At 39.4% G+C, this 72,089-nt stretch overlaps 1 protein-coding gene across 1 annotated transcript; it reads right to left on the bottom strand.

Annotated features, from left to right (window-relative positions):
- Nucleotides 1-38,911: 38,911 nt before the first annotated feature.
- On the bottom strand, nucleotides 38,912-65,985 carry WDR75 (WD repeat domain 75). The gene is made up of 21 exons (XM_003801032.3): nucleotides 65,840-65,985; nucleotides 63,341-63,470; nucleotides 61,216-61,281; nucleotides 60,282-60,372; nucleotides 56,714-56,838; nucleotides 54,689-54,759; nucleotides 53,990-54,109; nucleotides 53,490-53,578; nucleotides 51,570-51,728; nucleotides 50,627-50,686; nucleotides 50,422-50,537; nucleotides 48,936-49,111; nucleotides 47,781-47,938; nucleotides 46,623-46,803; nucleotides 46,054-46,148; nucleotides 45,429-45,524; nucleotides 44,409-44,578; nucleotides 43,612-43,671; nucleotides 39,985-40,131; nucleotides 39,502-39,593; nucleotides 38,912-39,243 (listed from the first exon to the last, which is right to left on the bottom strand). The coding sequence occupies exons 1-21, from the start codon at nucleotides 65,923-65,925 to the stop codon at nucleotides 39,039-39,041; spliced, it is 2,493 nt and encodes an 830-aa protein (XP_003801080.1). The 5' UTR covers nucleotides 65,926-65,985; the 3' UTR covers nucleotides 38,912-39,038.
- Nucleotides 65,986-72,089: the final 6,104 nt, after the last annotated feature.

The following is a 72,089-nucleotide window of genomic DNA, read 5'->3' as shown; positions in this document are numbered from 1 at the left end:
CTTGCAAATTGATTGCAATCTCCACAACTCCTTAGAAAGGCCCTGTTAGGATTACTAGCAACTTCATAATTGAAAAATCTCGCACTTCTTTTTCAGTCCTCACTTTTTTGGACCTTTTTGGTAACATCAACACTTTTGATTAATTTCCTTTTTCTGGGTTTCTATATGTCACCTTTTTCTTAGTCCTCTCCTGCCTTATTTTTTACTACTCCTTTTCAGTCTCTCTCTCTCTTCCTGATTCTTCATCCTGCTTACGTGATTTTTGTCCATCCGGGATTTACTTGACATCCATTATTCCTACTTACTGTCCTCTGCCCAGTTAGCTACCTTGGGTATTCCCATAGGGCCAGTAATTAGCAATATGCTGTCAACTATTAATACCAAATCTATTTCTCACACATTGATCGTTCTTTTAAGCAGCAGTTTTTACATCCATGTGACCGTGAGCAGTTTATTCAGTTTTCTAAACTTTTAGCTTTCTTTAAATATGTAAAAAGTTGCTGTAAGGTTTTTGTCAGGTTCCAGGGATAATAAAGGCCAATGAATATTGCTTTTTTATTGCTCGTAAACATTTTGTGGAATGGCGAAGGTCGGAGGCAGCTTTAGTGAGCATGGTGGGGGTGGCTGTGGAGAAAGCTGGACTAGAAGGTTGCCAAAAGGGGAAGCACCACATTTTGCTTAAAGATGAGCTGTGCTGCGGAATAAGTGCAGAGTGTGACTCTGCCAGTGACAAACACCGAGACTAGAAAGATGAGAAAGCAGAATTAGCTCCAACTGAGCGCTTGAAAGTGCTGAGTATCGTGCCACTTAAACCCAAAGGGCTCCAAATAAGAAGACCTTGTCTTGCGTTTTCTCTCGGTGACTTAGTGTTTGCCTTAAATTTGTGAATTTTAAAGCATTAAACACGTAACAAATCGTATATTGTCTATGATCTAAGTGATACAGACTGAACTCTGTCAAAGGCATACTTGACTCTGTCACTTGTTCCACTGAACCTCATGTATTATAATAATTCATTTTCATTCATTCAATAAATCTTTTTTGAAGATTATTCTGTGTCAGGCACTGCTATGTGGTAGTATAGATTATTATACGACACAGATACTTGCCTCAGGCAGCTTAAAAAGACAGCTGTGTAGCTAGATAATACACAGGATAGGCATGTACAACAGGTAAGAAAGGAGGTCATTTTGCTCTGAGCAATAAACAGAACATTCCATGCCTGGGGCTTGCACTCCTTGGCCAAGTTACTTTAGCAACTCAGGAATGCTAATGACTTACCCATCCCAGACATCTCTCCTTGGGTGAGTGTCCTAGGATAATTGGTAGCTCAACTCAAAATTAGAATCTGCTATAGTTTCTCCTTCTCACCATTAAGACTTTTTGTTCTATTTCTCTTTCCCATTGGGTAGATCTTGCTATTCACCAAGACCCACCTTCACCCACCTCATTTCACTTTACTGGCTTTTGAGTTAGACGTGTCCCCGGATCTCAGAACTGATCTGAGAATTTTAGGATCTGCAGTTTGAATGTTCTGATCTCAGGACAATCTTTGAAGATTTGAAGATGTTCAATAAAATTATATATTATATTTGTTTGGGCAGTTGCCTGCATTAACAATAAATAAACTACTTGAAAGGTATTCTGAATTTTTGAAATTAGAGGGTAAAATAGTTATTTCTTTCATTGTTAAAAAGCATAGGGATGATATGGCACATCTTCAAAAGTGTGATTAACTGAATCTATTTTATTGTAGATGTGATGAATTCAAGATGAGACTTACTTTTCAACAGGTATTGAAACTTCTGTAGTCGTTTAAACCTGTTCTGATACAAAAATCTGATTAAAAAAAAAATCAAGTGCTCCTTGTATTTTGGTCAGGACTTACTGTTGGTACTCGTTCCCATGAACCAACATCCTCTTCTGAAGGAAGAGCCAATGTTTCCTTCATTTCCGAAGGAACTGATTACAGGGACTGTTTCTATTTTGGTAAGATACATAAACATATTTTAATGAAGGAAAAAAAAGCAAAGCACAGGACGGTTGATGATTCAGCAAAAATGGGGATGGCTTTGGCTAGAGAACACTTTAAATCTTGTAATTCTTGCCCTTTCCACTGACTCTTAGAAACATTGCTTTTAAAGTTGCCTTAAAAAAGAAACTAGACGGTTTATGAACGTCCTTTCAATTTTAAACTTATCGTAGAATCATTGTAAAAAGTGACCGATGGGGAGGATGCTTCCTGCGAATGAGATAGTAGTTCAGTAGTCAGTCAGGCATTGCCTTCTAGATAACATTCTCTGTCAACATTGAGGTTTCTGTGTTTTCCACTACAAACTGCCAAAAATCAACGTTTTTATCCGTGAAAAATAAAGAATGAAATGGCTCTTTAAGTACCTTTCAGTTAAAACCAGAAGACTTGGCAGCCCTGTTTTATTTCTCACCATTAGAACAGGTAAAGCCTCACTGTGAGACTGATGTAGGCCAGTGAGGTCAGGTGGGGTAAGCTTTTCATGCTCACAGAATATAAAGAGATCTGTAAGTGTAATTAAACGAAGTAGAAGTAAGACGTGTCACCAGGGGGATTTATTGGAAAATTATAGTTTGATCATTCATTCATTTAACAAATACATATTGATCCTTTGCTGTGTTGATGGAGTCTCTGACATCACAAAGCTTACAGGCTAATCAGAGATCATCAAGTACCAGGCGTAACCAGGATAACATTTTGAAAGTGCTAAGCAGATGTTATTTTAATTCACATTAAATCATGATACGCTGTAGCTCCCTGCCATTTATACACACAGATGGACCATACTTCCAAATGGAGGAGGTGTTGTTAAGGGAGCCTTACCTGAGGATGAATTAAGTCACGGTTAAGCAATGTCAGCTAAGAGCAAAACAACTGTGAACTGCAGATGCCAATGAAAGGATTTGAGGAACTAAAAGTAGTTCAGTGTCTCTGGAGTGAGAAGGGAAGTAGCCAAAGAGGAGGATGGAGAAGTGAGCAGAAGCCAGATCAGTAATGTCCAGTGAGTGTGTTACCGTGACTTCAGTGCACATGAGGAATTGAAAGGAGGCCATTGTGGTGGGAAATATCTAAACAAAGCATTTGAAATCATTATCATACGTGGTGGTCTGTTTGACCATCAGAGTTAAGTTAATTGGTCAAGCTTGGGGAACTATGAAATAGCTAAAAGTTGTTTCTGTGATCCAATTTGGATCAGTACCTTGTGTGAGCAAGAAAAATGGAAAAGAATTTGAGTGTTTGGTCAAGTTGCCTTCATATCTGAATTGGATATGGAAAATGATGGAATCTATACAGCAACTTCTAGCAGGACATTCTCAAATATTCAGAGGGGTCATTTGGGATAAGAGTAGGCTTAGGCCCTGGCTCAGGAAAGAACAGAAGGCCTGTGAGGAAGCTCTGATCACCGCCTTTAGAAGGCGGCCTCCCTAAAGGCATGGAAATCAGCATTCACTAGAGGCTTTGAATAGGATCTAGAAACAGCTGTAGAGACCCTTTAAAGGAGTTGAAGGGAGAGTGGGACAGGGATGCTACATGAGGTAGTTACTATTTAACTATAGGAGTCAGAGGTATCCAGAAAGCGTAGTCTGGAGTTTATGTCTTAGAAAGAGGGATAGTAGACAAAATCAGAAAAAAACAAACAAGCTATGGATTCAAAGGCCAAGTAGGAATCCTGGAATAAGATGAAGAGGAGCAAAAAGCTTGTGAGCTAAAAGGACTAGATCTGGAATTTTTGCAATGAACAGAGTCAAGATGCTTTGGGTCCTTCTTTACTGGGCTGTGCCTGCATGAATAGTCAAGCTCATTTGAGACAGAGGGTCAGGGTAGACATATACAAAAGTGAGGGACATTGTTGAAAGGATGGTCACTGTGGATTAGAACTATCACCCGTAAGAGCCCTCATCAAGGAATGCCACAATAAAATAGAGAAGTTACCAAAATCCACCACCTGGAATTGTTGACACATTCAGTTATTGTCAAGAGAAACCAATGAAAATCACAGCTGAGAGGCTTGCAAAGAAGAAGTCCGGTGGACGGTAGATAAAGGGTCAGACAGAAAGACCAATGGATCAAAGGCCTGTATCCAGCTTTCTCTAAAATTCCAGTAGAAGTCGCTTTTCATATATGACAAGGAAATAGAGATGGAGAGAAATTGGGAAACAGATTCTTGACTAGGGCTTAGACCAGCTGTTATGGAATTATATGCTGTCTTTACGCTCCTAGGGAAGGGTTAGAATAAAAATGGCTACATAAAGACAAGAATTGTGTGTGTGATGTCCTATATCATTGCTTTTTGCTTTGCTAACTGGCAGATCAGAAATGACAGTCCTTCAATGGTGACATAATAGACTTTTACATCCTCGTCATTTTTTAATTAATATATTTCCTTTTTAGTGACCATAGGTTTTCCTTTCATGTGATATTCCTTACTCCCAAGCAGAAAGTATATTTATACAGTATTCCCTTTTTTTTTCTTTTAAGAGCCAGAACCTATTTGGGGGAATCTCTGACAAGGTGCTTTTTTTCCTTTATTTTTTAAAAGTTTATTATACGAGTTATGCTTGGTGATTTAAATTCAGATCCTACCAATTTGTCTTAACTCAAGAGAAATATATGAAATTGTTAAAATAGGGAACTAAACAATCCTGAGTCTTAAGTTTTAAAATGAATAGAAACACAAACACATTAAGCAATCTCACATGCTTTCCTTTTAATAAGTCTATTTTCTTTAAGCATATTGTTTATCTCTTTGTAAAAAAAAAAAAAAAAAGAATTAAAATATTTAAAGTGGTGCCATGAAAAGAACTTTATTGTTTAAACTTTAGAATTAAAATGAAGTTAATTTGGCTAAAGTCATAAATATGATTTTTAAAAAAATTTAACCTTGAAGACAAATTATAATGATCTAAATAGGACAGGGGGCAGGTGAAAATAGCTGTAACTAGGTTAAAAATAGTAAATGAGAACAAAATAGTTCTGAGTTTCTTGGTAGTTTGAGCAAAAATATATCACGTGGATTATATAAAAAGAATCACACCTTTGTATCCAAAGGGGCATTTTTCCACCCAATACACTAGGGGAAAAGAGAAATTTATCATAAAAATCACTACATATGAGACATTTAATAATAATATGATATATGCATTTTATTTATAGTTTAGGAAAACGCAGCAATAGTTTTCATATGGCTGTTTAAGAACTCTTTCTAAATTAGAGGGTAAAATGTGAAGTCAAATTTGTGGAAGTGTGTCTGTGTTAGTATAAGTTAGCATGGGATGTGTTTAATGTGGTCTGATTGCTATGGTGGTAGACGACTGAGCAGCTGAGGGGATTAGTGCCCCTCTCATGATTGAGGTGTCTCAGATAAGCCTGTCAGAAGAGGAGCAGAGAGGAGAACTCCTAACCAAACCTGCCCCTGAAATTGCAGTTCTGGGTTGCAGATGGGTGGGGGTTCCTCACAGAGCTGCTGTTTGTGTTGTTAGACAAGCTAAAGAGCCTTTTTTCAAATTCCTCCCAGGGGAAGTTCCTACTATGGAAGGTAGGAATGGATAGAAGTCTCCTTCCATTTTCATGGAAGTAGATTGCCAAAAGTTACCAGATTTGGGAAAAATTAATAATGAGGGTTTTCATTTAGTTAGTCCATTGGCTACTGGGATTTTATTTTATTTTTTTTATTGTATTGGATGCTGCATGTGCCCTACTGATGGCATATTATTTTAAAAGAAATGCAAAGTATTCGTTGACGGTCTGAATAAAAAACCGTTCAAAGTGTCGTTTTTCCAGTGTATGTGGTGGGATAGCCTATCGACATGGCTGTCTTGCCCTATGTGTGGTAAAATAATTGTGTAGTAATCACACAATCACACAATCATCACGATTCAAGGGAGCACCTCGGCAAAAAATGGTAAAGACTATGGAAGAAAACTTGCTTTGTTTTCTTAATTTTGCTTGAACTGATTTGAGTTTGATCTGTCTGTATTTTATCTCATTACCAGTTTTTAAATATATTTCAGAATAAAATCTTGTAACTCTCATAGTGGTTATTAAGCTTTAAATCATTTATTCCTTTTCTGTGGTCAGATACATGTAACCAAATGAAAAATTGACCTTTTTTTTTGTTGTTGTTGAGACAGAGTCTCACTATGTCGCCCTCAGTAGAGTGCAGTGGTGTCACAGCTCACAGCAACCTCAAATTCTTGGACTTAAATGATTCTCTTGCCTCAGCCTCCCAAGTAACTGGAACTACAAATGCCTGCCACACCCCCCAGCTATTATTTTGTTGCAGTTGTCATTGTTGTTTAGCTGGCCGGGCTAGGTTCGAGTCCACCAGCCTGGGTGTATGTGGCCAGTGCCGTAACCACCGTACTACAGGTGCCAACCCAAGGTATTGGATTTTTCATTCAGCGTAATTCTCTGAAGATCCATTCAAGTCATAGCAATAGTTTGTTTCTTTGTATGGCTGGGTAGTACTCCATGGTATAGATGTACTGTAGTTTATTTAACCATTCATCTGCTAAAAGACATCAGGGAAGTTTCAAGTTTTGGGGCTGTTACAAAAAAGCTTCTATGAACATTGATGTACAGATCATGATGTGAATATAAGTTTCGATTATCTTGGGATAAATGCCCAAGAGTGCAATTGCTGCATCAAATAGTCATTGTATGTTAAGTTGTATAAGAAGCCACCAAGCTGTTCTAAGAAAGTACCTGTTACTTCCCACCAGCAAGGTATAAGTGAACTAGTTTTTGAACATTGCTACTAACATTTGATATTGTCAATATTTATATTTTCTGATAGGTGTATAGTGTTATTTCATTGTGGTTTTAATTTGCATTTTTCTAATGGCTAATTATGTTCAGTATCTTTTGGTGTGCTTATTAGCCATTCATATATCCTCTTCAGTGAAATGTCCATTCATGTCTTTTGTATTTTTAAACGCACAACTTTCTAACTTCAGTTGTGGATTTTCTTCAAATTGGAAAATGCATCGATAACATGTACAAAGTTTTTTGACATGTTTCATTTTGTAGACAGAATTCACTTGAGAGCTCAGTAATGAAGGATCAGGGAAATGGCTTCCAGAATATTTTTGAATTTTTTTTGTTTTAATCATAAAGTATCTGGGGCTCGGTGCCTGTAGCTCAGTGAGTAGGGCACTGGCCACATACACCAAAGCTGGGGGGTTCGAACCCGGCCCTGGCCTGCTAAACAACAATGAGAACTGCAACCAAAAATAGCCAGGTGTTGTGGCGGGCGCCTGTAGTCCCAGCTACTTGGGAGGCTGAGGCAAGAGAATTGCTTAAGCCCAAGAGTTGGAGGTTGCTGTGAGCTGTGACTCTATGATACTCTACCAAGTGCAATGTAGTAAGAATGTTTCAAAAGATAAATAAATAAATAAATAAAATATCTGGAATCCTTGGGAATTCTAATTGTTTCCATTAACTAGCTAGTAAATTAGGTCAGTAATGAAAAATAAATTTATACGTTTTAGTATATCTGGGTTGTTGACTACGGTACGCTCAATCAAAAAGTCAATTCAGCTAGAAGAAAATATCCAAGAAGTGACAGCAGGGACCCTAAGAAAATGTTTAACCTGCGTTGGGGAACTGGGCTCAGCAGGCCCTGCGAGACAAGCACCCGTTCCAACCCCCGACAGGCGGTTTCTAATCAGTGTGGCAGGAGAGAACTGGCAGAGCGGCAGGAAGCTGGAATCTCGTCTCAGTCAACCACAGCACAGACCAGCACAACGCCAAGGCTGGGAGGCTGGTGGAAATCTCCCATCAGCGAGGGAAGGAGGACTGAGTCACAGTGATTGATGGAGAGAAAGACGAGGTGCCCTTTGGGCTTTGCCTGACTAGTTTCCAATGTGGAGGGAGGGGGAGTTTCCAAGCTGTGAAGACAGAGATGGGTGAGTTGGATCCAAGAGCTGTTAGGAGGGAAAGAAGTCTTTGGAGGAGAGGGAAGCCCCAGACCTTCAAGGAAAAATATTGCCTTTTATTTTTGTCTATTACAAGCATACCACTGAGAGCGGCTTTTAGGACCCATGAACCCTCAGGAGGCTTGTGGATAGTAAGTGGTGAGTGAATGAACAACCTACTCTTTTTTCATTTTAGAGCCTCTCTATATATTAGTACAATTTCCATCTCCTTCTTAAAGGAGAACACCACCCCAATTAAAGGGAGAAGGAAAACCAATGGACTAAGGACTGGCTTTTATGATTTGAGGGGTACATAAAATGTCCAAAATATTTTCCTACATATCTTCCTGCTCAGGGGCCATGATATTTTACGCCTAATTTTCACAACCCAGATTTTTTTGTTGTTTGTTTTGAGACAGAACCTCAAGCTGTCCCCCTGGGTAGAGTACCATGGCATCACAGCTCACAGCAACCTCCAACTCCTGGGCTGAAGCGATTCTCCTGCCTCAGCCTCCCAAGTAACTGGGACCACAGGTGCCTGCCACAATGCCTGATTTTTTTTTGGTTGCAGCCGTCTTTGTTGTTTGGCGGGCCTGGGCTGGATTTGAACCCACCGCCTTAGGTGTATGTGGCTGGCGCCTTAGCCACTTGAGCCACAGGCACCAAGTCAACCCAGATTTTTAAAAAAGTTGGTCCCATTTCCTTATTCCCTTTTGGTCTTCATCTGGCTTTTGTGCCCATCTCTTCTCTGACACTGTTCTTGCTAATGACCTTCACGGCACTAAATACGATAAGCATTTTTTTTTCAGTCTTCATCTTATTTGACTGGTCAGTAGCACTTTTTATCCCTGTGACTCCAAATCCTCTTAAAGTTCTTCTTATACTTTCCCACCTCTTCCTTTCAGATTTGTATCCCTCAACTTTGAGCCTTCAAAGTTGGAGCCTCTCAAGGCTCCTGAAGATTTTCTTTCAAATCGACACCCATGGAAGTGGGATGTCACCCATACCACTTTTGAAGCCATCAAATTCTCCATGGAATCAAACTTACTGTACTAATCAGACTTCCTGTTATTCAGTCATGTTCCCCAGGCCTCAGTTCATTCTCCACAGTGTGACCTAAAGTAATCTTGATTTGATAATGAAGACCAATTGCTTCCAGATAAACACCGGCTCCTGCTTGCCTCACCTCCTGTTGCCAGGGTTGGGCTCCATCACCACACCCACCTATCGGGTCCTTTAGTCTCAAAGCCTTTGCTAAGGCAGTTCCCTCCGCCTGAAATATTCCTCTCTGTTCCATCTCGTTGTTGCCTAATCATTCTACATGATTTTGTCCAAATGTTACTTCCTCAGGAAAGCTTCCTGACAACACCAAAAATAGACTAAGTCCAGCTGTCATGTGCTTCAGAGCCCCCTGAACACTGCCTTTAAAAATGTTCACAGTTTTTATGTATCTGAGTGATTATTTGAGAAATGTGTGTCTCTGGTACTAGATGCTACGCTCCAGAACAGGAGGTGCCTTGGTGATGTGTCCTCTGCATCTCCAGAACCCAGTACCGAGAATGAGTGAAGAAACCAATTTGTCACAATTGTTTAAGAGCCTCCCCATTTTCTCCTCATCCCACAGTTCTCCACACAGTAAGTCTCCCCCCCTCCCCCGCCCTGAGGGCACAAGATTTGTGGAGTAGGGACACCAGCCTTGGAAGTGAGGATGGACTGTGATGGCTTCCTACTTAGTTGTGCCAGGTTCATCCGCTGCTTTTCCTTTCTGATTATTTAAATAATTCCCTAAAGCCCTCCTCAGCCAGGAAGGTGCTACAGATTTTATTATTTAAATGTTGTTAAGTAACATTTATGGGGTATTTTAAAATTTACAAAGTATATACATTTCCAGTATGTTATTTGAATCCCCAAACACCCTCTGAAATGGACCATTTTTCTTACACAGATGTGGAAAATGAGGCTTAGAGGGATTAAGTGACTAGGCCCAGGTCTCTTAGCTAATAAGGGACCGAGCAGGGACTTCATCTCAGGTTTTCAGCACCAACTTCTGTCTTTCTTTGACCAGATATTTTCTGATGCCTTTTCTTCACTTATTCAAATCTGAATTTGGACTTTCATGGTTAACACGAATGATACAGATTTTATCAAAGCTGCTTATTCAGCCTATGTCATAGCACCATATATACATATATGTGTACATACATGTATCTCTGAATTTGGGGGATGTTTACATTTGATTAATAGAGCTATCTTTGTAAAATGACTATGTATCTTTCTTTCTAATTGGTAAAATTCAGAGAATTGTTTTGATCAGGTTTAAAAAACAATAGGGCACCCCTGCCCTCAAATCGATGGTTAATGCCTGTTATTTCCATCATTACTCTTTCATTATACAATTAAGACATTTCTATTATTTCAAGTAATAATCTAAAATATAAACCAAACATAGGACTGAAAAGCTTTAGCTGGTTAGGCATCCCCAAATGTGTAATGCTTTACATCTTCCAGTATAAAGAAAAGAAGAGCATATGTTAATAATTCAGGTTTGCAGTTACAGTTGGTCCTTTATCCCTGGTCATTTCGTGACACAAAAACATTTTGTTTGGTTGTCTGTTTCAAAATTCAAGGTTAATCAGTCCTGAATAGCAAATTAGTTGCTACAGAGAAACTAAGAAAAATAATTACAGGGTAGAAAAGGAGTCTTTTGGATTTGGACCTATTTAGATTTTATCAAGCATGTCTTCCCCTTAAGGCAGGTTTTATGGTGGCAGTAAAACTCTAATTCTTGGCTACATATTTATTTGAAGGTCAGCTGTAAATTTAGGTCATGGTCTTAGCGCCAATAATGTTAATGTAACAAGCACATTATCTGGGAGGTTTTAGTAAAGAAAGAAAGAGGTTAAAAGGAATTTGCTCAGTGTCTTAGTAAGTGTAGACAACCGTGCAGACATTGACTGTGAGCTTCCCGACTAATTTGAAGACAGCCTCTTTCCTTTTTTGTATCATGGCATACACTTAGAAAGCTGTAAGGAGGCAGTGGGCCTGATGCTCCCTCCAGCCCATTGGAAAACAACATGATACTATTTGAAATACAGCACATTGATCTAAAAAGACTTTCTGATTTCAGAAAGTTAAGGGAAAAGTATATTCAGGATAGAGGAAGCGTGGAGGCCAATTCTGTACTGCCAGTTATTTCCTAGTTTACATTAGTCAGACTGAAGCAGTGGAGGGAGGCACATCAAAGGGATTTTGTCTACCAAGTATCTCAGTTCAGGGAACTCCAGGCCTGTGAGTTTCAAAACTGCTTGCCAGACACTTCATGATAATATGCAGTTAAACATATTTTAAAAGATGGAGCTTTTATATAATGAGTAACTCCTGGCAACTAGATATTTCTTTATATTCTTTCTTAAATCTGAAGAATCAAGGAAAAATTTTTAATTTGTATATGATTTTTTAAAACCAATAATATACTTCTTTAAAATCCATGTTAAATAATATGATTTTAGATAGGTAGTTTGAAAATAGAGTAATAAAATGTAAAGTATAGATTAATTCTTTTATACTGAAATGGCATCTATGAAATCTATAATATTTATAATTAGGGAGAAATTTACTGTAACAAATTATATAGGTTTGATTTGCTATGCTGAAAAAAAATCATCTGTTTCATAAATCTGACTCTAGCAAAGTGCATTGTTATAAAGTTAACCGGTTCAATTCATGCTGGGGACTGAGTCCCTCAGATGGTGGCAAATCTAATATAGATTATATAACTGGCATAGCCTCATGTAAGAATTTGAATGATTTGAAACTATTGTGATGAAAGTTCATCTCTATTCTCCTGTGGGATGAAGGGTTGTATTAATAACATTTTTAAAAGTCAAGAGTCGAAATTTTAGAAAGTTTTCGTGAATAGCTGAAATTGGAAGAAATTATAAGAAAATGAATGTGATGATTTTAATTCAGAATTATCCTAGAAAAATCGTTAGTTTCTGTTTTCTGTAAATTCCTTCTAAATTACCTCTTGCCTAAAATCATCTTATCTTACAGCCAATGGCTTCAAGAACTTATGCCCTTTAATGGGACTTTGAAAAATATATTTCATTGTTTGGATAGGAGACACTGTAAAGAGAATTTACGTTGTGACAAGTCATTATTTTAAAAAGCCACAATACACTTGGTATGTACCAATTGGTGAAAATATCAAGTTAGATATTTGTTTGATTACTGTTGAATTACTAAAAAGTCAAGCTTTTTCAAACAAATGTTTTGTTGTTTTTGTAATTTTCTTTCTAGTTGAAAAATAGTCGAACATTAGACAAATAAACTGGGTCAAGCATAGTTGAGTCATTTGTTTTTCTTATTAACTCTATTAATTTGATGCAGCTTGTCATTGTTGAGGCCATTTTTAGATCCCCAGAAATAGATTCTTTCTATGAGCGAAATCACATGTTTGGACTGGAAGTTTCTGGTTACTTCTCTGTGGAGATGGGAACAGTGTGTGGATTCCTATAGGAAACCAGGTAGGAAGAATATTTCTGATTCTCTGATGGTACTCTGAAGTCTTCCCTGGCAGAGAGATATCCAGAAGTACGCAGTAATATTTAAGAAGGGTATAATACCTTTCTTCTCAGAATCAGCCTGTGGGATTTAAGATTGGGCACTCTTAAATGCTTCTGTGAGGGAAAAAACTACCTTCAAAGATCTTAACCTTGTTTGCAACTTTTAAGTTTTTCTAGCAAAGAACTCAAAGTTGATACTTCTATAAATGCATATTTGTTAGCTGTATTTCAATGATAAAATTGTATCCTGAATTCAACAAAAAAGTTTTCTTTAACGGTACGATGTTAATACTCTTTCCCTTTCTATAGCACTCCACACCCTTCCATCCCTTCCATTATCACACCTCAGTCTCAAGATGGTTGACATTTTCAAGGGACATTTTCTTTCTTACATGGGTTGTGCTCATGTTTTATGGGAATTGTGCACATTCTGGAAGGTTAGTAGTCAGAAAGGCTGTTTGGCTTTCCTTTAAATACCGACTAGACCTTACCTCCGTTGGACTGAGAAACTTTTTAGTGAGTTAGATGAATAGGCAACGGCATTTAATTGTCTGTAAACCAGCCACTGGGAAGCATTTGCTACTTATTCCATAACCTGTCCTCCCTGTTTCCTCTTTACTTTCCATACTCCACTCAAATGGCAAAGCCAAGAGTGGAAACATTACTGGTAGCATTTAACTTCTCCTCAGTGTGAGACTATTGGTCCTTTCGCAAGCATATGCCCATTTATTATCAGATCCAGTAAGACTTTGGGAAGAACGTTGTCTACACAATAAATTCTATTGCCTTTTCCTTATAAATAGTGTTATGATTGACTTAGTGACACTTGATCAGAGGCTGAGATTTGCTTTCCCATTCATGATGGTCGATTTTCATAGGTGTAGCCAGGCTTATTTGCGTCCTTGCCAGTGACCTTACAAGTAATTTCGGAGACAGTTGGCAGAGGATTAGGAAGGTAATTTACCCTTGCGGACTTTCATCTTGTCCAGGTATGACCCTGTCTATGAGGTGATGTGAACTAATAAAACAACAGCAGATACATTACTGGTGCATTTAGGGAAGCCTAAATGACTATATATATAACCATTTACAAATGAGCCAGAACCAACCACACTTGTCTGGGCAGGAGGAACTGACCACACCCCTCATCGAGGGCACTCAGGTAATTTTTGATACCTTCTCCATCTTAAATTTCTGCTCACACTGTTGTGCATCTACCTTGAGAAGACAGTGGGAAGGCTTGGGGAAGTCTTCAAAGTTTCTTCTTTTTGTTGCCTTAATGCTCCCTGCAGCTCTCCTGCTAGCTTCTGATGAAAGGCAACAGTTAGGGTGGCTGTGCATGCATCACGAGTATCATGCTTAATTTGGCTTAGTTCATTTAATCACAACTAAGTATCTTCTAAACTTACTCTCCCCCTTCAGTTTTGCGTCACTCCTCACTTAGCTTGAGGTCCACTACACATCATTTGTCAGAAAAATGTCTACTGAACACAAAGCAAAGAGTTATACGTTGTTCTGTGAAGAAGAGTACGCCAGAGGAGCAGAGGTTCCAGAGGTAGCACAAGCGAATGCTGAGAGCCCTGCCCAGCGATCCTTTATGATGCTGCAGCCAGTCGGCCATGCTCACTACTGAAGCAGTTTCCATTGCTGAGGGTCCCACATCAGATAGCCATTTTCTAAGCATGCTTGCTTACTTCCTGTTCAGTAGTGTGGCGGTGTACTTGAAAGGGATCTTCAGCATCCCCGTGCAGGTAAACCACAGATGAAGTAGCTTTTGTTTGAAAGCCCAACAACCATTTTCTCATCTCAGACAGGAACATGTTTTGCTCATTGAAACTGTTAGCTTAACGTGCAACCTAATACTTCTAAGTCAGAAAACAAGAGGAACACACGTGCACAACAGAGAGGTAGGGAGATGAAAAACCCAATGTGCAAACAGACAGAAGTTACAATTTGTATTGGGGTGAATTCATTTGGGGGCTTGGGGTGAGGAAACATTTATGGATCTGCAGAGTTGACCAGGAGGTAGTGATTGCAGGCGAGCTTTGTGGGAGAAGGGTGAGTATCTTTTGAGAGGAGGTGAGCAAGCAGAACTCAGCCAGCCTGAGAGTCTAGAAAAGGAAGGGGGACTTCCCAATACTGCAGCGTCCAAGGCCTGGGTTCAAATTTGGAAATAAAGAAATGTTTCCTGCCCTTGGACTCATTTTTCCTACCTGTCATCTGATTGATCCCAGTAATCAGTGGTTTGGAAAATTAGGCAAAATGTCACAGGCAATGTTGATATGATTCCCTGATATGGATAACCATAGACTTGGGTGAAATCTCTTAGACTATTTTCTTTTAAATGATGTTATTATTCTATTTACATAGCCATAAAGATTTAGTAAGTTCCTCTGGCTTTTCTAGCAGAAAAGCTGCTTCGAGAGGTGGCATTGCAATAAACAAACTATTCACCCACAGTCCTTTATTGCTGTAAAAACTATACTAGGCAATTTTATTCTCGAATCCTGGCTATAGGAATCAACACATTAGGATTGAACCACACTGCCCTCTAGCCTGCATGCCTGCATAGCCAGAGGCTGGGATTCTGGGAGAAAGCATTGGGCTTTGTTAGTTGGAGATTTTCTTTATAAAATGTTTTCTTACCAAATTTGTTTATGTGATTTATAGACTTCAAAAGTGCTGGTCCCTCTTCAAGTTAGAAGAAACTGTTATTCATTTTAGGGAAATGAATAACACCACACCCAAGCCCTCCCTGACTACATTTATCTAACATTCTTTGGTAGTTTTAATTTTTAAAAACAGGCTTTCCGCACTAAGGAAAGAGGTTTATAGAAAAAATGTCTGGATCTATATGGCAGAATCACTTAGTATATTTTGATCATATGTTTGGAAAAGCAAATAGACAGGCCTATAATATTAGGTAGAATCGTATTGTATTTCCTTAAATCATGTTTGATTTACAAAAATGGCTCTTTTTGTATGGTTTACTCTAATATCTAAAACAGTGGTTCTCAACTGTCCTAAGGCTGCAGCCCTTTAATACGGTTCCTATGGGTCTCGACTCACAGATGAGAATCGCATAAAAACCTAGGGAGAGGCAAACTGGGGAGCTGGAAAACATATGAGAGGCAGAGGTTTTTCTCCATATGTTCTTTAAAATCCAAGGGCCTTTTTATCATATGAACGTACTACCTAGTCATAAAACTAACACAAACTATTTCCAGAGAAGAAAAAAAGTTTATGGTCATAAACTTCTGAGCTGTGCTTTTATTTCTCTATCCACATTTTCCCCCATTCTCTTCTCTATTCTGCCAGAGTTTTTAAATTAAATTTGCTGATAATTTATTATTTTCAAACTTCCAGCAGGTGATTTTTTTGGAATATAACTCAAGGAAAAATTAATATATCGTTCTAAGTATAGAAATATCTATGTTCAAGAGTTTTTATTGTCTTGGTGTTTTAAAATAGGGAGAAATTTAAACAACATAGATGGAAAATATATAAATAAAATGTGATGCATTCATGTATTGAAATACTATGTAGGTATTAAAAGTTATGTGGTCTATTTTTATTGACATGGAAATATTTATATTAAGAGAAGAAACTTCATAATGTTTAAATTTTATAATAAAAATTTGTAAACATGAATGTTCAGCTTACTTTGCTGGTTTTACTTTTGCTTTTTAAAATTTTTTCTTTTCTTTTTTGCAATGGATCGACTCATTTAGAGGAAGAGTGATCACTGCAAATGATTTGAATTCAGCTTTTAATGAGACACTGAAGTTTTTCCTAATGAGCACTTTAGGCGATGACTAGAGAAATTGAAGTGTACAGGGACAGGGAGAACAGACCAAGGAAGTCAGAGCGTAGGAAAGGAAAGCAAAACGTATAAACATGGGCACTAGGAGTCCCCAGATAGGACAAGTCCCCCAACAGAGGGACACTCTCCAGGTGGAAGGCCGGTGGTTATGGAAGGACTGCTGTGAGGTGCCCAGAGCCTCATTGGATCAGAGACCTAACCAGTCACACCCGCTGTGGCAGAGAATTTCACAGTCCAGCCCAGCACCTGCCATTGTTCAGTCTGTGCTCGGGGGGAACTGTCCTCTGTACCAAAAACTCCCCAGCTGATTGCCCATCATGACAGTGCCTGGGCATGCCACAGGGGTTTCCTCTCTGCCACCACGGCTGACCACTCTAGACATCTTCTTACAATGTCCTTAGGCCATCTGTTTGTTCTAGGGCATGTATCGGTGTGGTGGCATGGGAGGGACAGGGCTGACAAAGCACAAGTGCCTGAGGATCCTAACCTGGAGCAGGGGGAGTGGACTTCTCTGTCCGGTCAGACTACATAGGAGAAGGCCTGGGAGGAAACATATCTGATTAGCATAGGATATTTTGATTCCTCTGTGGGATAATTTTTTCCTCCATTTTTTTATATCAGCTTATTTTGACTTTGCTTCTGAATATCAATACTTTCATGATTATTTATAGCCTTGATGGATATGTATATTCATGGTTAAATTGTATATTCATGGTTAAATTGTTACTAACTTTCCATTTTCATTTTTATTTTACCAGAAACATTTTCTTTCAGAGAGAGCTTTGCTCTGTAGATTGGACAATAATGATTTTTATTGATGGTGGCACCTAGTATTTGAGCCTTATTTGAGAGTATTATTGCTATCAAATCTAATTATCTTGTGTCAAATTTTGCAAATCTAACCTTTTCAAGGAGATTGAATTCTCCCATTAATTTTAGTCAAATTATATTTTGTATAGTTTTAGCCATTTCCAGCTTTATTTTGTGTTCATTATTTCATCTGAGCCTAAATTATCCTGGGTTAATGTGCACAGTCATCTTTCAGCCAGTTTCCTATTATAATGAAGTAGGGTCCAGACCACATGGAGAGACAGAAGACAGCCAGCAGACACAGAAAGCACGCAGCTTTGGTGATGGGAAGATGAGAGAATGTCTATCTAATAGTTGCCACTTTCTTGTGATATATGCGGTAAGGTAAGCAACTAAAAGTGAAGGGAAGAAAGATCTGAGTAAGTTTTCGGAGAGGGTAGGAGACATCTTGTTAAGGAAGTATGATAAGATTGTTGGCTGGTGTAAAATGCTCATTTGAGATTTGGGGTTATGAATGTTAAGCAAGGGCAGCTTTGTATTTTGCTTCTCCTCTGTTCAGCGTGGGGGAGATAGTTGAGTTTCACCTGAGCTGGAGTCTGGCAAGGTGTTTATGGCTGATGGAGAAGCATTGCCCCCATAATTATCTCTGTCCTCTCTCACACCATTAAACTTTTACTTACTGATTATTTCCTTCAGTATAAAATATTCTCCAGTACCCTATCATTCTTAAACAACAACAGATACGAACAAAATCTTTCTTTTACCCTACTTCTCTGAAAAGAGTTAGGCTACCAATTCATTTGTCTGTTTCTCTTCAGACTCCACTTGTTAAATGAATTTTCTGTAGTCTCTGCTCCATTTACTCACTTCACATTTTCTCTTAGCCAATTCCGATCAGTCTTTTGCCCTATCACTCCATTGAGATTATGCTTATTATAGAACCAAAGAACACCATTGTGCAAAAGAAATAATTCTCTATCCTCACCTCTGAGCACCCACCCACTTGGAGCACTTACTTCTCTTGGTGACCTTGATACCATATGCCTCTTTCCCAGACCCACTCACATTTAATTGGCTGTACCTGTTGGGACTTCTTTGAAGGATCCAGAGGATGAATCATAATTAGTCTAAACAAATCCTGTTGTTCTTTTTTAAGACACTTGATTTCTCGATTCTCTTTTTTTGAGACAGTCTTTGTGTCCCTGGGTAGAGTGCCATGGTGTCATAGCTCACAGTAACCTCAAACTCTTGGGCTTAAGTGATGCTGTTGCCTCAGCCTCCCAAGCAGCTGAGACTACAGGTGTCTGCCATAACACCCAGCTATTTTTAGAGATGGGGTTCTCACTCTTGCTCAGGCTGCTCTTGAACTTCTGAGCTGAAGCAATCCACCCATCTCGACTTCCCCGAGTGCTAGGATTATAGGTGTGAGCCACTGTGCCTAGCCTGTAGATTCTCTTGGAGTTAGGGGTGGCCAAATGACCTAGTATGAACCAAAGGAACATACAAAGAAGTCTACTGTGGACTTTTGGAGATGTTTTTGCTTTCTTGATTAAAGACATAATTCGAAGTGAGGTTTTTTCTTCTTCCTTGCCTAAAAAGTCAGCTCTATCTTGAGACCCTAAGTTGGAAGTCACAGAGATGAATCTAACAGCCAAGGATGAGGGAGTCAACAGCAAGTCTGGACACCTGGTGGCATATGGCTTAGTGGTTGACCAACACCCACAATCACCTATCTCCAGAATTTTTACCTAGTCAAGTTTTGTTTGTTTCCCAAGACATTCCTAGCCCAACACAGCCAGACATCACTTAACAATAGGGGTACGTTCTAAGAAACGTGTTGTTGGGTGATTTCGTCATTGCGAGAATATCACAGATGTGTGTACATACACAAACCTACATGTTGGAGGTTAGCCAGCTACACGCCTAGCTACAGGCATAGCTCATTTTATTGTGCTTTGCTTTATTGTACCACAGATATTGTGCTTTTTATAAATGGATGCTATGTGTTAACCCTGCATTGAGCAAGTCTATCAGCACCATTTCTCCAATACCACATGCTCAGTGCATGTCTGTGTTACATTTGGTAATTCTCACATTTCAAAATTTTATTATTATATCTGTTATGGATATCCGTGGTCAGTGATCTTTCATGTTACTATAATTGTTTGGGGGCACCACATTAACTTTGCCCAATTAAGGTAGCAAACTTGATGAACTGTACTCACGTAAGACAGCGAAGTAAATAAATGTGTGTTTTTGACTACTCCAGCTACTGTGTGTTCCCTCATTTCTTTCACTCTCCTCAGGCCTCCCATTCACAAAAGTATTGAGATGAGGCCAGTTGGTAATGCTATAATGGCCTCGAAGTGTTCAGGTGAAAGGAAGAGTCACAGGTTTCTCATTTTAAATCACAAGCTAGAAATGACTAAGCTTAGTGAGGATGGCATGCCAAAAGCCAAGATGGGCCAATAGCTGGGCTTCTTGTGCCAAATAGTCAAGTTATGAATGCAAAGGAAACATTCTCGAAAGAAATTAAAAATGGTACTCCAGTGAGTACACAAATAAGAAAGCAAAACTGCTTTATTGATGAAGGTGGCTAGGCTAAACAACAAATTTTCAACAGAAATACGACAACTTTGTATAGTAAGAAGGGGTCATCTAAAATTTCATAGATAGAAGAAAGACATCAATGCCTAATTTCAAAGGTTCTATGTCAGGGCCCAGGACTGGCCAGGTCTCGGGCCAAGCTTAGGTAGGTTCTGGACACAGATCACTAAGCTACCTTGCTCACGAACAGTTTCTCGTAGGTGCTTGAGGGCTATCTACTTTAGCTGGAGAGAGAGAGACAGAGTCTTTTAGAGAGAGTAAAGGTCTTCTTAGAACAGATAGCTCTTAGTCTTTAGCAGAGCTTGGTAATCTTCAGCAGAGACGCCTTGCTGGCGTTCTGCAGGCAGGAGAGGAGACAGAGTCAGAGTAAGTGGATCCGTGATAGAATGCGCATGCCTCTTGACTGCCTGCTCCTCCAGCCTAATATAAGGCTGAGCTCGTGCTTCTCAACACCACAGGTGTGGAGACTGCCAGTTCACCACTGCTCTCATCTCGTTAGCTCACTCATGCTTGTTAGAACCAAATCTCTCTCCATGCCCTTTTCACCAAGGTGTTCCATTACAGGTATTTCCTATAACTCCCACTCCTCTTAGCCATAGGCTATATGGGCTGCTACATTTCCCCCCTTTTTTATATACAAACAAAATTTTTAATGTGGTAAGGGCCATTCTTCCTGTTATCTAGCCCCTTTCTTCCTAGGCAAAAGATGGTAATTATCAGAGTTCAGATTCCAGGTATGGGCTCTTTAAGTGAGGAAGCCCAATACAGATGTAAACTATTAGCCGCTGCTAGAGGAAAATGATTGTGATGTTAATTCCCTTAAAGGTCTTTTTAAATGGAGAAAACTGAAATCTTTCCTGATAGAATTTATCATTTAACTGTAGAACTTTCCTTTGATATTTACTTAACGAATGAACAAAAGATACGCTTTCCTTGCAATCTTTGCAAGCAGAGGATTTTTCTCTCGCTATTCCAAAGGTTTTGCTACTCGAGGTACTGAAATCCACCCTTCACAGATCTCAAATGACTGTTACTCATGGATTAATGGTTCCACACTTGGCAGTTCCTCTCATGGAACTGTTACTCGTGGTCCAAGAAGTACCACCCTTCACAATTCCTTGATAGCAGAGTTTTCCCTGCTTTCAAGCTGCTTTTCCAGCGAAATTTTTGCTAATTAATCTAGACTTTTTTTCAAATGGAGTTTCTTAGCACAGAGGTGGTTTAACTTGTACTCTTCCCTTCCTTTGTTCTCACCTCTCATAATCTTCCAAAGACTTCACTTGCTTCTAAGTGACACTTCCCCTTTGGGCCGTGTCCAGTCTCCTTAGCTGGACCCAGTTGTAGTGCACAGACACTGATGAGAGGTCGGTTACCGCTTCACCACGCAGGATAACCTAATATTCCACAAACATTTAATCTAATTATTCTCCATTGTCATCCATTGGTCTGGTTTAATTTCCTGTTTTACACTAAGGCACCAGAGGTCTAACCAAGCTGGCAGAGTGCTCCCATGGCATAGAATTGAATTATACTGTTTTTTCTGAGAATGGTTTGAAATGAAAATATTAAACTTTTTTCTTTGATTTACCAGTGGGTCCTGATTCTAGCCCAACTGATAATTTCCCTACAATAAAGGTGTTCCATCTTCTATCAAATTGATAATGGCATTTGTTTGGCCCAATGAAAGCTTTTTTATACTTGGGACATACACCTGGAGGTTTACATGCTCTTTGTTCTTTTTTTTAGGATTCAACGTTCTTTTCCCTTTTAAACACTATTACGGCCTAGCTTCCCACATTTATGGCATTTGATGTTAACTGGGGGATTTACACCCTCTGATCTTCCAGCTGCCCAATTTGAGATGTCAATATAGCATTTACCTGCTTCTACTATAAGATTCATCTGATCTCTCAACTGTATTTCAACTGCTGTATCTCATTTGCCATGATTTTTCTCTACTGGTTTTTCTTTTGGCTTTTTTTTTTTTTTTTACAATCTTTCCCTTTCAATTCTTAGAACCTTTGACTGCCTTAAAGAGACAGGAGCTCTTTAGCTATTTCTTTTTACTCTGGAGTCTCGTTTTACAAAACTTTACTTCTACTATTTCTTCACCAGCCTCAATCTACCTCAATTCTTTTCTTTTTAAACAGAACTCTTAACTGCCAAAAAGGGAATCGGGCGTCGGTCTCTCAAAAGCTACTTCCTGCTGGCATTGGGCGAAGGTATTAGGGGAAGGCAGTTAGAAGTTCTCTTCCCTAACTTAATAAACTCTTGCAACCTAGTCCCAAACTTTTCTCTTTGCTGTTTTACGGAAGGCTTTTCTCACCCCTGAGGCTAAAGGCTTGTTTACTAAGATTCTTATCTCCTAGGTCTTGCCTTTCTCTTTCCCTCTTTAGAGGCTTTGTTTTTCTCCAGCCACTTCACAGAAGAGGCTAAAGGATTTTACCAGCTTTTTCCCCACAGAAGTAGTAGTTAGAATTTGGAAAGAGAAAACGCAGGAAAGAGGAAAAAACGGAATGAGAAAGGCCTGCTGTTGGCTGTCTTTCTTGGATATTTCCTTTCCCTCTAAGCATTTCTATTTCTCTTTTTTTTCTTATTTTGCTAAAGCTTATTTCCCCCTCGGTCCGTGTTCACTGAATCTTGCTCAAAGCACCATTTGTCATTGGCGTTCACTATCCGGCTTCTGACACCACTTGTCAGGGCCCAGGACTGGCCAGGTCTCGGGCCCAGCTTAGGTAGGTTCTGGACGCAGACCACTAAGCTACCTTGCTCACGAACAGTTTCTCGTAGGTGCTTGAGGGCTATCTACTTTAGCTGGAGAGAGAGAGAGAGACAGAGTATCTTAGAGAGAGTAAAGATCTTCTTAGAACAGATAGATCTTAGTCTTTAGCAGAGCTTGGTAATCTTCAGCAGAGAGACGCTCTGCTGGCGTTCTGCAGGCAGAAGAGGAGACAGAGTCAGAGTAAGCGTGCCGGTGATAGAATGCGCACGCTCCCGACTGCCTTCTCCTCCAGCCTAATATAAGGCTGAGCTCGTGCTTCTCAACACCACAGGTGTAGAGACTGCCAATTCACCAATGCTCTCATCTCGCGAGCGCTCTCATGCTTGTTAGAACTAAATCTCTCTCCATGCCCTTTCCACCAAGGTGTTCCATGACAGGTATTTCCTATAACTCTCACTCCTCCTAGCCATAGGCTATACGGGCTGCTACAGTTCTAAGCACAGGCTAACTCTCTTGTTAAGGGCTATTAAAGCTGGGAACTTTAAGTGAAGCCAATTCTCATTTACCATTCTGAAAATCCTATGGCCCATAAGAATTATGATAAATCTGTTTTGCCTGTGTTTTAGACAGCAAAGCTTGGGTGACAGTACCTTTGCTTATACCATCATTACTGACTATTTTAAGCCTACTCAGAAAATAAAGATTTCTTTCAAAATACTATTGCTCATTGACAATGCATGTGAACACCCAAGAACTCTTATGGAAATGTACAAGGAGATTAATGTTATTTTCATGACCACTAACACATCTGCTCAACAGCCCATAGATCAAGGAATCATTTTATCTTTCAAGTCTTATTTTTTAAGAAATACATTTTATAAAACTATATCTGCCATAGGTAGTGGTTCTTCTGATGGATCTTAGTGAAGTAAATTAAAAATCTGGAAAGGATCCCACCTTTTCAGATACCAATAAGAACATTCATGATTCATGGGAGGAGGTCAAAATGTCAACATTAATTGTAGCATGGAAGAAATTGATCCAACCCCCATGGATGACTTTGAGGGGTTCATGACATTAGGGAAGGAAGTAATTGCAGAATGGTAGCAATAGCAAGAATTAGAAATGGAGTTTGAAGATGGGATTGGATTGCTTCTACTGTGTTTCCCTGAAAATAAGACCTACCCCCCAAAATAAACCCTAACAAGATTTCTATGCATTTGTTAAATATAAGCCGTACCCTGATAATAAGACCTAGTGGTGGCCATGCATTTCGGCACAGAGAGGAAGACATCCCCTGAAAATAAGCCCTAGTCTGTCTTCTTGAGAAAAAATAAATATGAGACAGTGTCTTATTTTTGGGGAAACATGGTATCTCATAATAAAACTTGAATGAATGAGGAATTGTTTCTTATGGGTGAACAAAATAAGTGATTTCCTGAGATGAAATCTACTCCTGGTGAAGAAGTGGTGAACACTGCTTGGACAACAATGAAGGATTTGCAATATTTCATAAACTTATTTGGTAAAGAGACGGCAGAGTTTGAGATGACTAACTTCAATTCTGACAGTTCTATTTTAGGTAAAATGCTATCAAACAGCATCATATGCTACAGAGAAAATATCCTTCATGAAAGAAGAATCATTGATACACCAAATGTCACCGTTGTCTTACTCTAAGAAATGGACACAGCTACCGAAGCTTTAGTAGTCACCATCCAGATCAGTCAGCAGGCTTCAATATTAAAGCAAAGCTCTCTACCAACAAAAAATTATGACTTACTGAAGGCTGAAGATCATCTTCCCGAAGATGATCATTATCATTTTTTTTTTTTTTTAGCAATAAAGTACTTTAAATTAAGGTGCATACTCTTTGAGACTTCAGGCTATTTCAAATTTAACAGGTGACAGGAGAGTGGAAACATCACTTTCATATGTACTGAGAAACCAAAAAATTCATGGGACTCACTTTATTGTAATAATTAGCTTTATTGTGGTGGTCTGGGACCAAGCCCATAATATATCTGAGGTATTCCTGTATATGGTATACACGTAGCCTGTGTCAAATGGTGACTTCTGAAAAGGAAGTTATGCCAACTATTGAGCCATATAGTAAAATCATCTCATTGGGAGTCACTAGGGATTGATCTGCTGAAGGTCTTCAAGAACCACCTCCGAACACCATCATCTTCCACTTGCACAGGTATATCTTCAGTGTGAATTTGGAGTGTGTGTGGATTGCTACCAGATGAACAAGAGAATGGGAGCAGGGTGCTGCCTGTAAGACTTTCCTCTGGCTGAGATACATGAAGAATTGGGTTCATGAACAAGAGAACTCGTTGCCTACACAGAGCATTCCTGGAAAAGCTTTTCTTGCTGCTGGAGACTGTTCCTTCTAAAAGGATAAAATGTGGCATAAAAGCATAAAGGCAAATGGCCTTTATTCAAATAGGCAATTCAAGCTCTTTTCAAAGCCAGCCTCAAAGGAAGACACAAAACAGACTTCCCTAGTTTGAGAAAAACTTGTCTTGGAACTGTGCTCCTACAGAACCCATACGTGTTGGAGCCAGCAGCCCTGAGTGGGAGTCCAGCGCCCAAGCCAGCCAGCAGCACAAAGCCTGCCTGTCCAGCCAGCACATCTGCTTCAAACCAGCTGGCCAAGCTAACTGGTAAGAATGTTAACAAAGAAAACAAACAGAGAATGGACTCAAGACTGGACTCTAAATTCCTTGGTGGTATCTTTGCTTCTTTGGTAAAAAATAAGATGTCCTCTGATTTATCTAAGAAGCCTCAAGAACTGATGATAAGCCCACATTCTGACAGTCCTCACACCTGGCTGAGTCATCATTGCTGGTTGTGCTTGCAAGATCCCAACAACAGGAGCAACTGGAACGTATTTGGGGAGTGCTGGAAACAAGGGCAACTGGTGAGGCTCTCTGAAGTGTATCAGAAATTGAACTATGAACTTTGGAAATCCCACTTCTTCACTGAAGAATTTGGTGATATAAAAATCAACTGAATTAACTGACGGACCAATGAACTTATCCCAGAAGCCATGGTAGACTTCTGGAGTGGATTTGAAGTTGTTCCAAATTACTTGAAAATAAAAAAGAATTAATGATATTGAAACTTAAGGAATAGCCACCAGGAAACGATTTTCGAACTGTGATGCCCTTCAGGTTTGATAATCTGATGGTCAATATTCCATATTCCATTGCCTGAGTACATTGAGTACGCAAGATGAGACGGCAACTTAACTGGTTTCTAGACTGCCAAACTTCTCTGCTTGGTCAGATCTGGGTCCCAAGATACATGACGCTTGCAGATTAATTACTGCAGAAATCAGAAATATGGAGCACAAAGTCTTTATTTAGAAGTGTCTGGTGCAGTTACTATTATGGTCACTGTGGGAATTTCTGAAGAACAGTGCAACCAGGAAGTCCTGAGAACTACACAAAGAGGAGTTGCTGATGAACTTCCAATAAAACAATTTATTTAAAAAAAAAAAAACAGAGAGAGAAGCCAGGAGACTTCTGCCACTTATATTCTGCTAAATGCCCACAGAAGATACAAGAATTTCTTGAAAAGATACCAGAAGAGCAAGGTCAAGAAAACCTAGCAGCCCCTGATCCTGTGCATGATCAGAGCGGGTATTTAGAGAGATCACTATGAAAGCGTTTTCAGCAAAAGTGTGGAGTTCAAGCTGAGCTATTGTACAGGTGCCCAGAGACGTATTTAGTACAACAGGAGCTCCACATCAAGCTCATAACTTACACAGTAATATGAAAATGGCTAAGGAAAGTTTGTTTCTTTAGAACCTGCTAATTCTTCTAGCTTACTCAGGAATTTCATTACCTGTCACAGACTCATGTCACCTACCATGCAGTAAAAGATACTGTCGCTATGCTAACAGCCAGTGAATCCAGGTTTGTTGAACCCTAAGGGTCTCAGTAATGCCTTACCCCCTGCACAATGGGAGTGATTTATTGGCAGCTATTCAGACTGTTCAAGCAGGATTCCTTTGAACTTTGAGGATCATGAACCTCATCTTTTTTTTTTAAGTTTGCCTGACCGGTGAGGGTACTCTCTCCAATGTACATTTCTGGTGTTTATAGATACTAAATGTGTATGCATGGTTACTGTGTACAAAACATATACCCTTAAATCATGACTTCTTATCTAGCCCAGGATTTTTACTAAGCTCTAAAAACAAAACCTCTTATCAACTCTGGGATAATATGTGCAGTTATCTCCCAGTTATTTGGCTGGATGTATTTATAACTACTGGGAATCAGTCAGTGTTTACTTTCAGTTGCATTTTGTCTGACATTTGTCTGAGTTCTCCTCTTATACCTTTTGAGGTTCAGAAGAGCAATGGAGAAGATAAACAGCCATGGTGCAGTTGATACTATAGTACATAGGAGTGGCATTATATACAGAATTCAACTACCATACAATTCTTAAGGTTAACCACCTTTAGTTAAATAGGATTTTAATTTGAAGGAAACTTTGATAACTTTAAGTGTTAAGCATCTTGTATTAAAGCATTTAGATTATAAAATAATTATAAAATATTTTCATTGAATAAAAGGGTGATATCATCTTAGATTGTCACACCTCCAATTAGCCCATTAACTAATCCAATTTTCTAGTATTAGAGTTAAGTCATATGACAACAGGAGGGGCTTCAATTCGTTCTTCTTTTTTGCAGCCAAATCTAGTGTTATTCAACTTATTTATTTATTTATTTTTCTGAGATAGAATCTCACTCTGTTGCCTTGGGCTTGAGTGCCTTGGCGTCATAGCTCAGACTCCTGGGGTCAAAAGATCCTCTTGCCTCAGGTTCCTGGGTAGCTGGGACTACAGGCACCTGCCATAAGGCCGGCCTAATTTTTCCATTTTTAGTCGAGATGAGGTCACACTCTTGCTCAGGCTGCTCTCAAATTCTTGAGTTGAGGAAATCCATCTTCCTTGGCTTCCTAGAGTGCAAGGATTGCAGGTGTGAGCCACCGTGACTGGCCTTTATACAATTTCTTTAGCTAGCTGGTTTTAAAAGTTTTAACATCTTAATCTTAATGTCATAAGAAGTAGAATGAGAATAACAACTACAGTGGAACCTTTATTGTTGACCATCTCCCTAAATTGACCACCTCCACCTATGACCTAATTTTCATAGACCGACATGCACCATATGTACACATCAGTACAGTAGGCCTAGGTCCTTACGTTGACCACCTGCATATGTTGACTAGTTTGTTATAGTCCTTTGGGTGGTTAACTTACACAGGTTCTACTGTATTATAATAGTAACATTATATTTTTAATGTTCTTGGGGGTTTACATAGCATTACATGAAGCTTACAGAATGAAGGTAGTGGAGAGGATTCTGGACTTGAAACATCTGGATTCAAATTGAGTCCTATCACTTACTCATCATTTGACTTCAGGCAAGTCACTTATCATCTGCACTGTATCACTCTTTTGCCTACTTTGTGGTTATAGAGATTGATGAGATATTTGGTGGGCCCTTGCATTTTGCAAACTGCAAAGGGGTCCAAATAGATAACATCCTATTAATAGAACATGCCCCTGGGACAGCCATGTACAGTGACAGAGAGCTGTTTTTATGGCATTGTTTGAAGGCAAGACATCTATTAGAATCTTTTCTCACTACTTAACAGTAAGCCTGCATTTATGTCATGATGATGAGCCTGCTCTGAAACTGGTAAGTTTCAGGTCCCACTGGCCTATAACAAGTTGATCATATGCGTAGTTGCAACTCAGGGGCAATGACAAGGTCTTATTCACCTTTCTGCAAAGTATAAACTCAAAAACTTGTTGACTAACGTTGAAGTATTGGGCATGAGAAATATATAGGCACTCCTTGGTATTATTAGAATACTGAGGTTATTTGAAGGAAAATAAAGGTTTTCCTAGATTTCTTAGTGATCCTGTAAAAGCTCTAGCCTCCTGACACTCTTTAAATATCACAAGAAATAGATCTGTACCCACTTGTCTAAACCATGATTCTAATCTGAAATGATGACAAAATTTCTCCTATATCTTTAAGAAAGCCAAATGGTTACAACACAGACAACATCCCCAGGTTAAGCCTTGAGGTGCCAGGAAGATGGTAATCCTATAATATTTTCTTTGGTATGAAGCCCTGACCTTGGAATCACCTCCAGGTCATAAAAACCAAGACTTAGGAGATAATTTTGTTTATGTAAGGAGCAAAGAATCAGACTCATTATTTTTCTAAGGAAAAAACAACTTTTTCTCATCATTCACTATGGAGTGTCCAGATACTGAGTAAAACATTCAACTCAGCTCTCACTGTGACACCCACAGATGCCAGAATGCCTGTTATTTATTGTAAAGTGATTAACAAGAAATCTGTCTCTGATCCACAAAATTTTGTCTGCATACTTGGGATAAGATTAATAAAGATGAATATTAAAAACTCAGTGGTCGGGTCAGGCATGGTGGCTCAGGCCTGTAATCCTAGCACTCTGGGAGGCTGAGGCGGGTGGATCACTTGAGCTTAGGAGTTCAAGACCAGCTTGAGCAAGAGTGAGTCCTTGTCTCTAAAAATAGCCGGGCATTGTGGTGGGTGCCTGTAGTCCCAGATCCTCAGGAGACTGAGGCAAGAGGATCACTTAAGCCCAAGAGTTTGAGGTTGCTGTGAGCTATGACACCTTAGCACCCTACCAAGGGTGACAAAGTGAGACTGTCTATAAATAAATAAATAAAAACTCAATGGTCCTTGACATAATTTGAAAGTCATTACCTGAGTTTCTAGCCAAAAGTTTTGATGAGCAAGATAGAGCCCAAGCCGTGGATGCCTCTTCATAAAACACCCCCCCTTTCCCCCCGCAGCAACTTGTAAGTCTGGGCTAGGGCATAGGTAGAAGCAAGCAATGGCCGAGAAGCACAACTAGGGAAAGGCCAGCAGTCCCCATGATAACATACTAAACAGGATGTGGACCCAGGGTTCAGAAGACATAGCAACATGGGTTCTTTGCTAACTTATTTCTGCTTTTCTATGAACAATACCCTGGGGTGGGGGGTGTACCTGGGGGGAGGAGAGTGTGTATGTCCCCACAGGTCTGGGAGCCCCTCTGCCAGCAGTAGGGGCTCCTTCCAGAGTTGAACTATATTGTCAAGAAGAGCAGGGACACAAGGCAGACCTCCCTACTGGGTCCATAGCTCCAGGTTTGCCTCCAAAATGAGGATGTGTTCAATAGCTCCAAGCTCGAGTCCTGGAAGAGGTCTGGATGAAGATCCAGAAGCTTGACGGCATTGCCCTTTTGCTTCGTAATCCAAAGGTGAGAACACCTGGTGGATGTCTCTTGGCTCTGTCATTCAATGAACTAAAAAAACTCTGGGAAAAATAAAAACAGTAAAAAGGGAAAACAAAAGACAGAAAGAACCCTAAAGCTGGCAAGCATCACCATCTCTTTGATAACTCCTATTCAAGAGAGGAAGAAGTCTCCATTGCCAAGGGAGCTGCCACTGCCCCATCCCCCTCATGTGTGATCCTTAGTGAATACCCAGAGGTCGCCAAGGAGGTAGCGTGGGAGGGGCTATTGCTATGCTTGTGTCCACCCCCAAATTCGTATGTTGAAATCCTCACCCCAACTTGAGGTGGAGCTTCTAGGAGGTGACTAGGTCATGAGGGCAGAGCTGCAGTGAGCCGGATTAGTGCCCTCATGAAAGGGGCTGCAGGGTAGACAGCTCTCTCACCCGTTCATCTTTGGAGGAGCCAACAATGGCTTTCTGTGAGGAAAAAGGCCACCACCAGACACAAAATCTGCTGGTGCCTTGATCTTGGGCTTTCCCACCTCCACAACTAAAAATAAATTTTCACTATTTACAAATTACCTAGTTAATAGTGTTCCGTTATAGCACCCCTGAGGGACTGGGACAGCCATGTAGTGGCTGGAGCCCCACAGCCCCAGATGGGCACCAACTGCTTTCCAGAACTCCACCCCATCCACTCCCCATTCAGTGAAAGAGGAGAGGCAGAAGAGGAGAGGGCGGCCCCGGAGCTTGTTCAAGTCCCGGATGAGATGTGGGTGGGCATGCAGAGTAGGGTGGCCTGCAGCTCCTGGGCCAGCGCCAGCAGCAAGGCCCACGGTGTGCCTGACCTCTGTACCATGAGGGTGTCCACAGCCCTTCTCATACGAGCTGGGAGGGCAGCAGTTGTGTTGCCAAGGCAGGTCTCACCTTCCACAGGGAGGGGGCAAGGTGCTCACTCACCTGCTGAGCAGCTTCTGGAAGATACTGGGATTTGCAGAATAGTTGAGGCTATGATGTGGTTGAGAGAGGGTGTGAAGGAGACCAGAGGGCCTCCAGGGGTGGGGATGGGGGAAGAAGTGGGCATCAGTGGACCACTGCATGGCGGGTGAGGAGGGGAAGAGACCCCAGCCTGACCCAGCTTGTTTGGACGGGAAGCTCCAGATTGGGGGCTCTGCACTCGCAAGAGGCCTGAGGGTGGTGGTGAGGAAAGCTTCTTGCTAATTTGAGAACATAGTAGCTGAAAAATGGGCCCTGGAGCCAGAGATTGAGTCTCAGGTCCTCCGTTCACTAGCACTATGACCTTGGGCACTTCTCCCAACTTTCCTGGGCCGCAGTGTCCTGTCTTGCAAAATAGGGACAGTTTAACATGTGATTACATCCTAAGATGGGGCTGAAATGGCACATTATGAACTCTAGAAAAACTTGGGTATTGTCATTGTTATATTATGATATTATTATATCTCTGAGCCCCTTAAGGAAATAGCATTGATCTCTGTGTTGAATTATTCATGTCTGACTCCCCTTCCCCTGCAACTCCCTGAACCCCACTGTTCCCCACAACACATACATGCCACCCCTGCTCCCCAGACTTGAGCAGTCCTAAGTCACTGCCCTGGGAGGGTGTCACAGTGGTGTTTATTCCAGGAGATGTGTTGAACCATGACCATGCCTCTTTTCTTAATTGTATAAAAAATTCTGCCCAGCATAATGGATTCTCTATTCTATTAGCATATGCTCTACATGCTCGATTCTTTTAGCATATTCAACAATAAATTATTGCTATGGAAATATTAATTACCATCTTAATTACAAAGGACATTATACAGTGCACTTGCAATCAAGGACTATCAGAGCTGGAAGCTCCCGGAGGTGACTCAGCCTCAGCCTCGGAGGAAACTCAGCAGAGCCCCTGTGACTGATCTGCAGGTTGAGTTCACTTTCTTTGCACTCTAAGAACTCCCTGGGGGTTGATTTTATGACATCCTGAATTGTAAGTGTGGGTGGAGCAACTGGGATGCAGATTGTTCCTGCTGTAGAGACGCTTCAAAGAGAAGCAGAAATATTCAGAATGGTCTAATTTCCCATTAAAAGAGGAAATTGTATGAGTCAGGCACAAGGCAATGGTAAATATAAAATAGCAATTTCTTGTCCTTGGTTCAAGATATTCCTGATTATAGGATATACCAATAAAGATGTGTTCCTTGGCTTATACAGGTTTCAGTAACCAATTACACCTCTCTCTGCCCCTTTACATAAAACATCTGGACATAAGTGATATATTTTGAGGTGTTCAGTGTTTCCTTTAGGTCATTTTACGTAATTGATAGGATATTTTCTGCCAACATTATGGATTGGGGGGATGACAGAAGAGTGTTTCTACAGGTTGGCTACCCCAGAGAGGCAGAGTGGAAGGGAGCCAGACATGCTTGTGTCAGGAGTTCCACAGATTTCTTCACCACCTGACTAAAATTCATGGACTTTGATTACAGCCCAGTGAGATGAAAAAGATAAAAATAAAAATATAAATAAAAGAATTAATGGACTGTGCTGCCCATGTTGCAGAACATGTCACTCTTCAGTGGTTTATGGGAGCACGTGGAGCCTGGGGAAAAGGGTCTACCAGGCAAGCCTCGGCCCTTCATTTTCACTTTGAGCATCTGTGTAAAGAAAGCCAAAACTCTACCTCTCTGAACATTTTCTTTCTGTGGCTGCTTTCATTCAACAAACACGAGTGCCTCTCGGGCGTCATAGAGGCAGCCCCTCGCTGCGTGTTCTGCTTGCTCATGGTGTGTGGAGGTGTTGCCAGTGAGGAGCTCTGACCCCACTCCTGTTGTTTAGGGTGACGTCTGTAGAGACTCAGTTCAAGGACATCTAGAACCTCAGCCTGTTCATTTCCTCTTCTGTCCAGCACTGAAGGAGGCTGTCGTTGAGCAGCAGCAAATCTACACATATTTGGGGGGGGTCAACAGAGTTCTGGGCAATTTGGTAAATCATGATTTGAGACTCAAGGAAGGGGGTCAGAGTACCATGTAATAATAAACCCTTTATTTTAGAGATTAAAAAAAAAATAAGACCTGCCAGGCGCAGTGGCTCACACCTGTAATCAAGACCAACCTGAGCAAGAGCGAGAGCCTGTCTCTACCAAAAATAGAAAAACTAGCTGGGCATCATGGTGGACACCTGTAGTCCCAGCTACTCAGGAGGCTGAGGCAAGAGGAATGTTCGAGCCTAAGAGTTTGAGGTTGCTGTGAGCTATGATGCCACAGCACTCTCCCCAGGGTGACAGAGTGAGGCTCCGTCTTAAAAAAAAAAAAAAAAAAGATCTTAAATAATTTAATACAAGTGCAAACTTAGGCAGATGCAGAGGAGGTCTGATGGTCTTCTGACTCCTAGACCACTACTCATCTAGGAGAGATATCACACACCACATAAAGCTGGGCTAGCAGACTTGATTTCATGACTGGGAACAGGCACTGCTGAAGAAACAAGAAGTTTCACTTTGCCTCTCTATGTGATTAGAGCATAAAATCAATATTTGCATTTAAAGTGCTTGTTTTCAGAGCACTGATAGTCATCCTTCCGTTACAGTAGGGGTTATCAAAACTCAACACAACAATGGAAGGAACTGGTGCACTTTCATGTCTGATTATTTCATTTTGGGAATCCAGTGCTCTGATCTCCCAAGGAGTTTCCAAATCAGAGGTCTGACATGCCTGGGGAGGGGAAACTAAGATAACCACTTACTTATGTACATGTATCAAAACTTTGGTACATGGTGGACCAGCTTCTTGGCATCTGGGGCCATGGGATGGGACTAGGCCTATATACTACATTGCTCTGGCATCTGACTTATTAATAGTTTCATGGTCACAGAATACCATGGAAGGGATCATTTTGTGTAATTCTGCAATGTAGATGAAGAAACTGTGACTCAGAGATTAAGTGGTTTGCTCGTGGTTTTTGAAAAACAAAAGCAATTTGAAGGACTTGGTCGATTGCATCTCTGTGGTTGAGCGGTTCATTTTCTACTCACCCTCTTCCTGTCATAGTATGCAATCAAATCCCCATCCTCCCGCTTCCACTTCATTCTAATTGCCGAGGTATTCGTCAGTGATAAATAACGTACCCGGGATCCTAAATCCTGCTGGCGTCTTCAGTTAAGATTGTGTGGTGATACAGAGCTTCAACTTTGGGGTCTTCAAGTAATTTGTTATTTTCATGGCTATCAAGAAACAGCAGAGGAAGCACAATTTCTAGAAGTAGTAGGTCAGAGGAAGTAGCCTCATGGAAAAATCAGCACCATTTACAAGATTAGGTTCATTTTAACCAGATATTTAGATTTCACTTAGGCATCTGTGAAGGGCTCCAGGATAGTCACAGTACAAAGGTCTGAAATTGTTTAAAACACGCTATCCACAGCATTAGAACACAGTCTATAATTTCTATACTGGGGTTAGTCTGTGATAAGACAAAAGCCCAGAGGAACAGCGTTCTGGCACATTAGTAAGGAGCCTACTTTAATTAGTGTGCAGTCATCCTGTTGATGACTTTTCACTAAAAACTTGCATATTCCTGAGTGCATAATCTCACACAATATTCAAATTTTATACACTTTTCCTATATTTTCAACATAATCATATCAGTTAGGGAAACAAAGCCATCTACCTGGCGAGGGGGCACTTCCTTTTACAGAGGGGGTTTCAGCTCAGGCAGTTTGAAGGACGTCAGTGGGTTCACAGAGCTGGCTAGCTCTTGTTTGAAGCTGGAATTAGCCCTAAACCTGGGCTATGGTGTTTGTTCTTATCGCAATTCCTCCTCAATTACAGATGCTTTTGTAATGCTACCGAGCTGTTTTAAGTATCTGGAAGATGATGTATTATTCTGGAAGGGCACGGGAATTTGGGATTTGATAGGCAGGGGTCTTCCTGTTTTAGTCTTACCTCTGATGGCCTAGTAGGATTTATTTAATCTCTCTGGAGCCAGTTTCTCCATTTGTCACGTTGGATTAATACCTGACACATGGAACTGTAGACAGAGTGTGATGTGTGTAAAATGAATGGCACATAGTGGGAGGTTAACAGGAGCCCCCTCCCCCAGATAGGTTGAGATTATATATAGTGGAACTTCTGGCCACCCAAGCAACTGTAACAAACTGGTCAACATGTGGAGGTGGTCAACTTAAGGAACTAGGCCTACTATCCTGATATGTGCATGTGGTTTCATGGTCTATGAAAATTCGGTCAACTGAAGGAGGTGGTCATTATAGGGAAGTGGTCAATATGCTACTGTACTTATTGAATGATAGGCGGTGCCTTTCATCCCACACACATCAATGAGAGCTCCCACTCAACCAGGTTCATGCCTTGATAGATGTGATGAGTAAGGAGGAAGGACAGAATATGAATAATCTCTATAGGCTCACTTACTAGGACAGGACCAGTTTCCTGTGAGAAAGGAGCTGAGGGACTGAGGGGCAGACTGCAGATCTGCTGGACACAGTCCAGGTTTTAAGGAATTGAGTGGCTGTTTCCTTATGATCTATATAGTTACCTTGGAATTATTTTATTTTTTTAAGCATTGAAGGAAGAATTAGAATAATCCCCCCTGACAACTTAGTGTAAAAGTGAAGAAGCCTTTAGAAAAAGTAATTAAATCCACACTTACAAAGTAATACTTTGGGTTATATAGTAATCGCTATTTGAAAAAGACATGTCCCAAATTTAATGTGGTTTGAAAGTGCAAAATCTTTCATGCATAACTGCAAAATATAAGCCCCGGTCACTCTCGATCTCACTTGCTTGTAGGACAGAGGTTCCTTGCCAGGAGAGAGGAGCAAAGACCAGAGGCTACTGCCTCTCCCCAGTTTATGCGGCACAAGTGTCTCTCTGAGAGAAGGGGGCTTAGTGCCTGCCCACAGGCCTGGCGCAGTGCTCAGAGACCTTGCCCAGTGACAAGTGGCAGTCTATAAGGATGGAAAGTCTGACATTATTAAAAATATAATGCAGAGGTTTAAGCCTAAAGGTGTTCTCAAAAACAGTGGGGATTTTGGTGGTAAGCGTTTAAGAGAGGAGGCTGGTAGCTCCATGAGAGCAACAAACTAAACCATAAACTAGCTAGTTCTTCAGAAAAGAATCAGGGAAATAAAGCTAAAGAGGCTTCTTGGGATTAGAATAAACCTAAGACTGGCCTCAAAAACTAACCCTGCTTTTTTATACTGAAAATACCCTACATAATGCCAGGATGATGGATACTCTGTATGGTATCATGATGATGTCACTACCTTTGTCCAACACCAGCCTGAGCGACATGAGATCCCATTCTACAAATTATTAAAAAATTAGCCAGGTGTGGTGGGCCATGCTTGTATCCCTAGCTATGTGGGAAGCTAAGGTGGGAGGACTGCTGGACCCAGGAGTTTGATGTTATAGTGAGCCCTGATGATACCATTGCACTCCACCCTGGGTGACAGAGTGAGAACTTGTCTCAGAAAACAAAACAAACAAACAGAAATATGTACAGTATCAGGAGTGAACCCTAATTCATAGACTATGGTGATTATGACGTGTCAATATAGGTTCACCAATTATAACAAATGTAGTGCTCTGGTGGGGCGTGTTGATAATGGGGGAAGGCTAGAAACTTATGTGCCATAACGTAGATCACATAAAACGGGTTAGCTGATTTGAAACGTCTGGTGGTTCTTCGAAAGGTTTAACAGTTACTGAATGACCCAGTAATTCTAATCCTTAGATATATACCCAGGAGAAATGAAAACAGTATAACGCAGGGATTGGCAACTGGTGTGCGTGAGAGGGTCTTAGGTGTGCTGTGAAAATTTTAAAAAGACCAATGATTAAATTATTTTCCAAAGAAGTTCAAACCACAGTAGGTATATTCTTTTTTTTTTTTACTTATTAAAAATCAACATAATTTGTGTGCCACTTTAACTACAGGTTCACATGTGCCGTGAGATAAAAAAGGCTGAAAAACACTGGTTCCAAGGAATAAAATACTGAGATAGTCTTCAGCATGAAAGAAGCTAGCCACAAAAGACCACATACTGTCATTCCATTTATAGGAAAAGTCCAGAATAGGCAAATTTACAGATAGAATCATTTTTTGCCTAGGGCTGTGTCCCCAACACCCTGACTCCCACCGGCATGTTCACGACTGGGCTGTGCAGAAAGCGAGTGGCTGGCAAATAAGTGAAGCTTCATTCCTCATGGCTCACATCACCTCCTGAGCTCTGTCTCCTGTCACATTGGGGTAGTGTTAGAGTCTCAGAGGAGCATGAACGCTACTGGGACAAATCTAGGGTGCGTGTTCCCTATGAGACTCTAATGCCTGGTGATCTGAGGCGGAGCTGAGGACCCATGCTAGAGCTGGGAGACGCAGCAAATACCGATTATCATCAGAGAGGTCTGACTGCACAGACCATAATAAAGTAGGTCCTTGCAGATTCATATCAAAACCCATCAGTTTCCCATCATCGAGTGGCAAGTGATAATGTAAAAGCATCTGCATTATGGCACGTTGTACAATTATTCCATTACACATTACGATGCAATAATAGAGCACACCAACAAACGGAACGTGCATGAATCATCCTTATATTTAGTATATACTAAATTCAGTTCTGAATATACTAAAAACCAGTGAATTGTCTACTTTGAAGTGAGAATTGTATGGCTTGTGACTTATATCTCAATGTAGCTGCTATTTAAAAAAAAAATGTATTGCTCCTACCTGAATACTGATGAAACCAGACTTGGTCTGTGTAGGCTGCTAAAACAAAACATCAGAGACTGGGTTTCTCACAGTTCTGGAGGCTGGGAAATCCACCCCATGGGTATCAGCAGGTCTGATGCTGGTGAGGCCTGCTTCCTGGGTCTCAGATGATTGTCATCTTGCGTCCCCACTTGGTAGAAGGGGTGGGAGGGATCTATGGCTTCCTTTGTAAGGATAATAATCCAAGGACAAGGACACCACCCTCGTGGCTTAATCAGCTCCCCAAGGTACCACCCCCAAATCCTGTCACACTGGGGTCTAGGTTTCAACACAGGAATTTTGGGGAAGACACAGTCTACAGCCCGTTCTAAAAACACACATGCAGCAACATCGTAGGCACATTTATTGAGATGTGCTCTTATGATCTGCACACCAAAGTGTGTTAACTTTTAAGAAAAAAAGACTAGGGTGGCACCTGTGGTTCAGTGAGTGGGGCGCCAGCCCATACGCTGAGGGTGGTTGGTTCAAACTCAGCCTCGGCCAAACTGCAACAAAAAAATGGTCACGTGCTATGGCGGGCTCCTGTAGTCCCAGCCACTTGGGAGGCTGAGGCAAGAGAATCACCTAAGCCCAGGATTTAGAGGAGGTTGCTGTGAGCTGTGATGTAATGGCATTCTACCGAGGGTCATAGAGACTGTCTCTTAAAGGAAAAAAAAAAGGAAAGAAAAGAAAAAAAGCCTAACTCTTTGTGTTAACTTTTTAATACAAATTATATATAAGTACATGGGTTGTCTGGAAAGTATCCAGCCATTGTTAATACTATTTTTCATATTACACAGCTGGATACTTTCCAGATAGCTTTCATATATAAGGGAACTGGAAAACTCAAGATGTTAAGTTGTTAAGATGCAGCAGTTTCACTACTTTAACATAAAATAGGGGAGGAGTTGGATTGAGTGCTACTAGCAATGAGACTTTGGGCCAGATAATTCTAGTTTCGAGTTCTCAGATTTTTAAGCATTCCGTATTTTTGTCCCTAGAGGATTCTGTGGAACATAATCAAGTCAATTCTAAATTTCTCTAAGAAAAATAAATACACTAAGAGGAATGTACCAAGACTTCATATCAGGTCAGGTCATATTTGGCCACCAAATAAATTTTGATGTCAAACTTAAAACAATTAACATCAACTAAGCTTTTGGATTTTTAAAACCTCTTCTATCTCCAAGTTGCTGACAAGGGAATATCAGCTGTATAAATTCAAGTCTCAGGTCTATTGTTATCACCTATGAAGAAAATACTTATTTTGTAAGCCTGATGTGTGATTCAAAATAAAAAGTGAGATGATATAATATGTGAATGTACCCAGTAACAGTAAAGCATGACGCAGATACAGTTTCACACTGCCAGTATTTTTAAAAAAGTAAAGCCTGTTAATATTTATTTTAAGAATAGAACACTAAGACAGATGTTTTTGGAATACCAACATACAATAAAAAAACACAAAGTCCAAGAACCCCCCCATTGACGAAGCCTAAAGAGCAGCTATCCAGCTGTAGTCCACTTTCCTAAATTTTCTCAGCTCCTTTTCTTCAGCTTTTGACAACTGGCGTACAACATCTTCTCCCAAATCTGTGTCATTTGTATCCTGAACCTTTTCAGTGAAATCATTTTCTTCATCTGAGTCGTCACTTTCTTTTTCTTCTTTCATATCTATGTCATCAGGCATTTCTTCAGCACTTAAGTAACAGGATAAAAGATAAACACTGTCATTGAGTGCACTTTAAAACATGTCAATTACTATGAAAGAGCAGGTGAACTTATAAAAGTATAAATTTAAATCATATACCAAATTAAAATAAACACATATGCAAAAGATCGTTTTAAAGCTTATGAATAAAGAGATAATACAGTGGAGGAACACTCTAATAAAGGATAACACAAACCATCCTGTTTCCCCAAACTGAGTATCTAAAATGTTTTAAGAACTGCTTTACCTCTTCGTCTCTTTGGATAGAAGCAACGAATTTACAAACATCGTGCACAGGAAAGAAGCAGATGGCAGTACATGGGCTGGAGTGTGAAGAAGCTAGAGTGGAAACAGAAAAATAGGGTTGCATTGAAAAAGATTATCTTTGGTACAGACTGTTTCTTCAATGTCCTAACTCAGTACCTTTTATGGTAAAGGTCAAGAGTCAAATATGAAAAGGCTTCTCCCACAGAAAAGCCAAACCAAAGAAACACTTATTTTCACCTCCCTATATATTTATGCCAAAAACCGGTCCTTCCCATGCACACCAGGTCCAGGCCAAAATCATCCCAAATTATGTTATTTAGTTTGCGTAAAAAGTTTTGTAAGTAGTGTCATACAAATGATTACTTAAATAAATGTTATTTGTACAGATTTTATAAAAACTCCAACCTAAGGTGCTTTAAATGCATTTAATTTATTTCAAATGGTTGCTTTAATAACCGCTTACCTCATTAACCGCAGGAATGTTTTCTGTTAAGGGTAGTTGTACCAGTTCATTGTCTAAAGCTTCATTTAACGTTTCATCCTGCTGCTGCCTGTGCTTTCCCAATATGAAATAAAATGGGGTTGTTGGAAGACTTTCTTCTGCTAGCAGCTGTAAGGATTTAAGACAAAGGAAATGTCAGCAAAAAGGAGGATTTGCTCTTAACTAAACAAGCACTACAGAATCACTAGGCGTCCGGGATAGAAGGAACTTTAGAAGAAATCTAGTACAGTTCTCTCATTGGACAAGTAAAGCAACTGAGGCCTAGTACACCATTTATGTGGGAAAAGCCAAGTAGCATCCCACGTCATGTTGCAAGATCCACAAATGCTCAAGACCTTGTAATCACAGTAACTCTGTAAGTAGGGACGCGGATGGGCCTTACAAAAAACATCAGATGGAATGGTTTAAAGACGATTTTGATAGCACTCAGATTCCCACATCTCCTTGTCAGCCCTAGCAGAAGGCTGTATGCTTTTAGGCTGGGGGTGGGTGGCAGCAGTACCAGCTTCACAGACAAAGGCAGTTGTACTTTACATAGGGGGTTTCTCAGAATGCTGGGAGCAAAGATCTAAATCCTTCGGACAAGCAACTTAGAATTTTATCTGGGCAATGTGACCATACCAAGATAAGATCTAAAAATACAGTTGACCCTTGAATAATAGGGGTTTGAACTGTGCGGTCCACTTATTTGGGAATGTTCTTCAGCCTCTGCCAGTCCTAAGACAACAAGACCAATCCCTCCTCGGCCTTCTCCTCCTCGGCCTACACAATATGGAGATGATGAAGATAAAGACCTTTATGACAATCCATTTCCACCTAATATTTCTTTTCCTTTTAATTTTTGGAACATTTTCTTGCTTCTAGCTTACTTTATTCTAAGAATACAGTATATAATACATATAACATAAAAAACGTGTTAATTGACTATTACTAATAAGGCTTTGGGTCACTAGTAGGTTATTAGTAGTTAACATTTGGGGGAGTCAAAAGTTAAAAGTTTTCAATTAAATGGGGGGTTGATGCCTCTAACCTCCACTTTGTTCGAGGGTCAACTATAATGACATTAGAGATTTTCTCAATCAAACAGTTCAGACAGTAGAGGCCTGAGGATAAATTTCAGAGAATTTCCAAGTAGCTTTTCTGCCTACTTTTAAATCAGAATAGCCTGACAAGAATCTCATCAGACTCTGGTGAAAACCTCTAAAATGAAATGCAGCAATCCAAATATATTGAGAACAAAAATGTGACAGAAACAGACCATGCAAGAGAAAAAAAAATTGATGATAAAGATGAGGAAATGTCTCAGGAAAGAGAAAGAAAACAGGCTAAAAAAAAAAAAAAAAATTACAGCATCAGTTTCTATAAAGTCCAGCACCAAACAAAAGGAGTTACAGAAAAAGAGCAGAGAAAATAAGGGGGAAAACGTAATTAATTCCTCTTTAGTCATCTACTCAAAACCCTCCCAAGGGGCCTCCATTTCTTTTTTTTCAGATTATTATGAGGGTATAGATGATTAGGTTAGTGGTTGTTAGGTAGAGTCCAAGTTGTAGCTGTGCCTCTCACTGGGAGTGGTGCCTCTTAGGTGAGAGCATACCAATTCTCCTCCTCCTTCCCCCTCAGTTGAGTTTAATTGTGTTTTTCTTTTGCATGGGTATTTGTTCATCTACTGGTTTCATATTAGTATGGAGCACACTGGATTCTTGCTTTTCCATTCTTGGGACAATTTACTAAGTGGAATGTTCTTCAACTCCATCCAGGTTAACACAAAAGATGTAAAGTCTCCATCTTTTTTAAGGGCTGGAATAAAGATACCACAGTTCTTTATTTCCTAGGGCCCTATATTTCACTCAGATGGAAAGTCAAAGTTTTTTTTTTTTTTTTTGAGACGGAGCCTCAAGCTATCCCTCTGGGTATAGTGCCGTGGCATTACAGCTCACAGCAACCTCCAACTCCTGGGCTCAAGCTAGTCTCCTGTCTCAGCCTCCCAAGTAGCTGGGACTACAGGCGCCCACCACAACGCCTGGCCATTTTTTGGTTGCAGCCATCATTGTTGTTTGGCGGGCCCGGGCTGGGGATTCGAACCCGCCACCTTAGGTGTATGTGGCTGGCGCCTTAGTCGCTTGAGCCACAGGCGCCGAGCCGAAAGTCAAAGTTTTTCAATAAGGTCTACAGAGACTCTCCTATTTAAAACTGTAAGCTGCACCCCATCTCCCTTTTCTGGTATTCCCCAGCCCACAATAACTACCAGCTTCTAAAATACTCCATATCTTACTTAATGTTTATTGTTTCCTGTATTGTTTATTGTCTACCTTCCTGTAGACACTACAAGTACAGAGACTTGACTATTTGGCTCACTCATGTATCCCCAATGTCTACAACAGTCCCTGGCATATGGCAGATCATCAAGAAAAAATTACAGAATGAATTCAAAGAGTTTTTGGAGGGAAAAAAGTCAAACTTCAGATAAAGGATCAAGAATAAGAATAGTTATTGGACTTTTAATAATTTTAGAAGCTATAAAACAATAGGATAATACCATCAAAGTTTGAAGAGAAACTTGATTTTCAATCTACAGATCTATAATACCCAATCAAGTGGGAGAGAGTAAAAGCATTTCCAAACAAGCAAGGTCTTAAATTTACCACTGATGCACAAACAGAATGTGCTTCATCAAAACAAGGGACTGACCAAAGAGGAAAACTATAAGATCTAACACAGTTAAAGTGAAACAAATGTTCCAGACTGATGGTGAATGGAGATCCTAAGATGCCTGTGGTGCATATAGTGCAGTCAGTACAGACTGAAGCAAGTCACAAGGCTCTTAGAGATTTTCCCTCACAACTTAAAAGGGTACCTAAATGTGATCGAAAATACTGAGAAAACTTATACAACCTGGGTAGAGTCTGGGGTTGAATTAGGTAAGAAGTTAAAGAAAACTAGACAAGTGACAAAAGAAGGCAATCATTAACAAGACAAAAACAAAAAGTTGGTCACAAAAAGGAAAAAAAAATATCTGTGAATTACTACATGGCTGGGCTATGAATTGTATTTACATAGCTATGACAATGAACACTGATCTAACCAATTTAAGATATATCTGTATGGGGAGAATTGGGGGACAAGTAGAGGAAGCATGTGTTGTGTGCATGCAGGGAGTGGTGGTGTAAAAAAAAGCCAAAATTTAAGCTTCAATAGATCAGAGTTAACAGATAGTACCTAAATCTAAAAAATCCAGAATTAGAAATGTAAACATGGTTCTTAAGAGATACAGAATTAAATTAAAAACTTCAGCTAAGAGTTCAGAGCAACTGTCTTTGTGGCAAGAGAAGTGGTGTTGTAGAAGCTATTCTTGGAGAGCCTCGTAGAACTATTTTTTAAAATCACAAGCATATATGACTAATATTATAAGTTAAAACAATTTTAAAAGAGGATTATAACTTCAAAAGAGCACATCAGTTTATAAGTGTATGGTTTTAAATTCTATTTTAGGGCTGAGTGAAACATTTTTCTCACATCTGAGTTCTAAATGATAACCGTATCTTTTTAGGGAGGCAATGCAGCCTGCACTATGAATGGGCTAAAACATACCTGTTTGCTTGTTGGTGTGAGTTTTTCTTCTGGAGACTCTGTACTGAATGTCAATAAACTCTGAAAAGAGAGATCAATTTATGATGCAAAAGATAAATTATTAGAGTACAAATCTAAATAAGGTGTTAAAAAATACAAAGGTCTAGCAGGGCATTGTGGCGGTCACCTGTGGTCACAGCTACTTGGGAGGCTGAGGCAAGAGAATTGCTTAAGCCCAAGAGTTTGAGGTTGCTGTGAGCTGTGACACTGCGACACTCTACCCAGAGCAACACAGTGAGACTCTGTCTCAACAACAACAACAACAAAAAGGTCAATTTTTCATTTTGTTACATGTATCCGACCACAGAAAAGGAATAAATGATTTAAAGCTTAATAACCACTGTGAGAATTACAAGATTTTATTCTGAGATATATTTAAAAACTGGTAATGAGATAAAATACTGACAGATCAAACTCAAATCAAAGTTTTCTTTTAGTTGCACACCAAACACTAAAATTTAAAATAAGTGAACCATGCTAATAAATAAGATTTAGAGTAGTTGCTTTCATTTTTGCTGTTGCAGACTTAATGCAACTAATATTTAAAGAATCTCAAAGATGTGGGGTAAGTAAAGTGGTAATGTTACTGTATATTCACACAAGTAATACTGCTCTATTAAACCTGTTAGATAATTACTTCGGGGAAATAATCTTTTAATGAAACTATTTCACCTAAACATACTCACCAATAGCCAGGGGCTATTACACTCTAACATTACATGTATAAAGTGATCACCCTTCCTGAGGGGGGCAGTTACCTGCGATTTTGTTAGGAAGTAAAACTGGGATCTGTTCAGCCATTGGTAAGCTTCTGAGGTGAATGATTCAGGGACATCTCGTGGAACAAACACTCCCCACTGGACTTCCTCTCTAGAGATATTCTTTTGAATATACAATGGCCTTGGCTCACTAGGTTTAAAAACAAACACTAGAGAGAAAAAAACAAAGAGACAATAATGTTTTGCCTGCAAAGGTTAGTTCTAACCTCAGATTGGCAGACCAAACTAATCCTGGGACTTGACCCACTGAATAAATAGCCCAGGTCATGATTGTTCTAGGCTTTGATTCAATAAGTATTACTGTCTACTGCGTCCCTACTATGTGCAGCCGGTTAGGAATAAGGGCTATGACGATGAAGCAACCCCTATTCCAGAGACCATGGCCTACTGCAGGAGACAGACACCAAAATGCAGGGTGGCCACAAACTTCCTGTGCAACTTAAAATACTAACTATTTTCAATTGCACACGAACTTTATGGCCATCCTGGATTATTAAAACAGTATTTTGTCCTAAATACTAGGAAAGAAATATGTAGAAATTGCTTCAAGAATGTGGAGGATGACCAATTAAAGCTTTTTCTTTTTTTTTTGGGCCGGTGCTGGGTTTGAACCCGCTACCTCCGGCATATGGGTCCGGCGCCCTACCCTTTTGAGCCACAGGTGCTGCCCCTAAAGCTACTTGAGAGAGCTGGGAACGCTTCAAAGAGGTAAAACCTCGATTGGATTTTGGTCTGTAGGAAATTGGTCTGTAGGAAAAATAAAGAATGTTTTTGGCGTGCTTAGGACTAAGTATGAATATACACAATAACGAGGTGTTGGTGTTGGGGCAAGGAAGAAGGACAATGCCTCAGGCTTCATCTTATCTGAAGGCAAGCTTGGTGTTGGGGCAAGGAAGAAGGACAATGCCTCAGGAACATCTTATCTGAAGGCAAGCTTGACTCGAATTATGATAAAGGTAACAGACCTTCTCTTACCATCAGAGTATGGTTTGTACTTACAGTCGGAGCCCCCTGAGGACTGAGAGACTGCAGCAATATTCTCTGAATCAGGATCAGGTTCCATAACTCTAATGTTTAATTTTGCACTCCACTCCACTGCGGGGAAAAAAGGTTATTCACTTCTAGGAAAAGATTTACCAAAAGTTGCTCCTAAACATGGGCAAATGTTAACCAGAGTCACTGCAGAGAATGTAAAAAAATTATCATGTATGTTCATTACTAAGCAACTACCACCCCCTCTAAACATACACTCAAATGAGCAGAATGCCACCAAGTTCACATTTGTTAGAAGGACTGTAGTACTTGCAGGTTAATCTGAATTACAAATTGGTGGAACATTCCTCAAATTGCTATGATGGAGACTTCTGAGAGCATCAGAAAGTCATACCCACCAAAAACAGTAGGGAAAAACCAGGATAATAGATGCCAGCTTACTAACAATTAAGCAGCTTATAAGTCTGTTACATGCCCAGCACTCTAAAATTTGGTGCTATGTGATGAGAAAAAATTATATATTCTCTGGGTACAGAATTATAAGATATGACCCCTAAGTCCTATAAAGCTCAAGTTTAATGTCAGCTCTCTATGTATTCTGCCAAATCACCTTAGAATAAAAATATCTTACGTGCACAACTGAGCAGGTTCCAACAGCAAAGGATGCCATTTTCAGTAGCACCAACTAGATACTTTGAACATGTCAATCTCCCAAAGCAAAGATGCCTAGATTAAAACCATAAATAAGTTAGCATCAGTCAGTCCTGGTATATTTAGTTACAAAAGACTAGAGGCTTTCAGCACTATATTAGTATTATGAAATGCAGATTCTTTAAACAGACATGTTTTTGTTCATAATTATCTTGAAGAAAAAAGGGACTAATGATACTAAAGGAAAGGTTTATTTAGCTATTTTATTTCTTCAGGAATACAGGTTTGATGACTAATTCTCTAACATGCTGTGCAGTATATTGATACATAATGTATCGATACAAAATGTATATACAGGTTACAAAGTCATTAAGAAAAACCCTATTTTATGCTCTTTACCTAGAAGAGAAAAACTTGCAATCTGAATTGTAAAGAAAGTTTTACAAAGTAAATTCATGGTTAAATTATTCTGAGAATCAGAAACAATTTCATTAGTCCTCTGCCATCCTGTCCTCATGCTCAGCCACGTACCCCCCAAATTTTACCTACCTTATTTTCCCAGCTCGTTGGCAAAATGTACATTTAAGTTCCCACGTTCCAGAATCCCATATTGTGACTATTTCCTCAAAACTAACTGCTAATAAAGAGCCATCTTCTGAGAAACAACAGTTAGTTGCTTGATACTTGTGATAACTACCCACAAAGTCACAGGTCCAGCCAACAGCTTTTTCTGTGGGAATACAAGGCACAGTGTGCGGAAGGGTATACATGTCAGATACGTTACCATAGCCCCCCGCCCACGGTTTTGCTTCCTAAAGTTTCAGTTCAGGGGTCAGCTGTGGTCTGAAGACAGGTGAGCAGAGCACAGTAAGACACTCTGAGAGATCACATTCATATAACTTTCATTACATATACTGTTGTAACTGTTCTATTTTCTTTTTACTTATTGTCAATTTCTTACCATGTCTAATTTATAAATTAAACTTTATCACCAAAATGCTGTATAGGGACACAGCATTCTGTAAGGGTTAAGAAACAAAGACACTTAACAAAAAAACCTGCACTCTACAACTTCTTTAAGCTAGAACTGCTACAAAACACTGACTGGTCTGAAATGTATGCCATTCCTGGAGAGACCTTGACCTCCCCCTAGTGGAGCAGTGAACAGATAATCAGCAAAAGCCCTTATTACTGTACACTCAAAACCTAGAATAATCAGCACATGATTAATCAAGAATATCATTTAAAAAGTACAGATTTGGGCTCGGTGCCTGTAGCACGGGGTTACAGTGCCAGTCATATACACTGAGGCTGGAGGGTTCGAACCTTGTCCATGCCAGCTAAACAACAATGACAACTGCAACAAAAAATAGCTGGGCTTTGTGGTGGGCACCTGTAGTCCCAGCTACTTGGGAGGCTAAGGCAAAAGAATCACTTAAGCTCAAAGGCTTGAGGCTACTGTGAGCTGTGACGGTACTGCACTCTACAGAGGGAGACATAGTAAGATTCTATCTCAACAACAACAACAACAAAAGTACAGATTTGGGAGAAAAGGTATAAAATATAATCAAATTATTGATTTAAGAGATTAAGCAACATTCTGTAAAATTAAATTAGAAAATATCGTCCTAGAATACATATAAGTCATGAGATAATTATCAATTCTTAAAACTGTGCACTTTAACAGCTTATATTTGATTAACTTACTGTATATATCAGAATCATCTGTTAATATCCACACTTTGAAGTGGCCATCTTTACTGGCTGTAACCAAGGTGGGCTGTTCAGACTTTTCTGCATTACAGAAACAAAGAGCTGTGATGTGGTCTTCATGTGGCATGTTAATCTTTGTGTTAAGAACAAACCTAGTTGGAAGAAAACCAGAAATTTATTCTTATATCATGACAAACATTATTACATGAGTTTAATAATTTCTTACATATTATACATTTTACCATATCATGCTGAAGAATGGGCAACCAACAGATTATCACCTGTGGGCATAACAAACAACTGTGTGCTCTAATGGTCAGAGGATGTACAGTGTCCTTGTGTGACTACAGAACTCAGATGCCTGTCTACTTTTGAAAATAAACAAAAATGGAATGGTTGTGAAAAGCCTCACTTATGGCAAGAAAATACAGAAAGAAAACCAGTTTTTCAAACTACCTGGGTAATTATTTACTATTCTCAGTCAACAAAATAATCTCTCAAAGCTTGCTTCCAGCTTAAGAGGGTGGTGCTATAAATGAAAGATCATCTCTGCTAGCACCCCACTCTTTAAAGAACATGGACAGCATAGTGTCATGATTCTAAGAATGCATAAATAGTTAAGATGGGTGACCAGGGACCATTAATCTCTCCTGGCCCATTTTCTCACCCACAAAGTGTGAACAACAGGCTTATCTTACAGTGTCCTTTTGAAGATTAATAAGACAATGGGTATGAAAGCACTAAGGCTAGTCCTTGGCAGGCAGCAGAGACTTGACAAATGGTTTTTATAGCCACTGTAGAGAAGCCATCAGGTTTCTTACCTGATTACAACTCCCATCCTACACTATGCCATACCTCCGCCTATGTTCCTACTTTTCCAAGGAAGAGTAGGAGAACATTTGGAATCTACTCCTGAATTCCATGTTTCTTATTGTGCAAGGAGATGGCACTATCAGCTGGAGCCCATCAGTGCCGTCTCAGAGCAGAAAGTGTAATTAAACAAAGGTTTTAGAATGACACTTCCCTCACATCTCTGAAACAAAACTTACCAAAATGAAACATCTTAAAGACTAATATTTGAAACCACAAAACAGGAAGTCAAATATTTTATACTTTGAAATTAAGAAGTGACCATATAGGTAGCATTACCCTTGTGTTTTCTTATTAAATAGCCACAGTTTCATTTGCAATTCAAGCTCAGTTTCCTTTTCTTGCCGTTGTTCCACTGTTGCAAGCCAGTTACCGAAGTAGCCAAATGCAGCCTTTGTTAGTTCAATTTGAATCAGACCATAATCATTGATGAATTCTTGCTGTATAATATCTAACTGATGGGTAAAAAAAAAAAGCCAGAATATTTATTAATGTAAATATAAACATCAAAGCATTCAAAGGACGATAATTAACTATATCCAAGACAACTTTTAGTTATCTATGAATTTTTAGACAAAGGCAAATATAATCTAATTGTCCCTATGGATCCCTAAACTGCCATTAAAAAAGGGAACACATTACATACCATGTTTCCTTGAAAATAAGACCTACCCAAAAAATAAGCCCTAGCAGGATTTCTATGCATTTTTTAAATATATGCCCTACCCCGATAATAAGACCTAGTGATGGGCATTTTGGTGCAGAGTGATAAGGAAGACTGGAGTACCCCTTGAAAATAAGCCCTGGTGTGTCTTCCTGAGAAAAAATAAATATAAGACAGTGCCTTATTTTCAGGGAAACACGGTAGTACTAATTTGGTGGCAATTTTCTTCAAAGACCTTGAATATTCGTAATGACAATAACCATTCTATGACGTAACAGTGCTGCTAATTTATAGTAGTGCTTTTTCTTATTTCTAAGAACACACAGTTTTACATAAAATCTCAAGGGTAGAATCCACATCACTACAAAGAGATCAGAGATAAACTCACAGTCTTCATGAAGTGAACAAAAACAAGCAACATTGTAAATAGGCCAGCATTTTATTTATGGTGTTTTAAAAAAACCCTTCTTTACTTATTTACTAAGTAAATAAAGTGCCTAAGATCAGGGGGGCTAAGTACTGGGAATTATAATAGATGTGTTTAAAGATTAATGAGCTTCCTTTTTTTGAAAGGTTTAAAAGGCCATGGAGAGAAAAAAAATAAGGCGTTACATGTGCTATGATAGGAATCTAGGGATACAAGGAAAAGGTGGGACGTCTGGACTGGATTACATTTATCCATCAGGGTTATAAGAAGCATTCCTCTCTAATCTACACTGAAAATTTTATCTTCATATGTGAATATGATACTGTTTCATCACAACACAGAAATAGATTTGCACCATCAATCCACATATTGTTGCCTGTGTCCTGCACAGACGTGTGGGACAGCTAACTGGACAATATCCTGAAACAAAATGGAATAGACACAAAGAGACCAAGTGTAGATGTACCACTGGTTTATCTGTAATCTCTAACTGTGGTCTCTTTAGAACTATGCTCTCAACAACTGAACTAAGTAACCACAGATACTACTGACTGTGGTCAAGTAAACACAGGCAAGGATCCTGTTTTAGAAGGTACCAAATACATTACTTGACCCCAGAGGTCGTATAAAGGACTTCACTGGTTTTAAGGCTAGTTAATGGATCAAAATCTTACATTGTATAACTGCTTATCACTCTGGAGAGAATAAAACTGTAGGTGGCCAGGTTTTCCATTCAAAACTAAAGCTTTAGTTCTTGGATCAATCATCAAACCAGTGAAGATACTCCTATCTGCAAAAGAAGTGACAAACAACAGCTGAGATCAGAGAAACGTTGACTCCTAAAGTGTACATGATCCCAAATTCTGTGTTCTGTAATACCTTTCACCAGGCCTTGAATTACTGCAGATGCCTCAAGGTTTCGGTGAATCACTACTATCTCTGTGGGTAAAAAAATAAATATTTAAATATAAACAGGCTAGAATCCCAAGGTGAAAAAGTCACCTGAATTTATATCATTTTTTAAACATGCCAGAATACAGAGCTACTTAGTGAGTTCAATTAACTTGGATTGTTACTAGAAAATCCAGAACTGTTTTGCAATTTAGTTGAAAAACTAGGTGCCGAGAGGGCTTTTCTGTTGGAGTCTTTAAGTTTCGGTCACGATGGCTGTACATAATTGCACACGAGCTTTATGGCCACCCTAAGTATGTACATGCATAGAGTTTCTGACATATATATGTATATACATTTTTATATAAGTCATGCCACTAATATATTACTCATAGTTACGTTCTTTTCTTGAAAGAAATGGAAGCAGATTTAAAAAAAGAGACTCTGGTCTAGGTTAAGTATCAACAGGATGAACAAAATTTTGTAGGAATATAAGACTGCCTCTATTTCTATCAGAATCCACAGGATTCCCACACTAAGGTAACGGGGGTATCAAAAGAGAATCTCACATTTTAGTGGCTACTGAAAATGCCACTATATGTGTGAAAGCACTAAAGCCCGTTTCCAAATCCTGCCTTCACTTCCCCGCATCATCCCATACTAAAAGGTTTTGAACATATCAGTGGCCCAACAATACCCAAATACACTTAAGACTTCCATTTTCATAAAGACAATTCTGAAAATGTTGGATTCTGGTGGCATCTGGGAGTAAAGAGGAGTGAAAAAAGAAAAAAATGAAAGGAAAAAATGCTTGTTAAGTCTTATACCACTCACTTAGTTTTAGGACTCCCATCCCCTACAGAAGCTAGCTGATTTATGGTACGTGTATTACACAAACTACGTTGCCTCACAATAATAAATTTAGACTTACTGTTATCTGAGTGAGAAGTACAGAATAAATCTCCTGCAGGGGAGACTGCGATATGTTCAATAGTAGCTCCTAAACGGGGGAGAAATTCCTTATTCTTCTCCACTGTGTCACGCCACTCTACTAGCACAGACTCACGACCACCACTCAGCAGACTGGTGCCTTTATGTCCACCCAAAGAATTTGAAAGCGCGGTGTTTTGGGGGAACAATAAAAACAAAAAAATTAACATTTTTATTTGTCCTACCAAATTAGAGAAATAAACTCTTTTTAAAAATAAACAAACCAGTCTTTTCGTTTCTTTTAATATACTTTCAAGACAAATGATCACTGATTCAGGGATTTTCCTTTCTAGTGACATCTGACTAGTTTGTTGCTGACCAAGTCTTTTGTCAACAACTAGAGAAGCTGAATAAAATGAGTATCTTCTCGGCCCAGATAGCTTTGTTGATAAGTTTTCCCGCACATTTAAGAAGGAAAGAAACCAATTTTACATGCTTCCATGTAACCACAAGAGAACACTTCTTAACTTGTTTCACAAGACAATTGTGCTATTCTAGCAAAACTAGTACATTGTAAGAAAAAAGTTACAAGCCAACTTTATGACAGATGAAAATTCTCAAACAAAATATTAGCAAACTGAATCCAATAAAAGCAAAAGGATATACCATGTCATTGCAGAGTGTACTGCAATACAGAATGAGCAATTATTTTAACAGTTAAAAAATAAACCAATGTAATTAACTTCATTTACAAAATAAAAGCAAAAATCGTCATCTGAACAGATGCAGAAAAAGTAAATGACAGAATTCTATGATAACCACACTCAGAGAAACCCAAGAATTGATGGGATGACCTTTTAAATCTCTCTAGGATTTCAGAGAAACCCACTAGCGAACATCATACTACAAGATGAAATATTAAAAAATTTCCCTATGCTTAAAAATAATATTGCCATTTTTACTCAACAGTGTACTAGGATGTCCTACTTCACTGAAATGAGAGAAGAAAGGTTTAAAGACACTAATTTTTAGGCACAGAACCTTCTCTAGCACCTAGTAACCTTCATGGAGGACCAGTCCCAATGTACTGACATAAGGAACTTTTCACCACATTGAGGGTGACAAATGTATTTCACTTTCAAAGAGGTACTGTTACTCGCTAAGTTACACTCTCATGTAGCTTTAATGAAACGAAGATCTGAATTAATCAAAAATAGTGAATGCTGAATAAGGCAATCGAACGGTTAAAAATAATAGTTTTTAAATCAGACTTGGTGCAAATCCCACTTAGTAGCCACATGACGTTAGGCAAATCAGTTAACAACTTCAAACCCCACTTCCTTTACTTAAGATGAGAATAATTATCCCTATGTCACAGGGTCAAGGGTTGAACCAGATAATGGATATAAAGCATCTGCATAATTATTTGCACCTGATAAAGTATAGCTATAGTTAAGAAACATCTGTACTTAGCCATGTAGTCATACATTAAAAAAGAATAATATTACATAAATAAGTAGAATCTCTATAGTTGACCAGCTCCTTAAGCTGACCTAATTTTCATAGACTGGACATATACCACATGTACTAAGCTGTAGTTCCTTATGTTGACCTCCTCCGTTTGTTGACCAGTTTGTTACAGTCCCTGGGGCGGTCACTTTACAGAGGTTCTATGACATGGCCTTTATGGTAATAATAGAGACTTTATTACAAATGTACCCTTTAGAACTGTGAAGGGCTTTGAAACCTGAAGTACACAGCATTGTGCTGAGCAAAGCTCAAAACACAGGGGTGATATACAATTGTTTACAATTCGTTTGGCCCTTGTAATTTTAAATCTTTCAAAGTATAAACGCAGAGAATTACAACACTTGATTCATATACTTCAAAAGTTCATTTTAATTATTAAACCTGCCCTTACCTGTCACTGAAAAAGCCAAATCCATAACCAAATCATGGTGCCAATGTAAACATGTGTATGTGTACTTCTTATCATCATTAAAATTCCTCCTATTGGAGAAAAACAAAACTTTTAGATTGTTTTTGTTCTTTTCTTAAAAGAAATGGAAGGTGTTAAGTTAGGAAAATAACGGCATGCCAAGTATAATAAACATATGCCAAACAACAAATGGTAACACCAGGTTTACTGGTCCTCTAACAAGGCACCTCTACAGGTACCATTTACAGGGTACAGCTATTCCCTATTGTCACCTGGATAAAGGCTGCCAAAAAAAGTTCTCTTCAATAAAGTGGTTATAGGTAACATAAACTTTTTCACTCCCCCTACCAGCCTAAAGGAAGAGCACAATAATAAAATGGAGGCCATTTTCTTAGGCTCAAAAGTCGCCCTATTCTGCAAGACTAATACAAAATACAGAATAGTATAGACATGATCACCAGGCTCTTAACGACTTAACTGACCAAAGGCGGATTTTGCCATCCTTGTGACCAGATGCAATGCAGTCTTCCTTTGGGTGACACGCTACACACGTAAAATTGTTCTTAGAACGTTTCTTATTTCTTGATGATGACAAAGTAAACCTAGGAGAAAAAAATGTCCCTTAAGTTTTCTGGTAAGTGGTGATGTAATTAAGTAAAAGGGAGTTTCCAGCCTTATCAATCATAATTGGAGAGTTTTCAGAATTCAATGAACATAAATGAAGGATATTTTTTAAACAAAATTTTTGATCAAGAATCAAGCATTGTTTTATAAATATATATTAATATACAATATAAAGTTCATGTGGCTAATATTCTGCCATAATAATCTGTCTATGGAAGCCACTGACATTTAAATAAAGATGGTCCGTTTAGTGATTTTTTTTTGGTCTGGGCAGAGCTTATTCAAATTTCTCATTGAATCTAAGTTTTAGCATGAGGGATAAATAAGCGTAAGAAATAATATCTGAGACAACTAGCTAATATATCTAAAGGAACAAAGTTCCCCAGGTTTCTGTGACTAACATTCCCACAACTCTACCCATTGTGGCTTAAGAACTGTACCTCTATACCTTGTGGTCTCACAACCTCTTGTAAATGAAACTAGAAACAGCTTTGGGTCACAGGAAGAAATATAACAAGCTCTTAAGAAAATAAAGCTTAACAAGAAAGAATTCTTACCTTGATGTTGTCTTCTTTTTGAAAAAATAAACAGACAAGTAAAAGTCCCGCACTGCAGCGACATATTCTCCCTAGTATTTCAAAGAGAGGGTGGCATACACAACAACAGTCAACACTCTGGAAGATCACAAAAACTAACACTAAAAATAATTTTGCTCAGCAGATTAATAGTGTATAACATAAAATGATACACTCCATTTCACTGTAGAAAGGATAATTCTACTTTTAAAATGATGATTAAAAATAAAAGATGAGCTTAGGTTCTATTTCATACATTTTCTGTTCTTTGGAATCTACCATTTTGTTCTTAAATTCCAAAACCAGACTGACTCTCTTGGTGTAAGTAGAATGATTTAAATCTTTTTCCATTATGGAATAATTCACATACAATACATGCCATGTTTATTGTAGGTATAACACACAATTCACAGAATCACATTTTCTTCACTAAGAAATGTTCCCTCTTTCCTCTTCTCAGTCATTCTCATTCTCCCCTCCATGAGCACTCTCCCCCCCTTTTTTTTTCTTTTGGAGACAAGAGTCTTACTATACCGCTCTCGGTATGGCATTACAGCTCACAGCAACCTCAAGCTCTTGGGCTTAAGCAATTCTCTTGCCTCAGCCTATCAAGTAGTTGAGACTACAGGCACCTGCTACAACGCCCAGCTATTTTTTTGTTGCATCTGTCATTGTTGTTTGGCAGGTCTCCGGGCCGGGTTGGAATCCACCAGCCCCGGTGTATGTGGCTGGTGCCCTAGCTGCTGAGCTACAGGCACCAAGCCCACTATCTCTTTCTATCACTGCAGCTTATTTCTCTGTCTGTTGTAGAATGTTACGTACATGGAATGATGCAATATACACTCTTTCCCATTTGGCTTTTTTGGGTCAGCCTCATCTTTCTGAGGTTCACCCTGCTCTGCTCCTTCTCAATCCCGAGCTGCATCCCACTGAATGCACACATAGCACAATTTGTTCAATCTATTGCTGATGAGCATCTGAGTTATTTATAGTCTGGAGCCATTGCATAACCTAATCATTCCTGTACATATTTTGTGGTTTTCATTTCTCTATGTAGGAGTAGAATTGCTGGGGAAAGGTACTGATTTAACTTTGCTCTGTATCTTGCCAAGATTAGCTGGTCTAGTGGATGTGAAGTGTTATCTGTCTGTAGTTTTAATTTGTATTTAATTGGTAACTAATGATGCCAAAGAATTTTGGTATCAATCATGTTAAAAAAGTTTACTTTGGGATATTAGCCCTTTTTAGAACACCACTAAAATAATGCTACACAACTTTAGGCTAAGGAAATATGCCACTATGATAATGTCCGGGGCTCTTGATGATATTTGATGTTGAAATAGTAAAGCAATTATTAATAGAGTGTGGCTAAATACATTATGGTATAAACATCACAGTTATTATTTATTTATAATAGTATATATATTAGTAGTAGTATACATGCCTGTGGCAATGGAAGTAAGAAAAAAAAGGATAAAATGACTTCTGATCCTGTTTTGAAAAACTTGTTTTAAGTATCTTATGGAAAAAGTCTAGAAAGGGAGTCCTTAAATATTATCATTGGTGAAACTATAGATTTTATTTTCTTTAATTTCTAAATTTTCTATGGTGGGCACATTAATTATAGGTAGGGAGGCCATATTTTCTAAAGACACATAATCTAAAATAAAATAATCATCCCATTGTAGTGGTGGGCTGCTAAAAAGTAAGTAAAATGAAATAATTTAAATGTGTTTTTACATGGGAAAAGCTAAGAAATACAGTACAAATACCAAAGTGTTGATGTTTGGGGGACAATTGGAGGGCTTATAAAAGCAATAGTGCAGAACATCCGAAATAAGGATGGTCCAAAAAACGCACCATAAACACATGCTGAAGCAACGCAACTTCTTAGTCACCTGCACAAACAGGAGTCAAGGCACGATTAAATCACTCTCATGCTCAAAGGAAAGCTTACAGCAAAGACATTCTATGTAACAAACAGAAAAGCAACCACACAAAATTTACCTCATTTCCAAAGGCAATGCACTTGGGTGACTGGTTTATATAATCCAGAACAATGGACAGCTCCTTAGCTTCTATTTCCTGGCCTGACGATTTTGGCAATTTCACTGAAACCAGCTGAAATACATCTAGTCAAGGAAAGCTACATTAATACAGACCTCTAAAGGAGGTGAATGTGTGCATTTTATTCACATAAACCATTAATCAGTACTCTCGAATTCATCTGATGCCAAGATAATTCTAGGCTATCTTTAACAAAAGCCACCTTAAAGTGAACACTTTGTTTGAATACTTAAGTTGTAAATGGAAGTCTAATTCTTTTTCTTTTTTTTAGACAGTCTCTCTCTTTGTCATCCTGTAAAGCGCTGTTCTGACATAGCTCACAGCAACTTCAAATTCTTGGGCTCAAGCAATGCTCCTGCCTCAGTCTCCTGAATATCTGGGACTACAGGTGCCCATCACAACATTCAGCTATTTTTAGAGATGGGGGTCTCACTTTTGCACAGGCTGGTCTTGAACTTGTGAGCTCCAGTGATCTACCCACCTCAGCCTCCCAGAGTGCTAGGATTACAGGCATGAGCCACAGTGCCTGGCTGGAAGTCTAATTCTTTAACTCATATACGTACATGCCCCACATGTATAGAAACAGAAATCAATGTGTGTCTTACTAGGGCATTCTATTCCAAAGCACTAAGGTCGCCTTTAATACGGAGACTGAATGTAAATACTGGTGACCTGTGCAGCCCAAAGCAACCAACCATCTGAGAGAGCTTTCAGAACCACTAGGGATGTGCCATAGTGTTCCTAGGATCTGTAATATTGACATGTTCTTCTCTTTATACCCATTTAGGAAATTTTCTCCCTAAGCCTTTTTTCTTTTTCTTTTTTTCCTCTGCTGCCTGGGCTGCAGGGCAGTGGCACTATCATAGCTCACTGCAACCTCAAATTTCTGGGCTCAAGTGATCTTCCTTCTTGTCTCAGCTGGGATGTCAGGAGTGTGCCACTATACCTGCTAATATTTTTTATTTTTAGTATAGACAGATCTTGTTCTAGTTCAGGTTGGTCTTGAACTCCTGAGCTGAAGTGATTCTCCCACCTTGCCTCCCAAGTGCTAAGGTTACAGGCGTGAAGCATTGGGCCCAGTCCCTACGCCCTTTTTTCTCACAGTACATAGTACCTAGTTCAAGTACAAAAGTCCTTCCAACAGTCCCACAAGGCTAAATATAATCTATTCTCTCTTGGCTCACTCCAACCAGCCTCTCTGCTACTGTGTGAACAGTCAGGAGGGCTCAAAAACGCATCTCCAATATAGCTGCGTGGCTTACTCTAACTATGCTCTCAGTGTTGCTTATTTCCTTCCCCTACTCTATTTTCTCTAAAGACCTTTCATCTCACACCTATCATCTAACTGACCTTGACAGCTTACTGCTGGGACCTCTGCTCCGTTCTGTGTATCCAGAGCAGTACCTAGCCCAGGAGAGGTGCTCAATAAGCTACTGGATAATGGCATGATATACAGTCATGAAATTCTACCACCAAAAATAATGAGTAAATACAAGATTAATTTGTTTTTAAACCAGGGAAGTAATTTCAACATGATTTTTACAAAATTTTCTATCAGAGGCTCTGGTTTTGGGCTGGAATACAGATGACACATGAAAAGAAAGGGAGCTTGGACTTCTATTTGGAGTATGAGAGGTGAGTGGTGTAGTGAGCAAGTCAGCTAGCACAGGGGTCTTTTCAAGCATAACTGACATTTTTAGGTAATAGATATTCAGATTTTCATGTGGGTATGCATCATGTGCCCAGTACTAAAGAACAATGCTAGATCCCATTATGAATGGAATTTAGATTGCAGTACTTGAAGTTTCCATAGTTACCTCCAAAAGGCTAATGAACTAGATCATACTTTAGATCAGTAGTTTTCTAGCCTGCTTTACACTCAACTGGGGAGTTTTAAAGTAAACCATTAGGCCCCATCACAGAGAATCGTATTAGTTAAACACCTTGGGTAATTCTATGGACAGGCAGTGTTTTGAACCACTTCTCTTACAAGCATGAGTAAAATGTTTTGCTACAGCTGTAACTGGGAAGTCACGGGGTGAGTAAAGGAAGTGATTACCAAACATGGGTGACGAGCAGAATCATCTGGGAAAATGTTAAAATACAGATTCCTAGACTACACTCCTACATGCGGATTTTTAGTAGGCATGTGGACTGATATCACGGATCTGCATATTTATATATAAATATACCATAGATATCAGAAAGAGTGCTGTCTTAAAGTAGTCATGGGGGAAGACAATTAATTTAAGAGTGTTGTTACTTCCAGAACACTATTGCAATGTCCTTTGGAAGTGGCTTATGAGCCATATCAGAAAACTAAACTTAATGTCACATTCTTAATAAATACACTATAACTCATTATAAGAGTTGGCACTAAATGACTTTCAGCTAAAAAACAGTTTTGACTGGTCAAGTTACTGTACTGAAGTCTATGGTATTTAATAATTTATAAGTTTCAGCAAAAACCCAAATCATACCAAAACAAACAAAAAAACATGATAGAAAGGGCTCACTTAACTAATAAACTCTGAGCCAGTCTGGCCTATTGAACATTGTAAAACTGCTTTGTATTTTTAACTGTGAACACAACTGTATTTTACAGAGGACACCACAAAGTACAGTGGCATTCTTGAATTCTAGGATTAGAAGATTTCTTTGAATATATCCTTCTTGTGAATGTTCTAACAAATTCTATGATAAAGGACAATTATTTATAACTACTGATAATATTCTAGGAATTCCTAAAATGCTGATACATGGGAGTTTTGATAAAATAATGTTCCAAAGTAGTGAAAATGTTAATTTGTAGTAATTAAGTCTCACCACTGGTTCTTAATAGTATCGATCCATTGTCTTTCTTTTTTTTTAGAGACAGAGTTTCACTTTGTTGCCCTTGGTAGAGTGCTGTGGTGTCACAGCTCAAAGCAATCTCCAGCTCTTGGTCTTAGGCGATTCTCTTGCCTCAGCCTCCCAAGTAGCTGGGACTACAGGTGCCTGCCACAATGCCCAGCTATTTTTTTGTTGTTGTTGCAGTTTGGCTGGGGCCAGGTTCAAACCCTCCACCCTCTGGATATGGGGCCGGAGGCCTACTCACTGAGCCACAGGTGCCACCCATCAGCCCATTTTCTATACCACTTTCTACAGCTACTCAAGTTCAATAAATGGAAGTGCTCAATGATGGGTATAATGATAATGATGCTTCAAAACATGAAATAGATCAAGTTTAGTCGGAAGACAAATTCTAGCCTACCTTTGTAAAACTCCTTTATGATTTGAGTTCTGTGGTCTATTAGCATACAGAAAACCACCCATTCCCTCACAGTGTATTTCAGAACTGATAACAAAACCTCCCCAAATGAACACAATGACAACAAAAGAAATTTAAATGCCAACTCCATAACCTGTTAGCCTCGGATTAAAACCAGATGTTCAATTTTGAGAAAATGTAAAATGTAAAGAGGCGCTCAATATCATATAAAACCAAAGTAAGTCAATTATACTATACCTGGTTTTTCTTTATTTATTATAACAAAGACGGAATCCTCAGTTTGAGTAAGAGTAAAGAGGGCATGAAGTTGACATCCAACTGTGAAAGTCTGAAAAATAAAAAGCACCATATTATTTATGGTCTGTCTCACCCAGCAGAACATAAGATCTATGAGGGCAGCAGTTTTTATCTGTTTTTCTCACTGCTGTATTCCCAACGTGAGGAGAATGCCGGGCCTAGAGGAGACAACCACTACATACTTGTTGCACAGCCTTCCAGGTTAGTATACAGCCCTCCTTCTTTTTAGCAGTTGTACTGTGCTGAATATCATAATTTCAACCAGCATCAAGACTATATTTACTTCTTTTCCTACTAAAAACAATGTTGTAAGGACTATGCAGACCTATTACTTCAGTGACAAACTCTTACAGGCGAGGTTGCTGGAGCACAGTGTTTTCATTTATTTTCAATTTTATTCTCATTGGTTGTCTCACAGAAGTGCCTGTTTCTCTACACTCCATCAATCACTGGATTTTTTCAATCTGCAATGTGGCCCCCCTGATAAGGGAAAAATGCTGCGGCATTTGCCCTTCTTTATGTTTACCAGTTGCCACGTTTATTTCTTTTTCTGTGAATTTACATATTTCTACTTCATGCCAATTTTTCTACTAGGCTATTAGTTTTTCCTTGCTGGGTTTTTGGGGAATATTTTTGTATATTACAGGTAACATCTTTTATAAATATTTCCTCCCAGTTTTTTTTATTTGTCTCTTTATATTTAAAGTGTAAAATTTTTACACAGTCAAATTTATCTTTTTATAAATAGTGTGTGAATCTCACAATTTGTTCGAGAAGTCTATGAAAGGATGAGGCTTTATTGAAGGAAACAGTGCGTCCACCATTAGAGAACTGTCATTGACTTTCACTTCAGGAAAACTTAAGATCCACATACCTTTATCAAAATGCCATCTACATAGTCCCACAGTTTAATTGTGCCATCAAAGGAACAAGAATATAGCTAAAAGGATAAAAATGGTACAAAATTGATTAAAAAATAGAAGTCTATTAAGCTATCAAATGAATAATTAAGCGCTGATAAGAAGGCATTTTTCTGTTCATTAATTCACTGTTAACCTTAAAGAGATGGAATCATTTCCTTATATTCCTTCTGCAAAACAGACAATCTTATCAGCCTCTGGAAGGAGCTGATCCATCCATTTCAAGTACTAACTAGAGCAGAGGGGAGAACGTCAACCTTCTATTTTGGAAAGGGAGACTGCAAGGTAAAGAGTTATGCACAACACTCATGAACTGGCTGCTGCTTCTCTCAGAGCTCAGGCCCTTTTATTAACTGAACTGCTTTCAACTATGTCAGTATTAAAGGACAGCTGCTCAATAATTAGACAATGTCCCATTTAAAAATATTATTTCCATCTATCAAGGACCAACACTTTCACAAAATACAAAGACACTATAGTGTACTTAGATGCTTTGGAAATGACAAAGTGCTATGAAGACAATTTCTGGGCTCATCTCACTGAAGACGATACCAACAGTTCATGACACTGGGCTGTGGACCACACTTTGGCAGCATCACAAGGCTTTAGTAACACATAGGTTTATTTTTGTCCCAGTGAACTTAATTTTACTAAGGTTATACCAGATTCTTTTTGTTGTTAAGTGGAAATACTTTGCTTAATATTCATAAAAAATTTTAAGTTTTTTTAAAGAACGTGGCAATTTTAAGATTTTTGCGAATACAGACATGGATTCATTCTATCCAAGTCTAAGAGTATATTAAGTAACAAACATACATAACAGTCAATGCATACAAGAATCCTAAACATGGATTAGTAAAATATAATAAGTCAGCACATAATCACTGTCTAAACAACGGTTAACATACAAACACTGTCACTCCTACGTCTAGACATCACTGCCCTCCTAATCAAATCTACTAATAAAATTGTCCTCCTCTAACCTTATTAACTTTCAGTCATATGAAACAGATCTTTCTGTGTAGATGGCTTTTTGTTTTGCAATAAAAGTCTATCAGTAAGATAGACTTCACAAATTTCAATTTTAACAAAAGAACAGTTTTGTTATTAAAAACACTCATGTTACACAGTGCAATAAACTTTTGTCAAACACTCAAGAGGACAGCAAAGATAAAATCTGTGCTTGGACTCTATAGAAAAGATACTTTGATTTTTATAAGTAGCTCGTTTAATTTTGGAAAGAAAACAATCAACGTTACATTATGCTCCATATCTTCTGTGATGACTCAATGCAAGTCCATTCTTAAATCCATCAATAACTTCCAAGTTGGCTGTGACTAATATGGGATTAAAAACCAGAGCAAGAGGAAAATATTGTTGAGATAATTTTTTAGTAGCTTTGCTGAAACTTGAGAACAGAATTAAAATGACCATTTCCTTATTCTTGAATTCTGTGAAGGTCTGCTTTGTGGGGGAAATGGGGAGATCTGAACTAAATGAAAAATTTGTCTTTAAGTTAATTGGTTGAGCCACTAACTCAAGAAGCCCTTCTTCTCATCTAGAGACTGGTTTTAAGATTAGACAACATCTGCATTAACCCTCCAGAGATTCAACCTATAAGGAACAGATCTACCAAATCAGTACCTTTGGCCAACATTTTCCAAAGTGGGTTCCAGAAATCAAAGGGCTCAGGTTTAAATAATTTTGGGAAACACCAAATACTACTTATCCCTTCCTTTTGGATATTCACAACGTATAAAGGGACCTAAGAAGACATACAAGTAAGAAATTCACTTAGATTTGCCTAATCCTGAATTTCCGACACTTATACCAACAATATGTCTGAAGTAACACCTATTTATATCCTGTGGAACAAATGGTTCACAGAATACCCTATGGGCAATGTAGTTCTAGGCTCTGATCCTGAGCCTTGTTTTTAAATAATTAAAAACAAGTAAAAAAAAAACCCGAATCAGAAAATCAACAAGTATTTTGCTGCATCATAACCAAATTTAACTCAAATTTTTCTGTTGAGAACAAAGTCCACGTTAAAACATTCAATTATAAACTGCTTGGCACCTGTAGGTGGTTGTTGGGGTTGAGCTGGATTCCAGTCACTAGATTTCTGTGTCCATGTAGGATGTGTACACATTCTTCTGTGGCTGTGCTGTAAACTTTAACAAAGTCTCCGGAAACACAGAAAACATACCTGGAAAAGAATAAAGAAATCAAGTTTCACATACTTCTCAGGCAGTACAATATTTTTATTGTCCATGATAAAAATATTATAACAGAGGTCTCTGTGCTGTTTTAAGCCTATAGGGACATCTAAGACCGACAGGTTCACTAACTTAGAAGAGATGAATGAGGCCGATGTTCTATCTCTTACCTAACCGTGGGCAGACACTATAATGAAATCACCCTGCAAAGACTGCAACTTAACCGACTTGCCCGATCACTAAATGGATGCCGACACTGTGCTACTTATTATCCACGGTTAGTCTTCAATGCTCCTGCCAAGAAGAGTGTCCATTCATATCCCTAATGGTTGGGGAATGAACCATTGGTTGGTTCACTGGGAACACCACAGTGTTCATGGTTTACTGGGCTCTAGTTGGTGAAGTCTGGGCAAGTACAAAAGACTTTACCCAGTTTTCTTTTCTTATTGCTGAAATGCTGGTTTTGCAAATTTGTAGATTTCTTCCATATAGTAGAGGATTTCTTGCTTGGATGTCAGCACTGATCTTCTACACCCTGGTCTCTACTCTTTCAGACTCTTCTCCCACCATCTCTCATGCCCTATGTGATGATTATATTAACTTTAGATACAAGGTCTAATCCCCCCAATTTTTAAGGCCCCCAATTTTAATCTACTCCACTTGTGTACCAGGCCTCCCTGCAGTATCACTGGGGAGGCAAATTCTTGCCAGTGTTGCCAAGATCCATTGTTGGAGGGAATCTTCAACTACCTAACTCCCTCTTCTAGGCCGTCACTAAACTTTGGGCTATACCAACCCACTCACCTCTAATTTCTCCACTCTTTAACACAAATCAGAGTTTTATGCAGTAGTCTGAGTAATATTTTTGAAGAAGCACAATCATGTTACAACTTCTGTCCCATTATTTAGAGAATTAAAAAAAAAACAAAACTCTCTTTGGACCAAACAACCAAGTACTGGGCAGGATGTCATTTCCTCAGCAACATCCTGCAACCTTCTCAGTCTGAAGTAATCATTCTGTCTTATGAGCTCCATCTACAGTGCCACAGTAGGAAATATCTGTTACAAAGTATTACCTTTACAAACAGACTAAATTCCTTGAAGGTAGGGGGATCAATATTTGAATTATCTCAGTTTTTGTCATTTTGGCTTGTTGTACGTAATACAGATGACAAATACGTAAAAATGAATTGCCAAGCTGAGCAAATGAAACATACGGTGGACCTTATTATAATGCATAAAGTGTTGAAACAGTACAGTGGAGGAAGAAATTAGGTATATGGATATGAGTTGAAAAGGCGAAACTCTGTCAACCTCTTGAAGCCTCAGTTTCTTCCTCCAAGTCCTAAGATGAATGTCAACCAAGCCTTCTTTACTTGTAAAGACAAAAGGATTCAATGTTCTGTTGTTGTTGTCAGTATGGTAATTTATGAAAACTCCTTCAGTCATATACACATTCAACACTATGTGCCATACATACACATATAGGGTATTTTGGGGTGATAGAAACTTTCATATGCTATCTCTATTCTTCCAAGACAGAAAGGTTATTATCAAGCATCACTCTATCCATAGTAAGAGAAACTTTTCTTCCTATAATGTGTCATTTCTTAGATGATGTTGACAATACAGCATTAATGATGACAGCTGATATATACTGAGCTATTTAATGCCAAGCACTGTATATATGCTTTTAATATACTGAAGCATTTAATCCTCCCAATAACCGAAAGAGATGGTTTAGTAAATATTATCCCCATTATACAGATGAGTCAACTAAGGAAGAGATAAGAAAATGACAAAGGTCCCATAATGTGAGAAAAGTTTTGAACCCAGGGTAGCATGGTTCCAGCTACAAAGAATTCTTGAGTAAAGAGATCAGGTGTTAGCATGTTTCTGTTTCTCATAGCAGTTTTCATGCATAGCTACAAAAAGGCTGCCAACATGACTGTTTTGGGGACGGGGTGGATGGAGAAAGAGGAATATTTTTAAGTTTAGGCATTCCAAAACATGATTCTGTATGCAACAGTAGGGAAGCCCTCGTGATATTACAATGGCAGGGGTGTACACAACTATGCCTGGACCATTTTCCAGCCGCCTCAGCTCAGAAAGATTATAGACATATGGCCGAGCCCTCGGATCCCTCAATCTACCCGCAGGGAGGTAAACCGTTCAGGGAGGGCAAGGCGCACCCCAGCCTGCAAAGCTACAGAGCTATAGCACCTCCCGCGTGTCCACTCCTGCAAAGCCCAGATCTGTCAGTGAGCGAGTCCGAATTCGCCTGACAGTTCTCTCCCCCTACCGCCCTTCTGGGACTCAAGCTCCTTAGCCTGGCTGACAAGGCACGGCGCGCCCATACTTAGAATCCGCAGAAAACACAGGTCTCCTGAAGTTTAACTCGCTGCCTCCACAACGAACCACGCGGAGACTCTCTTCCTCCACCATCTTCTCGCAGACGTAGGAACTCCGGATTGCGGGCCCCGCCCCGAACTTCCTCTACTGAGCTGGGTGGTAGAGTTTCCCGGGCCTGGGGAGCCACACACGGGCTCTCTAGGCGCGAGACTCTATGGTAGGACTCAGCGCCTGTGCCGCCATCTTTCCTTTGGGCAACATCAAACTAAGACATTTGTAAAAAAGGCAAAAGCCAAAGACATAGAGACAGTGAATTTATATTATATACCGCTAAACAATTATTTAATACTGACACATTTTCCCTTCTGCTTTGTCAATCCAACTGCATAGCTTTTTCCGCTAGGAGAGAAAGGTGGCTTTCAAGGCGGCACGCAAATTCCAGTCCCGTCCACTCCCCTGAAAGGCATCGCCTTACTTGGGACTCTTTTTCCGGCGCTGCGAGACGACGCAACCACTCCGCGCCAACTGGTGTTTTGGTATCGTGGTTGCGTTTTTAGATGGGAAGGTGGCGTTCTTCTTGTATAATTTTTGCTTCTCTTATTAGTTGTTACTTTGTCCTTTTCCCTTCAGCATCACATGCATTCCTACAGAACCTTCACAACTCTGACGGCTTTGCTTTCTTTTTGGACATCTGGTTTCCATTACGAGATTCTGTGCATCCTTTTTCCCCGCTTTCAGTACAGCTGTTCTGGCGGATCTGACATGCTGCCTCACTCCCGCCAAGTTCTGGGGCGCTGCTCACTGGTTTGCTAAGGGTTGTTTTGTGCCTATTTTTTTAGTTTTAGCTTCTCGCATTGATTCAGGACAGGTGGCGCCCCAGCCAGCTCAACCGAGCTGGGCTGGAGGACCTGCAGCCTCCAAGGAACCAGCGGGCTGGAGCATAGGCAAGGAGGGGGCGGGAACCTCCTTCCCCAACGGGAGGCTCCAGTTGCCAAAGGGACCGGACACCTGCTAGGGTGACACGGCCACCCTGGTGTCTACTTCCTCTTTACACTTATGGCTAAATAGGAACCCCCCCTTTCCTATGCCTAGGTCAATTTCATGTAAGTTTCCTAGGCCTCAGTTCAGTGAATGGACTGTTTATTCATTAGTACATTCATTCACTTTGCCCCAGCTGAAGGAACCATGTCCATTCATTATTACATCTTGCCCCAGCAGAAGGAACAATGTCCATTCATTGGTACAGTCATTCACCTTGCCCAGGAGAAGAGACTGTGTCCCTTCATTAGTATGTTCATTCACCTTGCCCAGCGGAAGAGACTCTGTCTATTCATTTCCTGGCTTCATACAAAAGGAACCCATGCACCTATATATACCGCTAAACAGAGAGAGACAGAGAGAGACTTTTTCTCCAGACTTGGGTTTTCTCTCCCTACCAGAAACTTTAGTATTTTTGAATTCTTTTTCTGTAAATAAATTCTGTCTTGCCACTGATCTGTGGTCAGCGGATTTATTCTTCAAATCACCAAGATCAAGAACCTGGAAGTCTGATATCACCATCTGTCGACGGAGCGTGTGGGTTAGAAAGCCTTGAACTGCGAGGATATTTATTTTTTTTTCCAGTTTATTTTCTCGGCAGTTCCTTTTTTGTAAGTAGGCCTTTTTCTTGGTTCTGATATATTACAGGTGGCTACTTGAGTCAGTCATTCTTTCAGTTAATTCGTGTATTCATCTCTCTCTCTCTTTTTTGGCACCGAGCTACCCTTAAGGATAAAGAGCTTGTTGAAATTTGTGGAAAATTATGAGCGTCACAAGTACCATCATGTGCCGCCTGACTTTCAGTCAATGATGGACTGTATATATCACAGCAATCCCATAAGATTATAACTCTGTATCTTTTCTGTGTTTTGATAGGTTTAAATACACAAATACTGTGGTGTTAAAGTTACCTTAGGTAGCTACCTAGTTTTGAGCAGGGTGGATGATGGTTAGGCTATTCTAGACTTGTCTGGGTCAGGCTGACCTGGGCTATTAGGACAATGAAGCTGGTTAAGATCCTACAGGTGGGTTGTTATGACCTTGCTGGCAGATTTTTAAAACCTTGCAGGCAGCCTGTTATGAAAACAGTTAAATTAAGACCCTGGGAGACTTCAAAGAAGCAGCCGATACTCCTTAAAGTTGTGTATAAAACCCAGAGGCTGTGCTTTCCATGGTACTTGGTGGCTGCCTTGCTGTGCAGGTCATTAATAAATACTTCCTTTTTCTTGCTAAAACCTTAACTTGTTTCTTTAATTATTTTGGCGAATACCTTGAGCCACCTTGCTACTCTCATAGTTGCCTACAATATTCAGTATAGCAACGTGCTGTTCAGTTGTGTTACCTAGGAGCCATGCTATACTATTTAGCCCAAGTATGTAGTAGGCTATAACATCTGGATTTGTCAAAGTACACTCTGATTGCACAGTGATGAAATTGCCTAATGAAACAATTCTCAGAAAATATCCCCATTGTGAAGAAACAGGGCTATTTATTATGTAAGTTTATTCATTGTGGAGAAATATTACAATATTCACAAAGATCAAGACATATCTTCAGACATCACTATAGCAAAAATTGGGGATAAACTTACTTTTTAATGAAGAGTCTCACTTACTGGAAATGCTCAAAGCTTTATTATTTTGGGGGCTGGAACTGGATTCCCAAAGGGGGACATTTTGGTTAATCTCAAGCTGCAAAGGGACTTTCTTTTTATGATAGTAATATACTTTTTTTTTTGCAGTTTTTTTTTTTGGCCGAGGCTGGGTTTGAGCCTGCCACCTCCGGCGTATGGGACTGGAGCCCTATTCCTTTGAGCCACAGGCGCTGCCCCTATGATGATAATATACTTTGTTATACTGAAAGGAGCGCAAACTGTCAGGTTTTAAATATTTATTTGTTTGTTTATTTTTATTTTGAGACAGAGTCTAGCTATCTCCCAGGCTAGGTATAGTGGCATCAGCACAGCTCACTGCAACCTCAAACTCCTGGGCTCAAGCATTCCTCTTGTAGTCTTCCCAGTAGCAGGGGCTGCAGGTGCATGGTACCATGCTCAGCTAATTTTTCTATTTTTTGTAGAAACCAGGTCTTACTATTTTGTTCAGGCTAGTCTTGAAATTCTGGGCCTCAAGCCATCCTCCAGCTTCAGACTCCCGAAGTGCTGAGATTACAAGTGTGAGATATCATGTTTGGCCACGTGTCAGTTTTGATTCTGCATACTTTTTGCTTAATCTCTTGATGTCTACCCAATAAATCTCTTAAAGATTTTCTTGGATACTTTACAATCTGATGTATTCTTACTAGGACCTGAACCAAGGAACAAAACAGATTTTTACTTAATTTGATTTGGACTCCAGTTGTTTTACAATATGACAATTGTTGCTTCAGTTGTTAAAAAAAGGATTGATCCTGGAGTGGTGCCTGTGGCTCAAGGACTAGGGTGCCGGCCCCATATGCTGAGGGTGGCGGGTTCGAGCTCAGCCCCGGCCAAAAACTGTAACAACAACAACAACAAAAAGAATCGATGCTGATGTGGAGAAAATTTAGCTGGATTGATGAACTTATAGGAAGATTATTTCTACACAGGGCTTTAATTTACTGACGTGTCCAGATAAGTAAATCACTTATATTTTGTCTTCTTTACATGATGTGATAGCCGCAGGGGAATTGAGGCCAAGTGGTAAGGGCTTTCTTCTTTCTGAGGCAGAGATTATAGCATTAGGGGGCTGATGGAAAGTTCCCAGGAGAAAGAAAATTGACAACGGGAGAAAGTAGAAGAATTGCTAGGTTAATTAAAGACATAACCTTGTTTTACTGCGCTTCACAGACAATACTTTTTTTTTAACAAATTGCAGGTTTGTGGCAACCCTACATTGGACAAGTCTTTTAGTGCAATTTTTCCAACCGCATCTTCTCAATTTGTATATTTATGATTTATTTTTATATTATTCTCATTTCACACCTTTTTATTATTATGATCTTTGATGTTATGTTTTTTTTTAGTGCCATGAACTCTACTTCCTTAAGACAGTAAACTAAATAAATGTTGTGTGTGCTGCCTACTCCAACTACAGGCATTCTCCCATCTCTTCTTTGAGGCCTACCTGTTCCTTGAGACACAGCAATAATGAAATTAGGCCAATTAGTAAACTCTACAGTGGCTTCCAAGTGTTCAAGTGAAGGGAAGAGTTGCATGTCTCTTGCTTTAAATCAGAAGCTAGAAATGATTTAAGCTTAATGAGAAAGGCATGTCAAAAGCAAGATAGGCCAAAAGCTAGGCCTCTTGTGCCAAATAGCCAAGTTGTGGATGCGAAGGAAATGTTTCTGAAAGAAATTAAAAATGATACATTAGTGAGCATACAAATGGGAAAAAAGCAGAATAGTCTTATTACTGATATAGAGAAAGCTGTAGTGGCCTGAATAGAAAATCAGATAGGCCACAACATTCCCCCAAGGCAGAGGCTAATCTAAAGTGAGGCACTAATTCTCTTTAATTACATAAAGGCTGAGAGAGGTGAGGAAGCTGCAAAAGAACAATTTAAAGTTAGTAGAGGTTGGTTGATGAGGGTTAAATTTAAAGTTAGTAGAGGTTGGTTGATGAGGGTTAAGGAAAGTAGCCAGCTCCACGACATAAAAGTGCAAGGTGAAGCAGCAAGTGCCGACGTAGATGCTACAGCGAGTTATCCAGAAGATCTAGTTAAGATCCCTGATGAAGGTGGCTATCCTAAGCAGATCTAGATAGAAAAAAACAGTCTTATTAGAAAAAGATGCTAGGACTTTAATATCTAAAGAGAATTCAATGCCTATTTTCAGAGCTTCCAAAGACAGGCTGACTCTCTTGTTAAAGGCTAATGCCACTGAAAACTGATGAAACCATTGCTCATTTGCCATTCTGAAAATTCCGGGGCCCTTAAGAATTATGCTAAATCTGGCTTGGTGCCTGTAGTTCAGCGGCTAGGGTGCTAGCTACGTACACCAGAGCTGGAGGGTTCAGATTCCACCTGGGCCTGCCAAACAACGACAACTATAACCAAAAAATAGCCAGACGTTGTGGTAGGCGCCTGTAGTCCCAGCTACGTGGGAGGCTGAGGCAAGAGAATCACTTAAGCTCAAGAGTTGGAGGTTGCTGTGAGCTGTGATGCCATGGCACTCTACCCAGGGTGACATAGTGAGACTCTGTCTCAAAAAAAAGAAAAAAAAAAGAATTATGCTAAATCTAGTCTGCCTGTGCTCTATGAGTGAACAACAAAAAGACCAGATGACAACATATGTATTTACAGCTTGGTTTACTGAATTTTTAAAAAAATTGTTACTGGAAGTCTGTTTTAAATTTCAGAATATAATGGGTACACACATTGGTTACAAAGTTTGCTTTGTACAGATGTTGAACATTTTTATATGTTTATTGGTCATTAGTCTATCTTTTGAAAAGCTTCTGTTCATGTCTTTTGGCCACCTTTTTTTGGGGTTCTTTGATTTATTTTTGCTGATTTTCTTGAGTTCTTTGTACAAGTAGATTCTAGTTATTAGCCCTTTATCAGATGTATATCATGCAAGTATTTTCTCCTATTATGTGGGTTCTCTGTCGACTCTATTGATTGTTTCCTTGGCTATGCAGAAGGGTTTTTTCAATTTAATGAAGTCCCACTTATTAATTTTTGCTGTTGCAGTGGTTTCCTTTGGGGTCTTCGTCATAAATTCTTAGCCTAGGCTGATATCTATGAGTTTTTCCAACATTCTCTTTTAGAAATCTTATAGTTTCATGCCTTAGGTTTAAGCCTGAATTATTTTTTTTGTGACTGGTAAGAGGTAAGGATCCTGTTTCCATCTTTTACATGTGGCTATCCCATTTTCTCAGCATCTTTTATTTAATGGAGATTCTTTTTGCCAGTGTATGTTGTCTGCTTTGTCAAAGATCAGATGGGAATGTGAGGATGGTTTTATATCTGGGTTCTCTGTTCTCTTCCATAGGTCTATGTCTGTTTTTGTGCCAGTACCATGCTGTTTGGTTACTATAGCCTTATAGTATAGCTTGAAGTCTGGTAAACTGATGCCTCCCTATTTTTTTTTTTTTAAGGTTGCTTTGGGTGGTTGAGCTCTTCTCTGGTTCCATACAAACTATAGAAGTATTTTTCTACATTTTCAAATAATAATGGGGGTAATTTACTTGGAGTAGTACAGACATTTTAAGAATGTTGATTCTGCTGATCCACAAGCATGAT

The sequence above is a fragment of the Otolemur garnettii genome, unplaced genomic scaffold (genome assembly GCF_000181295.1).
Source record: "Otolemur garnettii isolate 467f Iridium unplaced genomic scaffold, OtoGar3 scaffold00195, whole genome shotgun sequence".
NCBI classification, from domain to species: Eukaryota; Metazoa; Chordata; class Mammalia; order Primates; family Galagidae; genus Otolemur; species Otolemur garnettii.
This window is presented reverse-complemented; position numbering and strand designations above follow the sequence as displayed.

What these genes read in the sequence shown, in the direction of transcription:
- WDR75 (XM_003801032.3), bottom strand. Translation starts at nt 65,925, where the DNA reads ATGGTGGAGGAAGAGAGTCTCCGCGTGGTTCGTTGTGGAGGCAGCGAG. An exon ending in GATGGCAAAATCCGCCTTTG is followed by an intron (nt 53,579 to 53,989) that starts GTCAGTTAAGTC and finishes TTTCTCCAATAG; the next exon opens with GAGGAATTTTAATGATGATA. An exon ending in GAACCTGCTCAGTTGTGCAC is followed by an intron (nt 45,525 to 46,053) that starts GTAAGATATTTT and finishes TTTTCCCCGCAG; the next exon opens with TGGAGTGGAGTGCAAAATTA.